This window comes from Solanum stenotomum, chromosome 9 (genome assembly GCF_019186545.1).
Source record: "Solanum stenotomum isolate F172 chromosome 9, ASM1918654v1, whole genome shotgun sequence".
Taxonomy (NCBI): domain Eukaryota; kingdom Viridiplantae; phylum Streptophyta; class Magnoliopsida; order Solanales; family Solanaceae; genus Solanum; species Solanum stenotomum.
In genome coordinates this window covers 19229373-19301461 of record NC_064290.1, presented here as the reverse complement: position 1 = coordinate 19301461, position 72089 = coordinate 19229373, and the positions used below count along the sequence as shown (strand labels likewise).

Sequence of the window (72089 nt, the reverse complement as noted above, 5' to 3'; positions counted from 1 at the left end):
TACTTTGCTCGGAACACCTCTGCTAGTTGGTCCCATGTGAATATTGAGTTATACGGAAGCTCAGTGAACCATACTGTAACATCACCTGTCAGTGACAGAGGGAACACCCGTAATCCAATGACATCCATATCTAAGTCTGGTCTACCTACACAACTTTTGCAAACCACCCTTGGCTTGGACAAGTAAGCATGTGGATCCTCTGATGGCAATCCTGAAAATAAGCCTCTTGCTGTAAGCATCTGCATCAAACTACTAGTCACCACAAATGTATTCCCTGGAGGTAGAGGTGGTAGGACAATGGGTCCATCAGAGTCTGCTATATCGATGTTGCCTCGATAGTTGTCATGTTGTTGTGGGCCGGGTAGACCATGCACCCTCAATGCATCTCCCAATTGATTTTCAGCTAGACCCTGATTTTCCCCACAAACTACTCTTGGCTGTAGTAACTCAACTGCTTCATCTAGATTTCCTCCGATAGGATTAACTGGAAGTCCTTGATTGTTCATTCTTCGTAAAGTTCTGTTCAACTCTGGATCGTATGGAGTAAGTGGTTCGCCTTGGCTTCGTGTACTTGGCATACACTAGAGTCGGAACCTGAGAGAGACAAAAACAAAGGGAAAAAGTAAAATTAGGAAATATTTGACTAATGCTCAATAATGTAGTTAAAATAAATCTAAAAGCCAGATTCCCCGGCAGCGGCGCCAAAATTTGATACGCTCAAATTACACCTCCCTAAAAAAGTATAAGCGATCGTTATCAAGTAAAGAACCCAACTTGTAGGTTGGGGTCGATCCGACGAGGAAAATGGTTTAGACTTTACTTTAACAAACAATTATATTCAATTAGCCAAAGTACTTCCCGAAACAAGAAATAAAAAGGGGGGAATTTGTGAAACAAATTGGAAGAATTCAGTAAGTAATCAATAAACAAAAGTCAATTTCGGTTGTTATCAGGATGAGAAAATTAACTAGGGTAGACGTGTTCCCCACAAGCTCATAACGCAGTAATCCTAGTAATCGCAATCCTTTCCTAGTGTGTTACATGCAAAGTGATAAGTTAGGTATGCCTAAATCCTTGATCCGGCATCTAGAGAATTTCACCCTGCACCTTGATCCAGCTACGTGTGTATAATTTACTAACCCTTACCTTTACCTCATATTAGACATCATAATCGATGTTTGGCTTAGTTATTACTTCGCACCAATCGATACTAGCCTATTAGATAGTATCCCACTAAATCTATGTTGATAATTCTTTTATTGTTGATTACCTCCTTGATCCGGCAAGTAGCAACAAGGCGAGTTCTTACGCGTGCACTCGTTAAAAAGACTTTTAAACGAAAGAATTATCAATGCATGCAAAACACTATTCAAGAATTACTTATTTAGTATTCATACTTTGTTAATCGCTCATAGTTCCCACAACCCTAGTTGTGGATTTAGTTACCCATATTAGCAAGAACACAATTCATATTATTAGATGAAGAAATCATGAACTTACGTAACGATAATAATAAACCCAGAATTTCAACTTGAATTGCAAAGCCAAAATCTTCAAAACGAATGTAGGAAATCAATAATTGCTAGGGTTGCAACTTAATCTCCAAAGTCACAAAGTAAAACTAGAATAATAATGTCTAACCTCCAAAAATGAGGTTTACATGCCCTATTTATAGAAAATAAATCCTAAATTAAAAGGAAAACAAATTAAGGAAAGTTTGTTCAGGTACGCGTCTTCAATCCACAAGACTGACTTACGGACCGTCGATGGATCTACGGTCCGTAAGTCCTTTCCGTCAGCCAGGACTTAGAAAATATTTCTGCTTCCAAAAATCAGCTTCTCTGAAGCAAACGACGGACTAGCAATACGGACCGTAGATCGATCTACGGTCTGTCAATCCCCTCCGTAGCTCCACACTTAGAATCTTCAAAAATTAGGTACTGGAACCCTCGCAGTATCACTCTACGGATCAACAGTACGGTCCGTAGATCAATCTACGGACCGTCAATGGACACCGTGGTTCCACACTTGGTCAGATTTCCCTGATTTGTCCTTAATACCATGCCTGCTGATCTACCGTTATCACCTACGGACCGTGAATGGACCTACGGTTCGTAGATCACCTCTGTGAATGCCCTATTTCTGCATTTCTTTCAGTTGTCTCTATACTTCCGCGCCTGAACATCTTTCCTGCAAAACATGATAAAAACATATAAAAACCAATATAAAAGGCCCTAGACACACACAACTTGTAAGTGAAATGTATTAGAAATACCGTAAACTCACGGTATATCAAATAGTAACATTAACACCATGTAATCTTGTCTTGTCGATATTTATGACAATATTTTTAAATTATAATTTTATTTAAAAAATCATAAAAAATATACTTTTAAAAAAAGAGGGCTGGCCCAGCAAAGCCTGTAGCCCACGTACTTGTGGGCAGGGTAGACTATTTTCTGGTCTACACAAAAAATGGGCTAGCCTAGCCTGGCCCAACAAATTTCAAAACCTATATGGGTTAGCTCGGATGGGATGGGCTAGCCCATATTGACAACTCTACTCGCAGTTAAAGTGTTTAACCACACATGAGCAAAGATCTATGTAGAACTATCAGATCCCATGTGCTCTTCTTCAAGACGAACACTCTTCAAACTGCCCCCTTACTTCAATGGTCAACACTACTCTCATTGGAAAGACAGATTTAGAATTTTTGTTACCTCAAACAATCTCCAGTCATGGATAGTCATCAATAAAGGACCAGAGCCAATTCCTGGACTCACTAGAAAGAATTCTACAAACAAGCCCTTTGATCCAGAATCTTTTGACGTTACAAAGAAACAACAAGAGGTAATTCAAACTAATGCTAGGGCAATAAGTTAGTTGTACTGTGCATTTAGCAGAGCTGAATATGACAATATTTCAACCTATGAAACTGCAAAAGAAATGTGGGACAAACTCGAAGTTACCTGTGAAGGAACCAACAAAGTCAAGGAAGCTCGAATTAGTTCATTGGTGAATGAATATGAGTTATTCAAAATGGTTGAAGATGAAAACGTTGAGAACATGTTCTCAAGCTTTAGTAAAATCATTTGTGAACCCAAGTCCTTGGGTATGATATACTTAAACGGACTACAAGTTAGGGAACTCATTAGTAGTCTCCCAAAAGCTTGGGAAACTAAAGCAATCATTTTAGAAGATGGTGATATGGAAAGTATGACTTATGACGAACTCAGTGGAAATCTTATGGCCTATGAACATACTTGATGTGAAGCCAAAAATATATATTTTTAATCATTATTTGCCTCAAATTTATTATTTGTATTTATCCTTTTTGAGCATGAATTTTATGGATTGTGCTAAATAGTGTATTTTATTTGTAGGAGTAAATTGGTGTAAACTTGAAGAAGTTTGAAGCTAAAATAAATCAAATATGGAAGATTATAGAAGGAAATCAAGCAGACAACTTAATTGATTAAATTGAATATTATATTCATATTTATACGCAAATTGTGCAGACAGAAAAACAAAAGCCAATTGATATTGGCCTTACTGCCACATGGCAGCATGTAAGGCATCTCCAACTATTGAAGGCTCAGAAATCAAAGCGCTAAGGCGGTTACTGTTCTTGCGTACAACTTAGAAATTCAATTTCTTTTTGGTTTTGGTTTCTCAATTTGTTTTGGATTCAATTATTTTATTTAGGGTTTTCTACCTCTATAATAGCCCATGTGAATAATTATTAAAAAAAAAAAATACTTTAGGGGATACTTTGTAAGGAAAAATTGCCAATACTTCTTAGAGATTAATGGCTAAACACCTTTGTTCTGGGGCTGTAGCTACGGATAATTATTGAGTATCAATGGTTTTGAATTAATTCATGGTTATCATTTTAAGTTACTTTTGTGTTCTTATTTTAGTAATTCTTGACCGACCATCATAGAGATCTCCTGTTTACTCTTAAAGTCGGGAGATACTAAGGTAGATATACCAAAGGATACATAAAGCTTGATCTTCCATTAAATTGAGTTGATTTGTGTTTAGGAGTGACGCTCGGACGAACACCTAGCTTGGTTATAAAACTGGAAAAAATATAAATGCTCGCCAATTAGGACTGCCTATGCCCGCTCAACGATGTAGTTAGATAACTAATTGGAGTAGGTGATTAGAGGTCGGGAGACCATGATCATAAAATCAATCCTGTAAATCAGTAACTTGATAACCTTAGTTAGTTCATTACTTGAGATGCGATACATGAAATCCGATATATGCTGCAGCCTTGGAATTATCCCAATCATTGTAAGTAATTTTATTATTTAATTCCTGCATTTTGTTCTTTAAATAAAAATCAAATTCTTTTGGCACTCTTAAATAAATAATTAGACTAGTATAATTTAGTAAAATAGTTAATTGACAAGTCCTTTGGGTTCAATCTTTCGGTTCTTTAAGAGTCACTATATTACTTGAGCGACACTGTACACTTGCGTGAGCAATTGGGAACAACAATAATCACATTAATAGATATGAGAAAGATGATAAAATAAAAATTGTCACATTCACTGTTGGAACTACTGAAGTTGAAGAGGAGATAGATGAAACTTAAAGTGAGGGAATGACCCTCATCAATCGAGGAGTCAAGATAAAGGCTGAGACAAATGAGACAAAGGCCTCAACAAAGTTTCAAGAACGATAAATACCAAAGGAATGATGATCGATGCTACTACTGTGGAAAATCAGGCCACATTAAACAAAATTGTCTAGAACGAAAACGAAGAAATAACCAAAGAAATGAAGATCCAAAGAGTTTTGGAGCCCAGAGTTAATGAGAAACATCTGAAGATTATCATGATGAAACCGCCAACATACGCTTCATGGCACTAGGGGAATCAAGTGAGGTAAGACCTTTTAACTATTCAAATTGCAATAACTTATAGAATTCTCTGGATATGGGTAATGACGAATTGCAGAAAGATATTGATGAATATAACAAACTTTCTCAAGAAAAGAAGGACTGGAATTTTTTTCTAGAAGCAAGTCAGACTAAAATATAAAGTCGACTTGCTGGAAGAAGAACCGGAGGAAGTAAAAATGTAGTTGAATAGTATTATAAAGTCTCCTAGTCACAGTTCTGTCAGCTCAAATAGATCTATCTTAAATGTCTCCCATAAATCCTTTTTTCATTCTGCAGAAAACTCTATTAAAATCACTTGTTTCACTTGTAGTGACGTTGGCCACAAATCTTTTCACCGTAGGAAATATGAAAAATGGATTTGGAGACCAAAACCCGTTAATTCTAACCCTCAAGGACCCAAAAATACTTGGGTACCTAAAAGAAATTAATGTGTTTGTCTTGCAGGAGTAAATCAAGAAAACCTACAAAAAGAAAATGTGCGTAATAGACAGTGAATGCTCCAGACATATGTGTGGAAAGAAAGAAAACTTCAAAACTCTTGAAAAATTTGATGGAGGGTTTGTACGGTTCGGAGACAATGCAAAAGGAGAAGTAGTATGAGACGGATCAATCACTCTCAGCTTATCATGCGATCTATGATAAGTATATCTTGTAGACGGATTCAAGCACAACTTTCTCAACATCAGTCAACTATGTAATGTCATCAGACATACGACTAAGGATATCACTATTGTTGGAGATCGGGTTGAAAATATCTACGTTCTAAATAACTTTGATTTTTCTACACTTACATGTCTCACTGCAGTGTCAAAGTAATCTTGGCTATGGCATAGAAAACTTGGTCACGCAAGCATGCATGCTCTTGAAAAACTGTCCAGACTTGAACTAGTCATCGGACTTCCAAAGATAAAATTTGAAAATGATCACATATGTGATGCTTTTCAGCTTGGTAAGAAAACTCATTCTTCGTTCAAAGTCAATGATACTATAAGTACCTCTAAACCTTTGCAACTTCTGCATATGGATCTCTTTAGTCCCACTCGAACAACTAGTATTGGTGGTAAGAAATATGCTTTCATCATTGTCGATGATTTCTCAAGATTCACCTGGGTCATATTCCTATCTCATGAAAATGAAGCTTTCACTAACTTTGAAGTGCTTTGTAGAAAAGTTCAAAGAGAACTAGGGTATTTTATATCTACAATTCACAACGATCATGGTAGAGAATTTGACAATAAAGCATTTGAGGATTTTTGTGATAAAAATGGTTTCACTCAAAACTTCTCATCTCCTAGATCACCACAACAAAACGGAGTGGAAGAAAGAGAAAATCGCTCGTTGTAGGACGCAACAAGAACCATGCTTTTTGATCGAAATCTTCCTGACCATTTCTGGGCAAAAGTAGTAAGTATTGTATGTCATATTCTAAACAGGTGCCTTATCAGACCAATGCTAAAGAAAACTCCATATGAACTATGGAGAGGTAAGAAGCCTAACATTAGCTAATTTCATTCTTTCAGATGCAAATACTTTGTGCACAACAACGGTAAGATAAATCTGAGAAAGTTTGATCCAATAAGTGACGAAGGTATATTTTTAGGTTATGCACCTTTCAGTCGTTTCTTTTGAGTATTTAATAAAAGACCTTTAAGTGTTGAAGAATATGTCCATGTTGTATTAAATGATACTAATCCAATAATGCAGGAAGTAGAAATTATTAATGATGAAACTACCCCTACTATAAATACTGGAAGTCTCACAAACATGTTTGACCAAGTTACACCAAAGGAGTCGACTACTCAAGAACTAGAGTTGACTTTCCCCGCTGAAAATATTGGCATTGCCAGAGAATGGAGACATAACACTAACTATCCGAACGAATTCATCATGGGTAAGACAACCGACATAATATAGACTAGAGCATCATTGAAAAAGCAAGCATTTGTAGCACTTGTCTCACAAATTTAGCCTAAACGTATAAATGAGACAATGGATGATGAATCATGGAGACAAGAAATGAAAGAAGAACTTGATCAGTTTGAAAGAAACCAAGTATGGACTCTTATTGGAAGACCAAAGAACTATTCTATAATTTGAACCAAGTGGGTCTTTCGAAATAAGCTAAATGAAGATGGAAAAGTTATTCGCAACAAAGCAAGATTGGTAGTTCAAGGATATTCTCAACAAGAAGGTATTGATTACGATGAAACTTTTGCTCCGGTAGCAAGGTTAGAATCCATTCTTATTCTTCTCGCATATGCATCTTTTATACGTTTTAAACTTTTTCAAATGGATGTTAAAAGCGGTTTCTTGAACGGTTTTATGAAAGAAGTTTTTTTTAAACAAACCCCTGGTTTTGAAAATCCTTCTTATCCTGATTATGTTTACAAACTTTCCAAAGCTTTGTACGGTCTCAAACAAGCTCCAAAAGCTTGGTATAAGAGATTAAGTACCTTTTTACATTAAAATGATTTCCAACGGGGGAAAATTGATACAACACTTATTATACAAAGATCTGGTGCATACAATCTTATTGTTCAAATCTATGTTTATGATATTATCTTTTGAAGTACTAACCCCTCTCTATGTGAGAATTTTGCTAATCTTATGAAGGATGAATTTGAAATGAGTCTAATGGGAGAACTTACATTCTTCCTTGGATTACAAACCAAGCAATCAATTGATGGAACGTTTATCTGTCAAACCAAATATACAAAGGAACTTATAAAAAAGTTCAGCCTAAAAAAGAAAAAAAATTGGAACTCCTATGAGTCCATCCACTTGCCTTGAAATAGATGCACCAGGAAAAGATGTGTTACGACCCGAGCTACACCCTGAACGTAGCCAGCACTCAAGAACCATTGTTGGTCCCCAAGAAAACCCTCATCCTAGCTGACTACAAGCGGAAGACTAACTCAAGCATACATAAGAATCAAATTGAAAGAAAAATTAAAAAAATAGTGTAATAAATCTCAAAACTCTCTAAATATACTGAGTATGAAACATTAGTTTTAAATAAAACATCTAAAACTGAAAGACTCTCCAAAACTGTCTATATATGAAACCTCTACTATGCAAAGATGAGTGTTGGGACAAGACCCACGACTACTCAAAAGAACTACTACTAGCAACTCATAAAACTGGAGTCCTCCGAAAGTAAGGAGACCTCACTTGTAAGCTAACGAGCAGATGAAGTGATCTCAACAGACTCTTGTTGAGGTACCTAAGAACCTCTATCAACATCATTAAAAGATACAGGTCGAATGACATCAATACCTTGAATATACAAGTATGTAATATAGCTGAATAACAAATAATTGAATGAAAAGACTACTATAGATATAGATATAGATATAGATATATACTCAACTGAATGTAAAAAAATAATGAAGTGAAATCATTAAACTTTACAAAAATACTTACTCATCTCGGAACTCAACATATTAAGTGATATAATAAAAATACATTTTTAACTCTATTTGGGAGATTTTCTAACCGACAACTATCATTATGAGCTACGTGATGATACAACGTCTCACCCACGTTGCCAGAACTGTCGTATACCTTGACGGGGTATAGAACACCTCAACTAAGTGGATCCACTAAGCTCTGCCCGAAGGCACTTAAAATTCATCTAAAGAGTATGATTTTGTACCCATGTTAGCATACATGATTTGTGATTATGATTTTGTACCCATGTTAGCATACACTTTTTAGGCCATCATTCATATTTTTGTTCATATTGAGTAACCATAGTTCATAACTCATAATCTTATTCATATTATTGTTCTGGGAAATAAGCCTTAACCGACATTAGACCATGTGAGCTAAACATGGAATCTGGTGACTCCCACATCGGAAAGGGTTGTTCTACTTGCCTAAGGTAGAACCATACACCTATCTTAGGTGGATCTACTAGATAAAGACCTATGAGGGCACGTAGTTTATGGGATAATGGGATTGCTTCTAGAAACCCGACCTCTACTATCGTGAGGGCTCCTATCCCAAGAGATTGCTCCTAGAAACCCTGCTTCTACTATCGTGAGGGCTTCCATCTCATATCAATATCCACTTAGTGCTAAGAATTTATTACCATGGAGTTCATATTAATTCTTGAATTAGTTCATCATCATGGAAGGAATGTCTTGACACCCAATCCAACATAATTCATAAGAAAGCTCTTAGATTCAAATAGGTGAGAAAGCCTTTCATCATTAGAATAATCATATTGTGAGAAAACCTCTCACATCATATCATATTGTTGCATAGGTGTGTATGTGAGAATAGCCTATCAACAACACAACAACAAGATCATAATCGTAATCATAATCACTTTACTCTCAAAGTGTCCATAAAAGATATACATAAATCTCAAAATCATGCATAATTCTCATACCTTGCCCTTCAAGGACCACATATCATATTCAATAAACACATCTATAATTCACTATCTTAGACATGGATATAATCATATCAAGTAGCTCAATTACTACATGCATAATTCTATAATATTCTCCTTGCATAAATCAATACCCATACTTTGAGATCATATTTTGAAAAAATAGGGAAATTCATGGATTCTGGGGGAATTCAACATAAAACCATGTAAAATCATCAATTTATCCACAGTAAACCATAATTCAATCATTATAAATGAATTTGAAAGGAATCCATGAACTTGGAGTCAAACCCTAACTTTTGGGGATTTCTAACTTGAAATTTGGTTTTGAAGGGACTCCATGGATGAAGGTTATCCATGGATGAAGGACTACATACCTTAGCTATGAATCCCTATGAAATTGAATAGAAAAACCTTGCTCCTTGAAACCCTAGGCTCCAACTTCCTTCTTCTACTTCTTCTTCCTTGAGTTCTAGAGAGAAATTTTTTTTTGGAAAGGATGAGTTCTTTTGGGAATTTAGAAATAATGATTTGGATGAGTTAGTTTAGGGGTGTAAAATCAATATATAGTTAGTCTAAATTGGAATAAAACAACGTCACTTAATATTAATTAAAATTGGAAAACCCCAAAGTGCCCCTAAACTAACTCCCTAAAATAGTTCCCAGGTCACCACCCACGACCCACCACTGAAGGACCATGGTTGGACCCACGGTCCGTGATGGTGAATCGTGGTTTGGTTTTGGGACGTGGTTCCTGGTACCTCAACCCACAACCCCTCACTCACGGGATTGGACTGACCAACAGGGCGTAGGTTCCTTCCGTTGGTCACTGTTCAGACAATTCTCTAGGGTCTTCCTCAAGGACCCATGGTTGGTCTTTGGGGGTCGTACCTTGACATTCTAACACGAAGCCCTTTATTTTTAGGTACGAGAAGTTTTTCACGACTCTAACCCTCAAGTCAAGCTCTAGTTTAGCCTACTAGTTTTCGAGGTGTTACAATATCTCCCCATTGGAACATTCGTCCTCGAATGATGATCTGGAGACCTTACGGAAGTAAAGACTCAAGACTAGCATCCCATCATACATGCAACGTTAAAATGATGCACAATTCATAGGAGGAAACTTCAACTCCATCCCAAACATAATCAATGCAACGCAAGGAAGTATGAACTACATCTAACAACCCATTATGCATGAAAACTTAACATTTCTCATATTCATAGAAGGAACTACCTTCTCCAACTAAAAGCATTCTCAACACAATTTCATGGAGCCTTTATGCAACATATTTTCAAAAAGCACAACTAAAGCATGTTCACAACTCAACTCATGAAGCATATAGGTAACGCTTACTCAAAGCACAATAATATGAGAAAAATCAATCATAAAACTCATTTTCTTACTAAACATGTATTCCTTTCTTAAGAACATGCATACCATAAGAAAATCATGGAAAACTCACCTACCACACATGACTTCCAAAACAAGGAAAACTCAAGAGGAACTACTTACCTAAAACTAGAGTAGGAGTAGAAGGAAAAAAAATGAGGATAGCGAGTCTTCATATCGGCCTCGGCCTCCGAAGTAGCACCCTCAACTGGATGATTTCTCCATAAAACTTTCATGGAAGCTATTTCCTTGTTTCTCAACCTTTTAACTTACCGGTCTAGAATCTCTACCAGAACTTCCTCATATGAAAGTCTCTCATCAAACCCCAACCCTTATAAAGGAATAACGGATGCCGAATCTCCAACACAATTCTTGAGCATGGAATCATGAAACACCGGATGCACCGGAGCCAACTCATTTGGCAAGTCTAACTCATAGGCAACTTTCCCAATACGTTTCAAAATTTAGTATGGACCCACATATCGGGGAATAAGTTTTCCCTTCTTGCCAAACCTCATCACACCTTTTATAGGTAAGATTTTTAGATAGACCCAATCATTAACCTCAAATTCTAAATCCCTTCTTCTAACATTGGCATACGACTTTTGCCGACTTTGGGCTGTCCTTAACCTCTCTCTAATGAGTCGGACTTTCTCAATGGGTTCATAAATTAGCTCGAGGGCCTAGTAAGACAACTTCCCCTACCTCAAACCAGCCAATGGGAGACTTACATCTCCTACCATTCAAGGCTTCAAAGGGGGCCATACCGATTCTTGAGTGAAAGCTATTAGTGTAGGCAAATTCTATTAATGGCAAGTGGTCATCCCAATTACGCTTGAAGTCAATTACACATTCCCTTGACATATGCTCCAATGTTTGGATGGTATGTTTCGCTTGCCCATCGATTTCGGGATGAAAAGTTGTGCTAAGCTTAACCTTAGTGCCAAGACCTTTTTGGAATGACTTCCAAAAATGTGAAGTAAATTGAGTACCCCGATCGGAGATAATAGACAAGGGAACCCCACGAAACTTCACTATCTCTCTTATGTATAACTTGGCATAGTCTTCCGCCGAAAAAGAAATCTTGACTGTAATAAAGTGAGTCGATTTTGTCATTCGATCTATAATGACCCAAATTGAATCATGTTGCCTTCGGATGCGAGGAAAACCCACAATAAAATCCATATTAATTTATCTCTCCCCACTTTCAAGTGGGGATGCCTATATCTTGGGATAAACCTCCCGGCCTTTGATGCTCAACCTTAACTTGTTGACAATTTGGACATTTGACTACAAATCCCGCATTATCTTTCTTCATCTCATTCCACCAATAGACTTCGCATAGATCACGGTACATCTTGGTGGTTCTCGGATGAATAGAATACCGAAAACTATGAGCTTCCACTAAATTTTTCTCCCTCAAACCATCAACATCTGAAACACATAACTGACCTTGGTACCTAAGCATCCCATCTCCCCATTGGGATAAAGCCTCAACAGAATTCTTAAGTACCGAATCTTTCAACTCAACTAAAATAGGTTCAAGGCCTTGTTTAGACTTCACATCCATCACAAAGGATGATTCAAAACCATTATCCCTTGGTGGAATCCACTAGTTGAACACCTAGCCGGGCCAACCTATGCACATCACAGACCAATTTTTTCTTTTCATCCTCTACATGAGCCACACTACCCATCAACAATCTACTAAGAGCATCCGCTACCACATTATCTTTACTGGGGTGGTAAAGGACACTCATATCATAATCTTTCAAGAGTTATAACCACCTTCTTTGTCGAAGATTCAAGTCTTTTTGACTAAACACATATTGTAAACTCTTATGATCGGTGAACACATCAACATGAACCCCATATAGATAATGTCTCCAAATTTTAAGGCAAAAACAACTGTCGCTAACTCAAGGTCATGGGTAGGATAATTCTTTTTATGGACTTTAAGTTGCCTTGAAGCATAGGCAGTCACCTTACCATTTTTCATAAGCACATATCCCAACCCAACTCTAGAGGCATCACAATGCACTACAAAACCATTTGTACCCTTCGGTAAGGTTAACACCGGAGCGGAAGTAAGTCTATCTTTCAACTCTTGAAAACTTTTCTCACAAGCTTCCGATCAAATGAACTTAGCCTTCTTTTGAGTCAAAGCCATCATCAGAGAGGCAATGGAAGAAAACCCCTAAAAAATTCTTCTATAATTACCGGCCAAGCCCAAGAAACTTCTAATGTCTGAAGGAGTTAGAGGTCTAGGCTAACTCTTGACCGCGTCCGTCCTCTTAGGATCTACCTCAATATGCTTACTTGACACAATATGACCAAGGAAAGCCATAGATCTTAACCAAAATTCAAACTTACTAAACTTTGCAAAAAGTTGATGGTCCTTAAGAACTTGCAATACAATTCTCAAATGGTAAATATGCTTATTCTCACTCCTTGAATAGATCAAAATATCATCGATAAACACTATCACGAACATGTCAATATATTGTCAGAATACTCTATTCATTAAGTCCATAAACGCCGCTGGAGTGTTAGTCAAACTAAAGGACATTACTAGCAACTCATAGTGACCATATTGAGTTCGGAAAGCCGTCTTGGGAATATCTCCACCCCTCACCCTTAATTGGTGATAACCTGAATGAAGATCAATCTTAGAGAAATAACTAGCCCCTTGAAGTTGGTCAAACAAGTCATCGATCCTTGGAAGAGGATATTTGTTCTTAATGGTAACCTTGTTCAATTGACGATAATCGATGCACATATGAAGAGACCCATCTTTCTTTTTCACAAACAACACCAGAGCACCCCATGGTGAGATACTCGGTCGAATAAAACCCTTGTCTAATAGATCCTTCAATTGTTCTTTCAACTCCTTTAACTCAGCCGGGGCCATTCTATAAGGAGGAATTGAGATAGGTTTTGTATCTGGGAAAAGGTCAATACCGAAGTCTATTTTCCGATCTGGAGGAATATCGGGTAGATCATTTGGGAACACTTCCAAAAATTCATTTACAATAGGGATCGACTTAAGAGTAGGGATTTCAAAATCTACATCCTTCACCCTAACAAGATGGTAAATAAAACCCTTGGAGATCATATTTCTAGCCTTCAAACATGAAACAAACTGACCCTTAGCCATAGAATTACCCCCCTTCCACTCAAAGATGGGCTCATTTGGGAATTGAAACTTGACTATCCGAGTTCTATAATCGATCGATGCATAACAAGAGTGCAATCAATCCATACCAAGTATAACATCAAAATATAACATGTCAAGCTCTACCAATTCAACAAGAGTAACTCTATGGGATAGGAAAATGAGGCATCTTCTATAAACCCTCTTAGCCACCACATAATCACCAACATGAGTAGAGACAAAAAAAGGTTCTAACACATCGGGGAGAACATGAAATCTCATTGCCACATATGGTGTCACAAAAGACAAAGTAGCACCGGGGTCTAACAAAGCATACACGTCTATATGGAAAACTTTTAACATACTGGTCACTACATCCGGGGAGCTCTCTTGGTCACCTTGGTTTTGGAGAGCATATAAGCGGTTTTGCTTTGGAGCATTGTAGTTTGAACCACTAGGAGAAGCTTGCTTTCCCTCTCTCCCCTTAGCCATAAGCATCGAACAATTTCTCATTTTGTGACCACTTTTTCCACAACCATAGCAACCATCCGTGCTACCTAGGAACTTACCATCATGTTTCATTCCACACTTCGTACAAGTAGATCTAGCCACATAAGAACCACTGCCATTAACTCTTTGAGGTTTAGAGTTGGAAACCCTATCTTTGTTGACCCTTGGAGCACTAGAGGAGACTTGGTTGGAAAACCTTTGTTTGAACCTTAGTCGACCTTTTCCATCATATCTAGTAGTGGAGAAATTCCCATCACCAGTTCTAGCTCTTTTCACCTCTCTATTCTTTTCCTTGAGTTTCTCTTCCTCCATTTATGCACCATGATACGTGAAATATCCATATCGGGGATAAGCATTGTTGTTCGACATTCCTTGACTACTATATCAGATACTCACATCACAAACTTATTCATCTTAGCCATTGAATCCGCCACTATAGTTGGAGCATACTTGGATAGTTGGGTGAGCTTTAGAGCATATTCCTTCACACTCATACCTCCTTGACGAAGGTTAATAAACTCTTGCATATTTGCCTCCCTCAACTCTAGGGGAAAGAATCTATCAAGAAATGCTGATTTAAACACTTCCCACTCTATGAGACCCACTCCTATTGGCCTCCCATCCTTCCATTAATTATACCACACTTGAGCAACACCTTTCAATTGGTAAGCGGCTAACTCCGCTTTCTCAACTAAAGTCACACCTATAATAGCAAGTACTTAATAAACCTCATCCACAAATTCTTGAGGATCTTCCTCCACTTTGGAGCCATGAAATTCGGGGTGAGGGGGTTTATTCTTGCAAAATCCATCACTCTCGAAGCTGCCGAATTCACATTAGGATGCACGGGAGCTACAACATCTCTATTGTCCTGAGCCATCATAGCTTAAGCTTGAACCGTCAAAGCTTGGGCCAAGATTTGAAAAATTGACCTAACCTCCACATTCGACATTGCCAAAGGATCAATCGAAGCTTGAGTAACTTGAGGAGGAACTCCTTCATTCACATTGTCTTACTCAACCCTTCTTGTGAAAGCCTTTCTAGTATTCAGATCATGTAGACCAACGAATAAGGATTAGGAGAAAGGCCTTATAGAGTTAAAATCTATCTCACGACTTAAGAGTAATGAAAGAAGTGGAATTTCCTAAACATCTTATAGCTTCTTATTCATAAATGTGGTGCGCTTCACACTCATGAATAAGACTCTACTAGATGTGGCTTATGAGACATGACATGATCCTAGAATCATTCTAAACTTTGTGCTCTCATTACCTAGTTTGTCACAACCCAGGGGTACCCCCTAGATGTAACATGGCGTATAGAACCCTGAAGGACTCCATACAATCCACTTAGCATATCATAACATAAGAAATAGAACAATAAGAGTAAAAACACATTTCAAGTCCAAGTCTAAAATTTTCATTTAAAACAAAAGAAGAAGTCTAGACTGTATGTCTCAACATAGCCATTTATTACAGTTTTTGAAATAAGAAAAGGACATAACACATACAAAATAGGCCAAAAAGTAAATACGAGAAATGTAACTACAAGTGAAACATCCGTCCCCGAATCATGAGGACTCACCACAAGCTAGGAGAAATGAGCAAATCCAAGCTTTAGCCACAATGAGGACCACCTTGAGAACCGGACCCTACACTTGGGTGAAATGTAAGAAAAGTAGGCGTTAGTACAAATATGCACTAAGTATGATATACATGCATAAAAACCTTGAAAACATGCTAAAAAGGACATTTTAGTTGAAAACATGCACTTTGCCAAGTTTAAGGATCATTATGAAGATTAGTGTAAAAAGATAAGTCATAAGCATATTCAACATAGTTATAATCATCATAAAAGGAACACTTCATAAACAACCTTAAAGCTTACTTGTGCAATGCATGAATAGGACTCAATAAATCTCACCCACGCTAAGTCAGTGGCGGACCCAGGATTTTTGCTCAGGGGGTTCGAAGTATAAAGAAGAAGTTCAGGTGGTAATGCAAGTGCGCGGTGAGCGTAGTAGCCCCTCGGCATGCTCTTTGTACAAGAACCATAGATATTTCATTGGTTCATAAAAGTAAAGACTAAGCTAATCAAAGATATCGAGAACAAAGTTGCATTGATAAGAATTTTAGTGGATCGACTGTATTACATAAGTTAATTCCTAAAACACATGAAAATTAAATGATGAAAAAGGGAGCGAGACGGGGAAGAAAAATATTTACCTTATCATGCTAAATTTAACTCACTTTATCATACCGTATTAAACATTTCTTTTTACTTTTATCATGCTCCATCGAGCATTCTTAAAATTTCTTGTGCTTTTTATACTTTTATTTTGTAATGTTTTACTTTATATTTCACTTTTTAAAAATTTTAAATTGATATCCATTCAATCAAATATTACTATGAAAATCGTCAAGATTCTCTAAAAGTGTGTAAGAATAGAGTTACTAATATTATAATGCATATTATTAATATAAATAAATATCATCGTCAATTTTTTTAGTTCATATAGTTCAATTTACTAGGTTAGTCATAATTTGTAAAAAAATAAATAAATAACGAATAAATCAAATAAGTTTAGTTTTCATCCCACTAAAATATAATTAAAAATATAAAAGAAAATTCAAGAATTCTATTAAATTAATATTTTTAAAAGGACGTTGACGATATTTAAGTTTCTTCATTCAATTACATCTAATTTACATTTTTTTTAAATAAACTATATTTCTATCTCAATTTCAAGTTAAATATAATTCAACATTTTTTAAAAAAAGTTATTCAAACATATATGAAAAAAAGAGTTATGTTGAAACTAAATGAATAATAGATATAAAAAGAATAAAATATAAAAATAAAAAGAATGTGTCTAATAAATTTAAACAAAAATAAATTAAAAAGAAGAAATGGAATAAAAGGAGAAAATAATGAAAAAGAAGAAGAAGGTCTAAGCCCAAAAGTTCCATTTTCCAAAGCTAATATTAAAAAAGGGAAAAAATGTTGCCATTGGGACTTGAACCCTTGACATAGGGGCACTACATGAACCACTTATCCATTGAGCCAAGTCTGTCCTTTGTTCTCAAGGGGTTCATTTTAATATATATACATATAAACTCAGAATTTGACGTTATATATACAGTGTAATTTTTTGACGAGGGGGTTCGGGTGAACCCCCTGGGCTCTACCTAGGTCCGCCCCTGCGCTAAGTAATCCTTTTTTAGGCCATCATCCATATTCTTGTTCATATTGAGTAACCATAGTTCATAACTCATAATCTTATTCATATTAATGTTGTGGGAAATAAGCCTTAACTGACATTAGACCATGTGAGCTAAACATGGAATCTGGTGACTTCCACACCAAAAAGGATTGTTCTACTTGCCTAAGGTAGAACCATACACATTGCTTAGGTGGATCCACTAGCTAAAGACCTATGATGGCACATAGTTTATGGGATAAGGGGATTGCTTCTAGAAACCCGGTCTCTACTATTGTGAGGGCTCCCATCCCAAGACATTTCTCCTAGAAACCCGGCCTCTACTACTGTGAGGGCTTTCATCTCATATCAATATCCACTCAGTGCTAAGAATTTATTCCCATAGAGTTTATATTAAGCCTTGACTTAGTTAATAATCATGGAAGGAATGTCTTGACACTCAATCCAACATAATTCATAAGATAGCTCCTAAATTCAAATAGGTGAGAAAGCCTTTCAACCTTAGAATCATCATATTGTGAGAAAACCTCTCACATCATATCATATTGTTGCATAGGTGTGTATGTGAGAATAGCCTTTCAACAACACAACAACAAGATCATAATCGTAATCATAATCACTTTACTCTCAAAGTGTTCATAAAACATATACATAAATCTCATAATCATGCATAATTCTCATACCTTTCCCTTCAAGAACCATAGATCATATTCAACCAACACATCTAGAATTCACTACCTTAGACATGGATATAATCATAATTCAAGTAGCTCAATTACTATATGCATAATTCTATAATATTCTCCTTGCATCAATCAATACCCACACTTTGAGATCATATTTGGAAAAATAGGGGAATTCATGGATTCTTGGGGAATTCAATATAAAACCATGTAAAATCATCAATTTATCCATAATAAAACATAATTCAATCAATATAAGCAAATTTTAAAGGAATCCATGAACTTGGAGTTAAACCCTAACTTTTGGGGATTTCTAACTTGAAATTTGGTTTTGAAGGGACTCTATGGATGAAGGACTACCATACCTTAGCTATGAATCCCCACAAAATTGAGTAGAAAAGCCTTGCTCCTTGAAACTCTAGGCCCCAACTTCATTATTCTTCTTCCTTGAGTTCTAGAGAGAGAATTTTTTTGGAGAGGATGAGTTGTTTTGGGAATTAAGAAATAATGATTTGGATGAGTTATTTTAGGGGTCTAAAACAAATATATAGTTAGTCTAAATTGGAATAAAATGATGTCACTTAATATTAATTAAAATAGGAAAACCCCAAAGTTCCCCTAAACTAACTCCCTAAAACAGTTCCCAGGTCACCACCCACGACTCACCACTGACGGACCATGGTTGGACCCACAGACCGTGCTGGTGAACCGTGGTTTGGTTCTGGGACTTTGTTCTTGGGACCTCGACCCACGACCCCTCACCCACGGGCGTGGACTAGCTAACGGGGCGTAGGTCCCTTCCGTTGGTCACTGTTCAGGCAATTCTCTAGGGTCTTCCTCAAGGACCCATGGTTGGTCTTTGGGGGTCGTACCTTGATGTTATAACACAAAACCCTTTAGTTTTAGGTACGTGAAGGTATTCACGACTCTAACACTCACGTCAAGCTCTAGTTTATCCTACTAGTTTCCGGGGTGTTACAGTTTGGCAACACTTTGATTTTTTCTTTTTTGAAAATGGTGTATTATTTAAAGAAAATTGTTTACATTGTAAACAAAACTATGTTGCTAATACAACTAGAAATGGAACAAGTGGACTAGACAACATTTGACTAACCGATGTAAAGTGTATAAGCCCCCGCCTGTTGCACCTGGTATTAAAAATAGAGAATTGGAAATTTGAGCAAGAGGTATCTTGGAGAGCTTTTGTTGAGATGATAATTTTGGATGAACTACATTTTAGTTTTGTTTAAAAAGAAGGCTTTAAGAAGTTTATGAGTAAAGTCCAACTTTTGTTTCAGATTCCTTTTCGTAGAACCATTACAAGGAATTCTTATGAATTTTATGGTGAATTGAGAATGAATTTGAAAGAGTGTTTTAGAGAAATACAACCAATAATTTGTCTCACAATATACACATGGACCTTGGTGCAAAAAATCAATTATATGTGTTTGACTGCTCACTTTATTGATAGGGATTGGGTGCTTCATAAAGAATATGGATTTTTTGTCCTATCACTAGTCATAAAGGTGAGAATTTGGCTGAGTGTATTAGTAATTGTTTACTTGATTGGAACTTGAACAATGTCTTCACTGTTACGATGGATAATGCTTCTTCAAATGATGTGGTAGTTTTAGAATTGTCCGAAAAATTAGATATGTGGAGAATTAATATGATGGATGGTAAGCATCTCCATGTGATATGTATGGCTCACATACTTGATCTAATTGTGCAAGATGATTTGAAAGAAATTGGTCATTCTATCAAACAGATGAGACAAATGGTGAAATATCTTAGATCATCTTTTACAAAGACAAGAAACTTCTTGAAATGTGTTGAAATGCAAAAGATAGAATGTGATAAAATGTTGTCTTTAGATGTGCCTACTAGATGGAATTCCACCTATTTGATGTTGGACACGGTAGAAAAGTTTGAGAAGGCTTTTGAGAGGTTTGATCTTTATGATGGTAATTTTAGTTCTTTTTTTGCTACTGATGTTTGTGAATATGGAAGTGTTGCAGGTTCAATTCAAAATAAGGATTGGGCTAATGTGAGGAATGTCACAAAGTTTCTTGAAAAAATTTATGAGCTCACATTGAAAGTTTTCGGTTCACTGTTACTTCTAATTTTCATTTTGAGGATATATGTGAGCTTGATGCATATTTGAAAGTATGTATAACAAGTGATGATGTTGATTTGAGTAAAATAGCTTCGAGGATGAAAGAAAAGTTCAAGAAATATTGGGGTACTCCTGAAAATATGAACAAAATGCTTTTTATTGCTTCTGTTTTGGATCCTTGCAATAAATTTGTGTATGTAAGTTTTTCTCTTGAAGAATTATTTGGGGAAGAAAAGAGAAATATAGTGAATAACGAAGTAGATGTTTACTTGAAGAAATTATTTGCGATCTATGTATGTAAGTATGCAAAAGGTTCTAAAATTAATCATCTTCATCTAACTCATCTGATGCATCTACTTATGGTCTTTCTCAAAATGTGAAAACAAATTGTTTGAGAACTAAGTTTTAAATGAAGAAACAAAAGGAAGATTTTGGAAGTTTAGGTGTTAAATCTGAGTTGGAGAAATATCTTCTTGAAGACCAAGAGCCTGAATTTGAGGATTTTGATATTTTGATTTGGTGGAAAGTTAATTCTCCTAGCTTCCTATACTTTCATAGTTGGCTCGAGATGTATTGACTATTCCTATGTCGAGTGTGGCATCGGAATGTTAATTTAGCACCGATGGTCGTATTCTTCCATTTAGAAGTTCATTGACTCCCAAATGTGTGCAATGCCTTATTTGTGTCCAAGATTGGATTAGACAAGAAACTAAGTCTATTTGTGTTGAAGAAAAATTGGAGTTTCTTGAAAAAATTGAACTTGGTAAGACTTTTTATTTTTTATTTATTTTTGGAAAAAATAAAATACTTATTGTGTTGTATGACATATTTGATTTTCTTATTTATAGAGATGGCAAATAGTGGAAGAAACTCTTGCATTGTTGATCTATGATTGCGAGTCTCAAGTATTTAATAGTGGTGAGTTCAATACGTTATTTATTTAATCATATCATTTTTTAATCTTAAAAGTAATATTCTAACATTTGAATTTATCTTAAAAGGTCCAAGAGTCAAGACAATGAAGAAGGTGTAGAGTACTAAGTTTTGTTAGTGTTTTTGTTGGCACTTAAGACTTGAAAGTGGTCTCATGGAAGAAGGTCAAGAAACTACATTGTTGCTCATTATTGTTATTTGTTATTGTTGACATTTGAAAGTGATCTCATGGAAGAAGCTACATTGTTTGTTGCTCATTATTGTTGTTTGTTATTATTGGCACTTCAAACTCGAAAGTGGTCTCATGGAAGAAACTACATTGGTGCATTATTGTTACTTGTTATATTGTTATTATGTTGTTGTGTAATGACATGATCAATTGATCATTGTATTTGTGAAGTGTAGTGAAGTTTTATTACTTGTTAAATTGTTGCTTGTTAGTGCCATTTTGGCTTTATTATTTTTACTTGTTAAATGCCTAGTATAGTTGGCTAGATTGCTAGTCATTACTAAAGTCTAAATATTTGATAAATAGTAATAGCTTAAGGAATTAAGACCACTAAAGCATAGTAGCATACCATAGAAATTAGAATAGAAATTAGATATTTTGGAAGAGCCACAAAAATATATACTACTAATTTAATTAATCTAAGAGACATTAGCATTGTTGCTTTTTGACGCAACTCTTATGTTGCAACTTGAATCACGTGCCCTCTTCTAGTCTTCTTCGCCGTTGGAGTTTCATCACCCATCATCTTTGTTAAATCTCCACCAAACATATCCACAAACGTCCTCTGTAAATCCTCTAGACCTTCCATATCCACAAACATACTCATAACAATTTAAGGACCACTTATTTTTAGCCCATTAAGCTAAAAAATTGTAAAATTTTAAATTTTAAAAAAACCACTAAGAACCCCATAACAAAAAACTAAACCAACGAAAACCGAATTGAAATAACATAAACCGAACTGAAATAATTTGGTTCGGTGTTTGGTACACGTGGTACAAGAACCGAAAATTGAAAAAACAAAAAAAATGAAACCAAACCGAATTACCAAATGCCCAGCCCTACTCATTTGAAAGTACATGTAGGGCGTGAGAACGAACTAGTCCAACACTATGATAGCCTTACATAACTAGAAGAACAAGGTTCTTGAAGAATCTTGAATAAGAACTTGATAGAAGCCTTGAAACCCTAATTTGAAGGTAAACAATCAAGAAAATTTTTCTTGAGATTCTTGAATTAGTTTCTTGAAATCTCTTGAAGAAGAATCTTGAAAAAGATTGAAAGAATCTTGAATGGAGTATTCTACTTTGATTTTTCCTTAGGGTTTTGCCTTAGGGTTTGAGAGAGAAGATAATGATGGATTAAGAGATGAAAATCTGATTGTTTTGGATCTTTAATTGGTCAAGTTTTCTTAGAGGTAAAAAGACTAAAACTACCCCTTTTAATATTTTCACATCAGCTAATTCGTCACTGCAATGTATCAGGTTACTAAAATGGTCATAATTTTTTACTCAAAACTCGGATTGTTGCGAAATTTGTGGCATTGGAAAGAAGATTCAAATACCTTTAATTTGTTTTATTATGGGCTACGTAACTCTATATATTCTAAGAGATATGGTCATTTGAAGTTGACCAAAGAGAATCTTACATCAAAACTTAATCGGTAAGAAAACTTTCAACTCAACTTTGTGCTAGGAGTTTCTAGTGACCTTAATTAATATCCAAAATCATTCCCACACTAAAGAATTTAACTTTACACATATGGTCAATTTAAGAATCACCTGATATGACCTTACATGTAAATGAAGAATAATTCGGATCTTAACTTAGAAATTTTTTGGGTGTTACAATATCTCCCCCTTGGGATCATTCATCCTCGAATGATGGTTAAACTGAGGATGGAAAGGAAAGGAGTTACTCTTACTATCACTTTGACTGTTGAACTTCCCTACTAACATCGGCGGAACTGAATCATACTAAGAGTTTGGAATTGTCTATAGCACATAAGTCAAGAACGATATTGTTTTAAACATAGTCACGCTATCTCTGAAGTTAACTTACATGAATTAAATGAATCTTAACATGAAGCAAGAATAAGACTATTATGCCTTAAGAAATACAACTTCTAGCTTTCAAGCCTAGCAACACCTCTAAACCACACCCTTATTTATGAATACCACACCTCATTAGCTGCAACTCATAACTCCTACAAGGATTTATGACTACTCTTACCAAGGTCTAAGTTAGATTGTCTGCTCTTATTGTGTTCAAGCTTAATCTCTAAATCACAAGATGTTAAACATGAGATGTTTATACTTATCTAAACCACAAGATTCAGGTTCTATACCTCTTTAGGGAATCTCATCCTAAGAATACTTCTCTTTATAGTTGCCTTGAACCAACCTTGAGCCCATAACAAGAAATATCTAGTGCATCATGCATTAATTCACACGCTACTAACACCACATTCAAGCCTAGTACTATAATCACTCCATGAACTCCTACTAACTAACCCTTATAAGAATTTCTCATTCTCTTGTCACTTCTACCAACTTAACCTTCATGCATTATTACCTGGAAACTGACTTATTACTCATCGTTAAACCTTTTCTCCTTCTTCCTCCACATTTATAACCTTAGATGGAATAAACACACCATCACTATCACAATAAGAAATAGCAATCCTCTTCTCTATACTTTACACAATTACGATCAACAACACCACTCTCAAAACTAAAAAAGATTACTTAAAGAGTTCTAGGGCAAAAGATCATAAACACGATTCATTCGAGATATTTTATATAAGAATATGCATGACATAACATTATGTTGCTAGCCATTAAGAGTAAATTATGAATTTGTGAGACTGAACATACTATGAGACATGAGTGCTTATATGAATAAGTTCATATCATGAGGCTGATAGTCATAACTTTATGGATAAGATTGAGACCAATGGGCTAAAGTCTTTGCCCCTCATTCTGTGAACTAAGGATAGAAATGTATCTCTTTGAAGTGTATGAGCATAGGTCATAGGCACAATTTTGATATTAGGAATATCAACAATATGTTGTAACGACTGATTTTTGAGGAATACGCTAGAGAATGAATGAATCGATATGTCACTCTAACTCTTTTTGAACACATCACTATCTGATTTTCAACACTTGACTTTGTTTCTCATCTTATCATATCCCCCTTAGGTCTCAAACTGATACTTTATAGTTATGGATCTATTCCATCTTTTCTAAACTAGTCTATATTCAATTTACTCTAATACTCGGAAAAATTCAAATCTCATCTCTATAGAGTTTTCCATGTGCAAATACTAAGATTCCTTCTAGAGCTTCTTTCTAAGATGCTTCTTTTAACCTATTCACATTGGCTTATAAACCCACTTAATCTAACCTTAATAGTATGACTTCTCCTTCTTAGCCCACTAATATTGTCCTTCTAAGTTCATATCAATCTAACCGGAGAAAACTTGAACTATGCTTGAAAGGCCATCATTGGCTATATATAGTTCCTTCGACGAAACTATAAAAGGTAATAAATAAAACTCAAATCAGTCAACTCTACATTGATAACTCAAATATTCTATCTAGGCACATATTGAAAGTCATAAGCTTTATTAGAATCTCGTCTGAATACATACGATCTCAGGTGCACCCCTTAATGCTCTTGATAATCTAATGACTTAATCACACTTTATTGCTCTCATCTTTAAGTTAGAATCCCACACTTGTACCACTCACATTAATTGCAACTAGCATCTTAATTCCCCGCCTACTCTATGTCAAATCTACCAGATCTCTCAAAATCAACTTTATCACCCTCATATTATCATCTTATTTTTTTTTATCATGACACCCATCTCAAATTCAAGCTTAGTGTCTAGTACTAAATATGGATATCAATATATTTTCTCACATACTATACTTACTTATGACTTCTAGATAAAATTAAGAAACACTCGCCCACCAAGACCTCATGACAAGTAGTCAATCTTTATCTTTCAGTTCTACATACTTACAATTTACCGTCACATTCCATTTCACAAATTAAGTACTATTTACTCATTCACTATACATAATTACTTAATTAGTTCTACAAATCATAGACTCTACCTAAGAAAAAGTTATAAGCCTATCGTAGATCTCTTACCTCATGAATACTCCTCCACTTCTATTCAACACTTATACTTGATTGTTACTAACACATTGACACATCATCATAAATTCCTTTCTAGTTAAAGTATACTCTAACTCATCCATACTAGTAACTCTTACTCTATCTTTTATCATGAAATCTACACAAAATTATTATTCCTTTGTCTACTCATAAAGGAAAAATCCTCATTAATAACTCACTAGGGGCATGAATAAAATAGTATAATTTGCCTCATCACTATCTCCCTTTCTTAGATTACTGAACCTCTGCATGCATTCTTCTAACCTTGGGTACTTTTACTACTACTACTTATAACCTCGTACTCATATTATCTTTTCGGGTGCAAATACTACCCAAGCTCTACAACAAACCTTCTCATAAGGGTCTCAATTGAAACAAGGTTTAGCGAAGAGAGTACATCTCGCTTTTAGCTTTAACGCATGGTTCACATGAATATAAGTGCATTCTTTCAAAACTCAACACTTAAACTCACTCATGGGCTTCTCTCAAGCCCCTCTTCAGTCTCATGACTTTCTCAAGATTTTTGCTCAGAGTAACTCATCGATAAGGATATGGCTTTGATTTTTCAACTACCTTAAGTATGAGAGGTAGTCGAATGGATATGAGAAAAGAACGAGTTAGAAAAACTTCCTTATGACATAACTCTACTGCACGATATAGAGTATGAAAGAAGGAAACCTTTTCTTAAATATATGTAGCCCCTCATTTAAAGAAGTGGGGCCCTCACAACCATAAATAAGATCCTACTGACACGGCTTCATAGACACCCTATGACACTTGAACTCTATGCTCTAGGATAAAGTTTGCCACGACCTAGACCTACACCCTGGATGTGGCTGGCACTCGAGAACCATTGTTGGTCCCAAGTGAACCCTCATCCTGGCTGACTACAATCGGAAGACTAACTCAAGCATACATAATCATCAAATTGAAATAAACATTTTTAAAAACAGTGTAATAAATCTCAAAACTCTTTAAATATATTGAGTGTGAAACATTAGTTTTAAATAAAACATCTTAAACTATAAGACTCTCCAAAACATTCTATCTATGAAGCCTCTACTATAAAAAAATATGAGTGTTGGGAAAAGACCCACGACTCCTTAAAAGAACTACTACTAGCAACTCATAAAACTGGAGTCCTCCGAAAGCAAGGAAACCTCACTCAAAAGTTGACGAGCGGATGAAGTGATCTTAACAAACTCTTGTTGAGGTACCTAAGAACCTCTATATGCATCCTTAAAAGATGTAGGTCGCATGACATCAGTACATTGAATGTACGAGTATGTAATATAGCTGAATAAAAAATAATTGAATGAAAGGACTATTATAAATATAAATATATACTCGACTAAATGTAAAGAAATAAAGAAGTGAAATCGTTAAAACTTTACAAAGATACTTACTCATCTCAGAACTCAACATATTAAGTGATATAATAAAAATACTCTTTTAACTCTATTTGGGAGATTCTCTAACCGACAATCATCACTATGAGCTACGTGATGATACAATGTCTCGTCCACACTACCAGAACTGTCATATACCTTGTCAGGGTATAGAACACCTCAACTAAGTGGATCCATTATTAAGCTCTGCCCGAAGGCACTTAGGATTCATCTAAAAAGTATGATCTTGCACCCATGTTGGCATACATTGTTTATGAGGAATGTGAGTTGTCTGAACACATCCCCATATTGGTGCTCAATACTACTCCCAATAATATATATACTCATTCTAAATGTTTAAAAACAAGCTCTTCCTCTGGTTTGAGATAATTGCTCAAACTATCCTCCTAAAAGAGATAATTGCTCTTGAAATATCTTTGAACTCATAACTCATTTAGAAATCAAAGTTTCTCTTTTATCGATGTAAAAACTGATACCTTTGGGAATACTTAGTTCCCTTATACTCTTACTCAATTCATACTTGAAAACTCTTTCTCAAAAATACATCAACATCATATTGTGATATGATCATTGATGACTCGGGAAGTCATACTGCATAAACATTGATGGCATAACTAGATACCATACTGCTTAAACATTGATGACATACTCGATTGTCATACTAATCATTTTTAGAAACTCTTTCTCAAAACTCATCTTTAATTCATCAAATACTCAATTTAAAACTCAAGTGTTGGCTTTAAAAAGCTTCTCAATATTTATAAGTCAATTCATAGGGTTCATATGGAATTATGGACATGATCGACTCAACTCATGGATCTTAATAGCAATATGGAAACTCGATACTCAATGATACTACTCATCTCAAATAAATACTCAATTCATAGGGTTTATGCTAAAATATAGACATGAACGAATCAACTCAAGAATCTACTGCATTTCATATAGCAATTCCATAATTAGGAATAGAATTTCAAAAAGAATCCGAAACTCAAGAACTCAAAATCAAATCATCTCAAGAATACTCAAATCTAGGGATAGAATCCTAGATTACTCTTTTACTCATTTGAAACTAGATGTAAGGCGTGAGGACGAACCAGTCCAACACTATGATAGCCTTATATATATGGAAGAACAAGGTTCTGGAAGAATATTGAATAAAAACTTTATTAGAAGCCTTGAAACCCTAGATTGAAGGTAAACAATAAAGAAAACCTTTCTTGAGATTCTTGAATTAGTTTCTTGAAATCTCTTGAAGAAGAATCTTGAAAAAGATTGAAAATATCTTGAATGGAGTCTTTTACTTTGATTTTTCCTTAGGGTTTTGCCTAAGGGTTTGAGAGAGAAGAGAATGATGGATTAAGAGATAAACATCTGATTGTTTTGGGTTTTTAATTAGTCAAGAAATTTGTTTAGGGTTTTCTTAGAGATAAAAAGACAAAGACGATCCTTTTTAAAGTTTCCCCGTTGGCTAATTCGTCACTGCACTGTATCATGTTACTAATATGGTCATAACTTTTTACTCAAAACTCAGATCAAATACCTTTAATTTGATAGGTTATGAGCCACGTAACTCTATATATTCTAAGTGACATAGTCGTTTGAAGTTGACCTAAAGAGAATCTTACATCAAAACTTAATCGGTAAGGAAACTTTCAACTCAAGTTTGTGCTAGAAGTTTCTAGTGACCTTAATTAATATCCAAAATCATTCCCTCACTAAAGAATTTACCTTTACACATATGGTCAATTTAAGAATCACCCGATATGACCCTACATGTAAATGAAGAATAGTTCAGATCTTAACTTAGAAATTTTTGGGGTGTTACAAGATGTGGATGAGAAAATGTATCGTGGAATGGTCGGATCACTACTCTATCTCACCGCAAGTCAACCAAATATCATGTATAGTGTATGAAAGTGTGCACGCTTTCAATCTGCTCCAAAGGAATCACATCTCACTACAGTAAAAAGAATTATTGACTATTTGATTGGAACTATTGAATTAGGGCTATGGTATCCTCACTCTTCTCACTTTGATCTAATTGGATACTCAGACACTGATTTTGCAAGTGATCAAATTGATTGCAAAAGTCCCAGTGGAACTTGTCAAATTTTAGGACAATCTTTGATCTCATGGCACAACAAAAACTAAACCTCTATTACACTCTCTACTACTGAATCTTAATATCTAGCAGTGGAAAGTTGTGGTACTCAATTATTATGGATGATGCATCAATTACTTGATTATGATCTCTCTTATGAAGCAGTTCCTATCTTTTGCGATAATATCAGTGCCATTTGTCTTTCTAAATAATGTGAATCATTCTAGAGCTAAGCATATTGATATCAAGCATCATTTTATTAGAGATAATGTTGAAAATGGGGATTTCTCTCTAGAACTCATTGATTCAAAAAATCAGTTAGCTGACATTTTTACAAAACCTCTGCTTGAGGAAAGATTTCGTTTTCTTCAAAATTGCCTTGGTATTACTTGATTTAATTAATGTGACTTTTTCCTTTTATGTGTTAACATTATTTTCTTTTTCAAACTTCCTGCCCTTAATTGTTACATGTATCGCCCTTTCCTCTTCTCCATAACCCCCGTCTTTTCATTTTCTTTCAGACGTCTCCCCTTCATTTCTGACTCTTCCCTATCTTTTTTAAAATCCTTCAATTTTCTCCCCTCTCCTTATTTGTCTCCTCTCTTTGTTTAGTTCTCTCATCCAAAATGCCTAGAACTCACTCCATGGCCTCTCTCAAGAACTCAACTTCTTCAAGCTTCGATGAAGTGAACATCTTATTCCTCTCTTCCGATTCCTCTAATGAATCGCTCGTTTCTCCTACCTTTCCCGTCAAAAGGAAAGCCTCCTCTTCCAAGAAGAAGAATCTAAAGAAACCTCGTCCTAATGCATCAGGATCTCTATCTCCTGAAGACATGCAATGATTTTGGGGAATCGAACATAAAATCAAGTATGACAGCTTCAAAACTCGACCTATCATTCCTGGTTGTGTTATCAATCTCAGTCTATTGAAGGACTCTCAATGTGCGGTAAGTTCGTTTCTCAAGGCTCAAAAACTCTCTTTGTTGTTTAGTCTGTGTGGTCTTGAATTTTTTTGAAGAAGTTGTTCGACTCTTCTACGCAAATCTCTGCATCTCCTCTGACAATGGTGAGGCGGAAACCCTCATTATGGGAAATCATATAATTATCAACGAACTGTTGTTTGAAGATGTGTTTGGTACTAAGTTTGCTAGCGTAATTTCGTATATGGACAGAACTTGGCCTGATGATTTTGAGGTCTCTCTGGAAGGTGCCAAGAGAGTCGTGGCTGAGCCAGACTCTAACTTATCTGATTTTGGGTCTTTGTCTCTTTGTTAACATCGTATTCTGGCACATATTGTTGCCACTACTCTTATTCCCAGGAAAGGATCTCTGAGTAGTATTTCTACTCGAGACACGTTTGTTCTCTACTGTTTACTCAAGAAATACCGCATCAACTGGGCAGTTTGGTTCAAAGAATACATGTTGGAAAGTGTTGAAGACCCTAATGCCTCTGCAAATTTGCCAAATAGGTTACTTGGCTCGCGCATCTTGGTAAATCGTCTTGTGGATCTCTCAATGTTTACACATGTTGTCATTAATGCTACTTATGATTCTCCTACTTTCTCTAGTATGGGGTATGCACAGGTGGAAAATAAATGGGTGAAAAAGGACTCTATTAAAGCAAGAGTTGAAGGTGTCAAACCCATAAAGATCTCTGCGAATTCGGCTGCCCTCCTGATGCAGGACAATGACGAACTCAAAACTCGTATTCTAGCAGTGGAAAGTGGTTTAGAGACTCTTCATGATGTGGCTGAAATTGTATTTCGCCTTCAAAAGGATACGAGCTGTGATGTTGGTAAGTTGCGTATTGCTATGACTGGCATAAAACAGGAAGGGATCTCCACAGTTAACAAGTTTATTCAAGAAGTTGACTCTCTCAAAAGTGGAGTCAGCTCTTCAAACAATGACCTTGTTGTCAGTGTCCAGACCTCTTACTCCAGTCTCTCTTAAAGTGTGGAGCGCTCCTAAAATTCCTACTGTGTAAAGATCATCAACACCCACAAGTAATTTTTGGGTGATCGTTGAATATCTAACCTTGGATCTTTTGTTTTTGTCTACTGCTACTTTTGAACTATCTTTCAACAAAAGGCATGTCCCTACTTCTATCTGCCTTTTGGATTGCTTATTGAGGACTCTTGCTCTGTTTTTATCTGTTGCAACCTTGGTTTGGCCTTATCCTGTGTCTTCCTAATTTTTCTTCTTTTTGATTATGCCAAAGAGGGAGATTTGTTCCCATAATTTTCATAAAGACGGTGGAGCTACAACAAACCATAAAGGCATGGGAGGCTAAAAATTAAACTAGAATCTATAACCACACACTCCAGGGAAAATAGGGAAGCTCCATTATATAAAATTGTGAATTAATTGCCATTATCAAAAAGGGGGAGATTGTTACCCTCATAAAACCAGCTGATTTTTGATAAACGACTCTTAACAAATATTTGTACCCTTCATAGGAAAAAAAATCAAAAAGAAAATAAGTCAAGCCTGTACAAACTGATATCCAACGGAAGATAGGAAAGCCACGATTAGAGGAATTACAAATCAATTCAAGATACCTTCAATCCCAGAAACAGTTTGATTAAGCAAGGACAATCATCAACAATCCTGCCAAGAATCAAGGAAGCTATCACGAGAAGGAAGAGATTCAAATCAAGCCGGGATTGGAGAAGATCATCTCAAGAAGGAAGGAGTGATCATGAACATATCTAATATGGACATGAATCAGTAAATCACCTCAATCAAGGAAGGTTTGATCATGTACATATCTAATATGGACGTGAATCAGCAAATCACTTCAATCAAGGAATCCCTCAATATCCCTGATTGAGAGAAACACCTTTGGGTTTTTCCTTACAAGAGCAAGTAGCCCACCTATCTATATAAACCTCCTTTGGCCATAGTTGTGAAGTACGCACTTCACTTGAACTTGTATTATTGTCTTTTATTGTCTTTCATAATAGCTTTGTATTCTCTTAAGTATACAACTGAAAAAGAAAAGAGAAAGAAAGATCAAAGTGTAGGTTATACAAGTAGAGGTTGTGTCAAAGTAGAAAGATCTTATTTGTATATGAGATAGGGCTCCAAGTCGAACTACTTTGTAAACACCCAAGTTCTGAACAAGATCTTAAGGACGCGCCTTAAACCTAAGGGGACTGGAAGTAGGCACCACTTTGGTGTTCCGGACCAACATAATATTCTCTGAGTCCTTTATTTACTGCATTTACTATTATTGTATACTGTTAAATTAATCTGCAGGTGAGTCGACTAAAGGAATTATTAATTCACCCCCTCCCCCCCCCCTTCAGTTTCACTAAAGACTTTTGTTATGTGGTCGTAGCTATGAATGATTGTTGAACATTGCTTTTATGGATGAATTTGATTATTAAATAAATTATTATTCTTGTATTCTTGATTTAGTATTTTGATACTAGACCACCAATAAAATAAATACATTGTCTACTCTTTGACTCGAATGACGAATAGGTAGATAGAGCAGAAAATATAAGGAGTATGATCTTTATTGCATACCACTTGTTTAGATTTGTGTTCAGTGTTGACACTCACACAAATACCGTGCGTGGTTACGATACAAGATGAAAAATAAATGTTCAACACTTGAGTCTGTCTATTTCCGCTCAATGATGTAGTTAGACGGTCAACTTGGGTAGGTTTGTTAGAGATCGAGAGATCATGATCATAATAACAACCCGGTAAATCAATAATTTGATAACCTTATGAAATCCATGAAAAAGATGTGATGCATGAATTCTTAGTATGTTGTAGCCCTGGAATTGCATCAATCATTGTAAGTTAATCTTATTATTTAATTCTTGCATTCTTTTGTTTACAAATAAAAATTGAATTCTTTTGGCACTCTTGAATAAATATTTAGACTAGTATAATTTAGTAAAATAGTTAATCGATAAATCTTTTAGGTTCGATAATCCGGCTCTTTTAGAGCCATATATTACTTGAGCGACCACATACCCTCATGTGTGCATTCGGAAGCAACAATGAACTATCCAACGACAAAAGAAAAAATAATTCTTTCCTATAAAGATTGTGGCCATGATCAAAACTAAAGCTTATACATATTAATAACTCAAATAAAGCCTAAATCAAATCTTCATTTTCATTCTCTTATTAGTAGTACTTGTTCAATAAATTTCTATGATATTTGCTAACACCATATTTTAACATAATGTCAGAACACGTCTCGTATTTTGTATTAAACGTCTTATAATTGTTGATTTCACTGGGACAATTTTTCTTTGGGGAGAACTAATTACATATTTGGAAGACCTAATCGAAAAAAAATATTTAAAAGTCAAACCAACTTTTTAAAAAAAAAACTAAGAAAAATCGAGACCGCTTTATTTGATTTGATTTGATTTACATATTTTTTTAAAAATAGTTGGTTTAACTTGATAAATGAAAATTTTGAACCAAAACAAATATACGTACCACCCCTAGTTATAAATTCATAATAGACTATTACACCATTCAACAACCCAAGCGACAAATTATTTATAAACACAAAATTATTATTTCACTTAATTTTTAAGTGTGTTAAGTTTATTTTAAAATTTTAAATAACTTATTTGAAAAAATAAAATAAAATGGGGGATTGTCTTGACATTTTATGTATACAAGTGTGATCATGCCTAAACAATGTTTTTGTCTAAGCACATCCTTAATCTGGTGTTTCTACTCCGCAAAGGGGTGCAAGCTCTTTCTTTTTTATTTAATCATCTGAGTTTATCTGGTGTTTCTACACCGCAAAGGGGTGCAAGCTCTTTCTTTTTTATTTAATCATCTGAGTTTATAACTCACTGACTCGACTAATCAAAATTTGCACTATGTAAAACCTGTTAAAAACCTGTGAAAAGAGGAAACGCTCCCTACCAAAAATTTCTCTATTCTCAAAACTCGAAGTGCTCATTTCTTGTCTCCCTACAATATCCAAATTCCAGAAATTTATCTACCAATATGATAATCTTGATGAGCTCATAAGTATAGATTCACCAATTCGATGAATAGTCTCTTCTAATGTTAGTTCTATGTTCTTACAGTAATATATGAAGAAAATAAATGGTCATCTAATTTTCACCAATTTGGTCCAAAGTGTTGCTTTAGGAAACTGAGATATAAATGACAGTTTATGAGATATATGATTTTTCTTGTCTTAATGGGTGTCCTAAAAACCTTAAAACAACACTTATTTTAGACTGTTTCATTTTTGCTGGCAATAGTTACTACACAGTGATACTTTCATCAGCTATTCATATGTACACCTCACTTCACTAAAAAAAAACTCTAATATTTGTTAGTAGTAATTCCTCCCCAAGCTGAGGATACAGGGCTAAATTTCATTTTTTTGAAGTGAAACTCATATAGCTTGCTGCAAGTAAGTGGTGACCAAGTTTTTTTCAGAGAAAAAGTTGGGTTTCCTAACCATAACATCTCACTGACAACTTTCTTTGCAGGCAATTTTTTCCTGTCTTGACTGATTCATCTAACAATGTCCCAAAGTTAAATAAGCTGCATTGGCAGTCCCTTCTGAACTCCTCTGCACTGGAATGTGCACAAATGACTACCAAATTGTGATACAATATCCACTATTCCTCCGTAACCAGCTACTGCTGTGACCTGAAAGTTATGTACAGGTGGAACTATGTTTGAGTTATGATAACCGATAACGATAATTAAACATTGTAATATCCTTCCTGCCACAATGGCGATTCAACTTCAGTTTTGGTGTATATAGCATTTCTGGTTTTTTATATAAAAAAGAAAAGTAGAATTACAAATCTACCTAAAAAAAAGTAGATCACACTAAATATAAAGTGTTTGGTATCAGCAAACTAAATAAAAGTAGTCTCTTACCCCTGAAGGATGTGCAGAAATGGAAAACAACGACTGAGGAGCACATGGTATCTGTGAAATAATATCTCCATTCAGGTCAAAGCGACTAAGAAGTGGCTCTGCTCCAACTGCTAAAACCTGACAGGAAAATTAAAGCACCTTAGGAAAAAAGGAACTGGAAATATCCTAAAAGCATTTGCTGGAATTGGTTACTCCCACTAGAATGGTGGATTGAAGACTGCAATCAACTAGATTGACCTTGTTAAGTCCACAGGCACAAAAAGAGAGGGCAGCATATATGCAAAAGGGATAAATTAAGCACAGAAGATTATACCATAATTCTGGCATGACAAACAACACAAGTGTAAATAGTTCAAGGAGTTAACATATTTAGAAGACTAGAGCTTGTTGAGATAAAATATAATTTAGTAAATTGAGTGTACTCAGCTTCAGTTTTTAGATGAGATTGATCACACGTTTCAACATAGTATCAGAGCAGACAGAAGTTTAGAGTTTGAGTCTCACTGCCACCCACTATCAAAAAAATAATAATTCAGATGCTTGGGTCATAAAACAAAATCAAGCCCACATGTGAGGGACTGCACCGAGATATAATATAATTAAGTAATGAAATGTATGCTCTCTCTAACAATTTAAGTTTTTCGATGAGATAGTCATCCACTTCAAAATACTCAAAGCTCTTAGCTGTCACCAATAGCTTTACTTATCTAGAGTGTTCTCATATATATACGTATATTGCCACTTCAATGCAACTCTCTTTCACACAATTCTAGTGCACCGAAGAATTGTTGTTATTATCTTCTCCCCCACCCCCTTCCTAAAGGAATTTAATTTGTATTTTCTTGATAAGTTTATTTTCTTTTCCCTTTACCTTTTGGTTGGTAGCTGGCCATGCAAAGGTGAGGGATGAGTTGCACCTTTACCCTCCTTCAACTAGTAGTACACTTCAGTTCTAAACTAGTTGGGATCAATTATATGAATCGTATGTACACATTCTGCTCAATTTTTGGTCCTTTTCATTCCATAACTTCATTAATTGTCCTTTGAGACAAAAGTAGCCTCAATTCTCTGAATCTCACATATATTGATCTACAAATATCTGACCAAACTAAAACTTCTGGAGAACACCAGACTAACGTAAGTATAGCAACTTCCTCCCATAGTAACTCCTCAACTTTGTTGAATCTCCATTTTAGTATTATGCATTAACATCTTCACCTGTTAAGCCAATTTCTTAAAAGACTTAACCTAGATATCTGAATTGTTTGGATTTTGGCACCATAATTTCATCTGGATTCACCCCAATTTCATTATTATGCAAACTGCACTTGTACTACACATTTTTTCCTACTTCTACTTATCTTACCCAACTCTTCAGAGTATTTTTCCATAGTTCATGTTGTTGGTCGATCCCCGCACTAGTTTCATCATTTAACATCTGCTTGTTGCATACACCAAGAAAATCTATCTTGTATATCAGTTGTTAGATCATCCATAATTTGGGTAAATGTGTACGGGCTCTCAAGGATGATCCTTAGTATAAACCCATGGTTATGAGAAGTTTCTCATCTCACTTGTGATGGATTCTTTGTAAATATCCTTTATAAAGAGGATGTATTTAAAAAGGAATTCCTTTTTGTTTTATTACCCACCGGAAGACATCTTTGCATTCTATTGTACGCAGGGACGAAGCCAAGTAGCGCTTTATAAATGGCTAAAATTATTTTTTAAGTGTATATATATTAGAAGTTGAACCCCCATCAACTTCTTATTGAAAAGATACTTAATACTATGACATTGCTTTGCACAAAAGTAGATAGCCTGGATAAAGAGCTACAACAAATGAAAAGTCAGCAGCATGACAATAAATATGCGGAGCTAAGTCAATCGGAAGACTTGAAAATTCCAGAGCTAGAAGGTGACGATGGGAAACACCGAAAAACCCAAACTAATAATTTCTTACATGCAGCTACAGGAAGTACCTCTGCAACAAAGGAAGAAAACAAAACTAGATATGTCAATACAAACATGAACAAAATATTTGAAAAATCATTTATACCAAAAACTCAAAAAGAATCATTATTCCTACCACCTCAGCTTAATATATATAAAGAAAGTCTAGGACAAAACAAAAAGACATATAATCAGAGCCTATATAGAAAATATTCACAAAATACAAACTTTCTTAAACCTAAATCCCAGATCCAAAAATGCAAAAAACCCTAATGAAGACTATATTACCCAAAACCTACAAGGATATAACAAATTGATTGCACAACCAGGAACCAACACTAATCTAGTAGGAACTTGCTATCACTATGGATTACTAAGTACCGTATATACCGTAACAGGAGACGAGATATCAACAATCCCAGAGCTACACAAAGCATTATAAGAGGATCACTAAAGGAAACACTATTTTATATAAAATTTTATTCAGCACCAACCGAGATATTGTATGACGAAATCAAACCTATTATACAAGTGATAAAAATTGGATTGACAAGAGAGATGATAATACCAGAAAAGATAGAAAAGCAAGAGGAAATACAAAAGATAGAGATACCAGGATTCTATGCAAGAAAAAGAGTTATTGGGATAACTACAATATTAAATGAATTATCAACTAATTATTTAAGTGGAAATTCAGTATGGAGTTATTACGCCAGAGAACAAACCATGATATATTCAAATTCTAGAGAAACCAGAGAAGCAGATATGGAAGAAATACGTCAGTGGATATTAAGTCTACTAAAACCTAAACAACAACCAACTACAAGAGCTATACGACGAAGTTTTATTTCACCAGAGATAATGACAAATTATTGCAGAACTATTGGACACAAATACCCAGACCATCAATGCTCAAAATGTTATGGTGAAGATAATGTAATTCCAGCTGTCAACCTAGAATAAAGAAGATCGACAAGATAAAGAAACAAGATAAAAAGCAGCAAAAGAAAAGTTTTTTGTCCTATTATAAAAATAAACTTAGTGGAAGACTTTATGTAAAGTAATAAGTAACGTGTATATTATTAGAAATGTAAAGTAACTATAGTTTATGTAAAGTAACAATAGTATAGATTAAAGTAACTATAGTTTATGTAAAACAACTATAGTATAGATTAAATTAACTATAGTAGAGTTACTTATAGTTGTATATATAGTAGAGCCAGAAGGCAACAAAAGGCAAGACTTTCTCGACAGAAAGCAAAGCCTCTTGTATACAAAATAATCTCTCAATAAAAATCTAAATTGCAAGCTAAGCTATGGATCAAAATATTGCAGATACTACACAAGTACATATATTCATGATTATGCATAGCTAAACCTATTAATTCCTGAATATCATAGCATTGATAGAATAAGTTTATATTAGTTATTATATACTAGAATTATTATCAGATGTTTTCTAGTTTGTTAACATGAGGAAAGAAAGGAAAACTTCCAGACTATGTCATCCTAAAGTTGAAACTATAGGCATGAGAAGCCATGAGAGGAGTAAACGTAGTTGAGGCGCTGTTAGGAAGAAAGTACGATGTTAACAATGACAGAAAAACATGTTGAAAATAATCTAGTTTATAGTAATCTAATATGAATAATATTCGTCAAGACTATGATATAAGGGAATTCTATTAAAATTGTTATGTCTTATTTACATGATGAAATGATATTAGCATATAAAACATTAATCCTATACATACTTAAAAATATAAAAGTAATGGATCTAAGAAGGATAATATGGGAAAATATATTTGAACACAATTCACTGGGTTCAATAAGCAATCGATATTTCACATCCATTTAGCATCACCTTAGGATGGCATAGCTCTAAAAGTGTTTCTTTTCACCCTTCCATCACGGTACTACTTCACTATTGGTCACCGTCTATTTGTGTCGAGGGTCTTGATACGTAACTGCTTAAGATAAGCCGATAGGCGAAGAGCTGAAGGATGGAACATGCAAAGTAGATCGTGCACCTGTCATGTGCCCCATTAGTCTTACGATATTGATGATAGTGACGATCTTGATGTTAGTATAGAGTTGAACATGCACCATATCCTACCTAATCATCTCACTTGAATACTTCTTTGGCCTACCTCTACCCCTTCTGAAGCCCACTACAACCTACCTCTCATACCTACTTAATGGGCATCTGAACAACACATCTCCTTGAACCATCTCAGTCTCACTTTACGTATCTTGTCCCCCCATATCCTCAATATTTTCATTCCTAATCTTATTTGTCCTGTGTGTCACACAGCCACTTCAACCTCCTCGTCTCTGCCACTCTCATCTTCTAAACATGAGAGTTTCAGATTGGCCAACACTCTACACCATATAACATAGTCAGTCTAACCACCACCCTATAGAACGTACCTTTAATTATGGGTGGCACATTCTTATCACACAAAATATCAAATGTGAGCCTCCATTTCATCTACTCTGCTCTATAATATGATGTGTGGCATCCTCGTCAATCTCCTCAATTGATCAAAATAACCTCTCCATCTTTTTTTGATCTCACTATTTCATATCAAAATATATTGGAAACCGCTTCAACATATTTAACCTAATTTAAGTTTTACCCTCTTCTTTCTTGATTGCGCTAGTTGTACATTTGTTTCACCCTCTCTAGTACCAATTTTTTTTTTTTGGGGGGGGGGTGGGGCGGTCCCTATTTTATAAGTTAATTCGTTCATAATACATTTTTTCTAAAGGTATTAATCTTATGATTTCTTTTATATTTTCCAATATATATTCTATGTATTGTATGTCGTGAGTTTGTTGGAACGTTCCTATATTTTCTTTTATTAAATTACTTAATAATGTAATATCTATTATACTTTGTTGCCAATATTCTAAGTATTCCTGATTTATCATTAATCTGAATATTGAATTTCTAGATCACTTAAATTAAATTCTAAGACATCATTATTTATTCTATCTATCTCATCTATTTCATACCATATCTGGTTCATTAATCTTCCTCTTCTTCTTCAAATATCTTTTCCCATATTATCCTTCTTAGATCCATTACTTTTATATTTTTAAGTATGTATAGGATTAATGTTTTATATGCTAATATCATTTCATCATTTAATTAAGACATAACAATTTTAATATAATTCCCTTATATCATAGTCTTGACGAATATTATTCATATTAGATTACTATAAGCTAGATTATTTTCAACATGTTTTCCTGTCATTGTTAACATCGTACTTTCTTCCTAACAGCGCCTCAACTACGTTTACTCCTCTCATGGCTTCTCATGCCTATAGTTTCAACTTTAGGATGACATAGTCTGGAAGTTTTCCTTTCTTTCCTCATGTTAACAAACTAGAAAACATCTGATAATAATTCTAGTATATAATAACTAATATAAACTTATTCTATCAACGCTATGATATTCAGGAATTAATAGGTTTAGCTATGCATAATCATGAATATATGTACCTGTTTAGTATCTGTAATATTTTGATCCATAGCTTAGCTTGCAATTTAGATTTTTATTGAGAGAATATTTTGTATACAAGAGGCTTTGCTTTCCGTCGAGAAAGTCTTGCCTTATGTTGCCTTCTGGCTCTACTATATATACAACTATAAGTAACTCTACTATAGTTAATTTAATCTATACTATAGTTGCTTTACATAAACTATAGTTACTTTAATCTATACTATAGTTACTTTACATTTCTACTACTATACACGCTACTTATTACTTTACATAAAGTCTTCCACTATCTTTATTTTTATAATAGGACAAAGAACTTTTCTTTTGCTGCTTTTTATCTTGTTTCTTTATCTTGCCGATCTTCTTTATTCTAGGTTGACAGCTGGAATTACATTATCTTCACCATAACATTTTGAGCATTGATGGTCTGGGTATTTGTGTCCAATAGTTCTGCAATAATTTGTCATTATCTCTGGTGAAATAAAACTTCGTCGTATAGCTCTTGTAGTTGGTTGTTGTTTAGGTTTTAGTAGACTTAATATCCACTGACGTATTTCTTCCATATCTGCTTCTCTGGTTTCTCTAGAATTTGAATATATCATGGTTTGTTCTCTGGCGTAATAACTCCATACTGAATTTTCACTTAAATAATTAGTTGATAATTCATTTAATATTGTAGTTATCCCAATAACTCTTTTTCTTGCATAGAATCCTGGTATCTCTATCTTTTGTATTTCCTCTTGCTTTTCTATCTTTTCTGGTATTATCATCTCTCTTGTCAATCCAATTTTTATCACTTGTATAATAGGTTTGATTTCGTCATACAATATCTCGGTTGGTGTTGAATAAAATTTTATATAAAATAGTGTTTCCTTTAGTGATCCTCTTATAATGCATAAATGCTTTGTGTAGCTCTGGGATTGTTGATATCTCGTCTCCTGTTACGGTATATACGGTACTTAGTAATCCATAGTGATAGCAAGTTCCTACTAGATTAGTGCTGGTTCCTGGTTGTGCAATCAATTTGTTATATCCTTGTAGGTTTTGGGTAATATAGTCTTCATTAGGGTTTTTTGCATTTTTGGATCTGGGATTTAGGTTTAAGAAAGTTTGTATTTTGTGAATATTTTCTATATAGGCTCTGATTATGTCTTTTTGTTTTGTCCTAGACTTTCTTTATATATATTAAGCTGAGGTGGTAGGAATAATGGTTCTTTTTGAGTTTTTGGTATAAATGATTTTTCAAATATTTTGTTCATGTTTGTATTGACATATCTAGTTTTGTTTTCTTCCTTTGTTGCAGAGGTACTTCCTGTAGCTGCATGTAACAAATTATTAGTTTGGGTTTTTCGGTGTTTTCCATCGTCACCTTCTAGCTCTGGAATTTTCAAGTCTTCCGATTGACTTAGCTCCACATATTTATTGTCATGCTGCTGACTTTTCATTTGTTGTAGCTCTTTATCCAGGCTATCTACTTTTGTGCAAAGCAATGTCATAGTATTAAGTATCTTTTCAATAGTATTTTCTCTGTCTAGATTCGTCTGTGTAGCTTTGTCTTGAGATGTAATCTGCAATGACATTTTTGTTAGTACCTATTACTTCTATTGAAAATGTAAAATTATGTATATTTAATACTAGTCTCCGTATTTCTTTAGTTGTTACTGAATCTTGTATCTTCCTTGTGATCCACCATTTTACCTGCGTATTATATGTTCTTACAATAAACTTATTATATACGATATATGGTTCAAAAGCTAATAAACATTTATATAGTGCATATAATTCTTTTCTATTTATTTCCCATTTTATTTCAGGATTTGTAAATGTCCCTGAGTAATATCTACAGTGATGTTCTATTTTTTCTTTATCATATCTATATTTTATTACTCCTCCATAACTTATTTCACTTGCATCTGATTCTACTATGTATATAAATTTTTTGTTTTCATCTGGAAAGTATAATTTAGGTAATTTCTTACGTAATAATTTTATTTTTTGTATTTGGTCTTGGTCTTTCCTGTCAAAATAATATTCTACATCTTTCTTTAGTTTTTTATGCAAAGGTTTAAGATTTTCTGCTAAATTAGGTATATATTCTCTTACCTGATTTACTAATCCCAAAAATGATTGTAACTTCTTTTTCGTATCTATTTGTTCTTCAGAATTTATTATTTTTTGTACTATGTGATTTTGCATTTTTATATCATTCTTATCTATTTGTATTCCTAAAAATTCTATTTGAGTTTTCATTATTTTTGCTTTTTTCCTACTTAAACTTATTCCTGAGTGTGTTATAATATGTATAAATTTTTCTAATAATCGTATATGATCTTCTTTTGTTCGTGAATATAACAATATATCATCTATGTATAGTATACAATTTTCTAATTGGTTGAAATAATTGTCCATGAAATGTTGGTATCTTCCTGGTGCATTTTTATATCCAAAAGGTAGTACGTTCCATTCATAGAATCCTTGTGGTACTGTAAAAGCTATTAATTTTTTAGATTCTTCTTCTAACTTTAGATGATAAAATCCTGATTTACAATCAAATTTGCTAAAATAATTGTATCCTTGTATTTGTCTTACTTTTAATACTTTGTTTGGTATAGGGTAATTATATGTTTTCGTTTTTGCATTTTGATTCCTATAGTCAATAACCATCCGACTTTTACCTCTTTTTTGTTCACTGTGTTTATTTACTATGAATGCTGGACTTGTATATTTGCTATTACTTTCTTGAATATATTTGTTTTCTAATAATTCCTTTATATGCATTTTAAATTCTTTTAAATCCTCAAAATTATATTTTAATGGTTTTTGGGTTATTATACTATTTTCATCAATTAGTTCAATTTTTATCTTTGTTTTGTGTTTTTCCCATCCTTTTAAGGGATCTTCACTATATAACATATCTAATTTTTCTTGAAATTATTTTTAATTTATCTATTGAAAATATTATTAATTCTATATTGTGGTTCTTGAAATTATTTTTAATTTATCTATTGAAAATATTATTAATTCTATATTGTGATGGTGTAGGCTTTCTATTTTTATTATTTACTCTTTTTGCTCCTATCTTTTGCTTACATGGTGTGGTAAACCACTAATGTGTTTTTGTTATTATGTGAGGGTATAATTTTTCTAAAAACGGCATTCTTAAAAGCATATCTTTATTTATAAATTCATAACTATATATAACTTCTATAATTAATATTTTATCCCATATTTGTAACTTTATATTTCTTGCTTTATATGTTATCATACTTCCTTCATTATTAAATCCTGTTACAACTATAGGTGTTTTTAGTTTCTCCCATTTTTCGTCTGGTAGACAATTATGTTTACACATGTTTGCTTCTGCTCCTGTATCTAACATTGGAGTGTAGTATCTATTACAGTAATTTTCTACTATTATTTTCGCAAGTATATAGATTTTCATATTACCCTTTTTATTGTAACCTTTTTATTTTTATAAGTTATAATTAATTGTGTATTTTCTAGGTTATATGGTTTCATTTCTTCCAACCATTTTATTCCTAGAGCAACTTTCACATATAGCAAACGCAAAATTTATATTTGTATGCTATAGCAAACTTTGTATAATTGCGCTCCATAGCAAACATAAATATGTATATTTCGCTATGCATATACAAAAGAAAGCAGTTGTATAATCTACTTTGGTATACATATACAAAAAGATCAATTGTATAAAGTGAGAGAGGCGAGTGAGCGAGCGAGATCTGGGAGAGTGGCGAGTGAAATCTGGGAGAGTGGCGAGTGAGATCTGGGAGAGGGGAGAGAGGAGAACGAAAATATATGTATATATACAATTTTCACACATTTTATACATTTGCGTTTTTGCATAAAGTGAGAGAGGGAAGTGAGAGAGCGAGATCTGGGAGAGTGGCGAGTGAGATCTAGGAGAGGGGAGAGAGGGGAACGAAAATATATGTATATATACAATTTTCTCTCGCTTTATACAAACACAAACACATTTTATACAATTTGCGGTTTTTGTATAAAGTGAGAGGCGAGTGAGAGAGCGAGATCTGAGAGAGTGGCGAGCGAGATCTAGGAGAGGGGAGAGAGGGGAATGAAAATATATGTTTGTATACAATTTTCTCTCGCTTTATACAAACACAAACGCACTTTATACACTTGCTTTTGTATAAAAACCGAGAGAGGCGAGGGAGAGAACGAGAGTAGCGAGCGAGATTCACCAGGAGAGAGGTTAAATAGCAATAGTTTGCTATGGGGTACAATTAAATCAAACTATATTTATAGCATTTAATTTGAATTAATAGTTTGCTATTATATACAATTTTCCCTTATTCCTAATGTTATATTATCTCCTTGGTATATTTTAAATTTTATTAATATAATTATTCCCCCTATTATAACTTCTTTTTGGGCTGTTTCTTCTATATATGACAGTTCTTTTGGTAATTCTGGGCATACCTGTTCTTTAATAGTTATTTCTTCTTCTGATACTAGTTCTCTTGATATATAATTTTCTTCCTGTCCAGTATTTATTATGATAATATGCTTTCTTTGTTCTATTATTCCAGTTATATAGTAGTGATATGGTTCAATTTCTTTTATCATTTGATATTCTACTGATTTTCTTGAGAGTTGAGATGTATTAACATCTTTATCTATGTTTTTTATTCTTTTTGATGTACTTATTCTGTCACTTACTATTTCTAAATCTTCTTCTATATTTATTTCTTTGTAACTGTAATCATTATTATCTATTACAGTAACAATTTGCTCAAAAGGATTTTCTATTTTTATTTTATTAATCTTATTTTTTGCTGTTATCTTATGTTTTGTTGTTAATACATATAGATTTTTACAGCGAGCTGTAAATATTTTACTTCCTGGGCTAACTCTATTCCTGACATTTTTCAATATAATACTAATGATTTATCTATGTTCCTATCTTCTATTGCTATTGAATAATTAGCACTTATTATAAATTTAAATTTTTGGTATATTAAATTTCCTTTTACTGCGCTTATTATACTTTTTTCTATTAGTTCTATTATTCTGTCATCTGCCAAATATATTTTTATTGGTGTATCTATTCATTCTCTGAAACAAGCTTTTATTAATATCTCTGTTCCGCCTAAGTGTACATAATTTATGGGGTCTTTAGCTTTAGTTGCTTGTATTTCTTTATTTATTATTTGTTTGTTTATTATAGGTATTCTTGCTTTTCCTTTGGTATATTTACAATCTATTATATGTTCGTTTTTATTTACTACATAATATTCCTCTTTTTGTTTTTTAAATATATCCTTATTAATGGTATCTTGAATATTTTTTCTACACTGAGATCTAGTTCTTTTCCTTTTATTTGTTCAAATATATTGATGTCAAATATTACTTTTTGTTCTGTAGATTCTTCATTTATATATTCTTCTTTATTTATTATTTGTACGTCTTTTTCAGTCATCTTTATTTTCTTCTTTTTCATTTTCAGATAGTTCGGTTGCAAGTTCATCAAGTTCAAATTCATATATACTATCATCACTTTCTGGTTCATAATCTATATAATCTATTTGTGTATATGTTTCTTCATTAATTATTATTTCAGATATTTGTTTTTTCTTTGGATTCCTAGGTAATTTACAATCTTTAGCGATATGTCCTAGTTTTCCGCAATTATAACATGTACATTATGTTATCTTTTTCTTTGGTCTAAAAGGTCTTTTTGCTTTAGTATTTTTTATATAATATCTTCTTCTTGGTCTTTTATACTTATATTGAGATTTATATTTTTTATATTTCCCTGGTTTTCTGTATTTCTTTTTATAATAATTATCATTACATCCAAATTGAGGTGCTATCTTATCTTTGCAACATGCTAGGTTTTTAATTATTGTTTTTTCCATTTTTATCTCTTCTCTATATTTCTCACATTTCTGAATACCATTTTTGTAAATATCTTATTCTTGCTCCAAGTGTATCTTGTAAACCTGCTTCGTTCCAGTCTTTTATTATTTTAGAACTAAATAGTTCTGGTAATTTTGTAAAATATAATTTTCTTATTTCTTTTGCCTCTTCTATATTATATGTTCCTTTATAATAATAATCTCTAAATGCACATGTATATTCGTCTATGTAACACATTACATATAGCTAACTTTAACATTAAATTCCTATTTAACTGTTTCTCTTTATTTTGTTCCTCTACTTCTGTAGTTGTACTATTGAATTCATTTCTTATAGCTATTTCATATTTATTTAATATCTCAATTGGTGTAGTCGCAATTTCTCCATCTATTTTCTTATTATTTCTTAATGTTTTTATACTTTCTTCTGCTAAATTTTGTAACCATAATTTTACTGTCCTATAAGTGTTCTTTCTATATATCCTGGTACTTCTGTCATTTCAATCTTGTTATCTATTAGTTGTTTCGATATGTATCCTATCCATAGTTGTATTGTTTTGTTTATATCTGTTACACAATCTAAATCTAAAAAACTATTATTTTGGGATGTTGTAGATGGTGTCCATTTTTTGTTTAATCTTTTATTCCATAAATTATCATATCTGTCAGATTCTTCATAACTAACTGTGTAATAATTAGGACTTAGTGTTTTTGGATTTTTTACTTCTGATGTGCTTGTACTTGCTTTATTTTTTATTTCTTCCATATTTATTTCTATTGTGTTATTAATTATTTCGGTTTCTCCTATTTTTTCTAATATTTCCGTATATGTTTCACTTATATTTGAGCCTTGTTCTGAGCAATTTTCATCTATATCAATATTATCAACTCTTATATCTGGATTTAATTTTTCCTTAAATTTTTCTATCTCTATTTTTAATTCTGTTTCTATTTCTTTTTCTTTTTGTTTGGCCGCATATAATTCTTTAAGCATAGTTAATTCTTTTTCTAAGGCTATTATTTTATCATTTTTCACTTCTTCAATCTGCTGTATTTCTAATTTTGCTTGTTGTTTTATCGTATCTATTTCTTTTTTCCTATCTATTTCTTCATTTTCTCTAGTTATTCGTACCATTGCAGTTAAACTATCTTCTAATCTTACTGTCTCTTTTTCTATCATTAAATATAAATTTTCGCCTATTTTTTTATACCTTCTTCCTAAGTTTGAAAATATTATTTTTATTTTTAATCCTTCTGGATTTTCGTAGGTTTTTTCTTCTATAGCAAATTCTTCCTTATTCATTTTAAATTGTGTTTCAATTTATATTCTATTTTTTGTATTTCTAGTTGTAGTTTAAATATTAGCTTTCTTTGAGCTAGTAAAGATTTTTGATGTACTCCTGCATATATATTGTATTGAAGCCTTTCTTGTTTATGTTTTAATTCTTGTCGTTTTATTATTACTATTCTAATTAATTCGTACTTATGATTTTCTTTATTATCCATATGTAATTTTAATCACACTTAGCTCTGATACCAATTTTTTTTTTTTTTTGGGGGGGGGGCGGGGAGGGTCCCTATTTTATAAGTTAATTCGTTCATAATACATTTTTTCTAAAGGTATTAATCTTATGATTTCTTTTATATTTTCCAATATATATTCTATGTATTGTATGTCGTGAGTTTGTTGGAATGTTTCTATATTTTCTTTTATTAAATTACTTAATAATGTAATATCTATTATAGTTTGTTGCCAATATTCTAAGTATTCCTGATTTATCGTTAATATGAATATTGAATTTCTAGATTTTGAACAAATAAAAGGAAAAGAATTAGATCTTAGTGTAGAAAAAATATTCAAGATACCATTAATAAGGAATATGGTCAATTGATTTTTGGTACTTTGACCAAATCGATAGAGAAATCCAAGAAAGATACAATGATTTCCAAAATCAAAACAAAAGTTTAAGGTAATATCATAATTAAGGCATATGTTCTTTATCATTAAAAGATATTTGTATTAAAAGCTCAGTAAGCACAAAGTGCTTTAAATATAGTCACAGGTAAACATCACGAATGAACTCAAGAAGTCTATCATGACCTCTATATCATTTGCAATAGGAAAAAACAATAAGAAATGCATTTGTACTTAATAATATAATAAACCCAAACTTGCTCTCAAAATTTCGTGCATTCCTTTCCTTCCAAATAGTCCACTATAATTAAGGCATATTTTTATAAATCTATTTTTTAAAAAATTGAATTATTTTTAGTCGAACCCTACATCTGTATCAGGATTTATACCCCTAAATCTTAAAATCTAAATCATGAAAGATTTGACCTCTAGGTCTGCACCAATATCAAACGCCCACACCCGAACAACTAAGCTCTTCTTACCATTCTTGAAAAAAATGTTAAGTTCCCTATTTCAATGTCTTTCCACAATCCTTGTAGTTAAGGTCTTAGGTTGTGAGACATACCTAACTTCACATGTTAATTTTCTAATGCAATTGTCATTACTTTCCACTATTGTTGTGTTTGATATGGAAAAGTGTTATTCCAATCGTCTGTTTGGGGTCAAAATGTTCGAAAATTCTTTTTTTAGGAATAAAAGGTTTTTTGAAACAAGGAAAATGACTTCCCCAATGGGAGTAAGGGAAACAAGTTCCATACGTGGCATTCCAAGTTCATACTCTGCTCTCCACAGTCCATACCCTAATACCCCTAACTTGCACCACTTGACCACCCTACCCCTGCCACCCTGACCCCAACTACCCCACCCCACCCCATAATATTTTCCTAGATTACATATAAATGCTCTTGGGACAATATTTTTTGCTTACTTACCATACACTAAAAAATAAGTCAGAAAACCACTTATTTTCCACAAAAATATTTTTCATTGGAAACATTTTTCTTCATAGCAAACACGCCCATAAGTATTTGTTTATGCTTTTAAGTTCATGCTCCCGATCTCGCTCCCTCCTTCTGTACTATGTTCTTAAATGTAATTTGGTTTGTATAATTTTGTGTGCACCATTGATTTATCAATTCCACAAAACTTTTCTCTGTTCCTCACTCTTTCGCTTTACAGTCAAAACTAGTTGTGGTCATGGTTTCCCATTATAAGCATTGCAGTCTTTACATATGGAGGTGCCACTTCTTGTAAGAATGAAATCTATTTTTTTAGAATGGCAACAATTAATCTATATGTCCACAGATATACTACATCAAAGTATGTAGTGCCCCTTCAAAAGTACAACTTACAGCTTGAACATCTATATGTCGTTCCTATGAATAGTCTAAAACGTCAAAAATATAATCTGTTTGAGCTATTTATTTTTGTTTACACCAAAAATAAATTAGAGCTAAGCATATCATTCTGAACTCTTGCAAGTTGCTCTACTTGTCTTCAAAACATCTCCTATTCCCTTCTTTCCACATTGTCCACGAAATGCATGCATGGACAATCTTCCATATTCCTTCCTTTTTGGCTGCATTGACATCCGTGTTCCAGCAGTTTAGCAATCCCTTTATGTTCCCTGACCTCACCCATTTAGTCCTCCTCAGATAAATGAGTATCTTCCGCAACTGGTTTGTCCACATACAATGTATAAAAAGATGGTTGATTGTCTCCTCCTGTTCCCCGCATCTCTCTGATTCAAATTCTCATGTGTCAATAACACTTCTTTAACTAGAACCCTAGTAAAGTAGTTCACATTATAATTAATCTCCCATTCCTTTTGTCCCATATTATAACAATGTCGCTCCTAGTCCCACTAGCTTCCAATTGGGCATGGCTAACCCAATTGTCCCCCCTAACTTCCTTCAATATCTTTGTGGTATCCCCCATGAGCTTTGTTTCCTGGAGACACTGCATCAGCTTTCTATGTATGTAGACGGTTTCTAATTAGCCTTCTCTTTCTGCCAATATATAGCCCCCTAACATTCCAAGGCACTCTTTCCAATTGCATTTAACTTTTATTGCCAGGTATTCCCCCTACTTCTTGAGCCATAACTATAGAATTTGGCATCAAGTTCTGACCCTTTCATTTCATTCACCCCCTTCTTTTTTACAATGGCTTGCTCCCCCTTGTTCATCCGATTGTTATTGTCTATCTTCATAAATAATTCTTTGGCCTTCTCATCACACCCTTTAAGATCTACACCCAATTTTGTGCTTAGTTTGATGAGTGTTGTTGAATCCATTCTGAAGTTTTGGTGTCTTGAACAGCCTTCGGTTCAAAGGAATTACATCTTCTTCGATCCAGTTGCTGCTTCATCCGGTTCCTTCAGTTGCAAGGCCTTAGATTCCTCTTTGTCTACTTTAAGCTTTCCTTTAAATGCACGATTTCAGTTGATTTATTTCCTGGCACTGTTGTATTAGTCATACAAATGTTGAATTGATCTTCTTGAATCTTTGTGTGTTCTTCCTCACCCTCGTACATCACTCACTTCTTCCCGGCTTGAGTTATTGTAGATGACTGAATGTGCAATATTGTTCTTCTTTCTCTAAGTGTGGTTGCTTGGATTTCAATTGTGACTGGGTCTATAGTTTGGGCTTCACTCTCGGAGAAATTGGGAAATGTCTGAATTATTTGGGTCTGCTTTTGTTGGGCTTAAAATTGAGCCCAAGTTTTGCGGCTGAGTAAAAGGTCCAAGTTTATCTCTAAAAGGTCCCTCTCTGTTACTTGGCACCCATGTGCCTTTGACCTAAACTTTCCCCCATCGACTAATGTGCCCACATGCCCTGTCAACTTCACCCAGGTGTCAGCCTTCATATCTCTATCAAAAAAAGTTGGCATTGTACTATTATCCTGTGGATAATTCAAAGGCTCCCCCCACTTCTTCTTCCTTCTGATTTCACACTGACCGGAGCTTCCACCCACACCGGAATTGTATAGATGAGACCTTCAGTTTCCACTTCAACCTTTTTAGGAAGCTCATTTCCATCCCCCTTCCCCCTTCACTTTTATTCGAGCCTAGTGAAGATGATTTCTCAAAGTTGTCTCCTCCTCTATTTCAATGAATCCACCACAACAGTTACCTATCTCTTCAAATATCTTTTGTAACCAGAAATTCGATGGTAAACCCAGCAATCTGACCCAGACCAAATCCCTGTTGATCTCCTCTGGCCAACATCCAACGGTAGGATTCCACCATTGGAGATTCAGCTTTTTCTTTGGCCAAGTATGTTCTGCGGCTTTCCTTGTGGGGAATTCAAAGAGATACTGAGAGTCATTCATGTTGAAGACATTAACTCCAAAAGTTGACTTCCATGAGTTACATGCCCATTTCCTCACATCACTCAGAGTTGGCGTCTCTTTTGGCGGCAACTGGAATTTTCCAACTAGGCATCGACTCAACAGATCTGATTATGTCCTTGTTGTTATGTGTGCTGTTTTCGTCTCCTCCGTCATGCATCTATTGTTTCTGAAAGCCTCCTTGTAGGACGTTTCTATTTGTCTATTTCTGCTAGGAATAGGGTTCTTCACTCGGTTTGTATCATTGATAAAATTAGTAAATATTTGGGCAATATTTGCCCAACCCTCTTTAAGAGGACCCTCTGATGTAATAATGATAGATTTCCTTCCCCCTTGAATGGTTGTGAAGCTTATGTATCTACCAGCTTCATTATATTTCAGAGTACAAAAGAACTCTGAAAAGTGGTCCTTCATGTTCTATCTCTTTATTGTCTTCCTCTTTTCTTTTGTAGCTACATTGAAGACGAACACCAACCACGACATTAATGCTAATAGTGACTTGTCTCATTAATTATCTGTTGCGCTCAATCCAGTCGAACCATACTTCTGAATCTAAATATCTCCTAAATCCTAATAATGTCATAGGATTTAAACCCTGCATTATAAAAATCCTATCTTCCCCCATATCTATTGAAAACTCCGACCAGAGCAGACGGAGAAGAATTTCTCCCCTGGAGAGTGAAAATTGCAAAAAGGACTAAAATTGACAACCTCGAAAAAAGTGTCTGAGAGAATTTTGCCCCACACTTTTAATTAGTCTCGGTGATTACTAGATTTGTTCAAATACTAAGAATGAAATCTATTTAGCTACAGCTATCTACTCTTAGATGTTATACAAGAAGATAGGGGAGATCAAATAATGAATAGCTTTGTTGGAGATATAAATAAAGTAAATAATAATACGATCTTTCTAACAACTCAAACTTTTAGATGAGATGGTCACACAACTTTAACATGGTATTAGAGCTATTATTCATGTTATTGGAAATAAACTTTTAGCTCATGAGGCTCATCCCAATTTGTGATTTACTCGATGTTTGGCTCTAATATTATATTGTTCACGCTCCAACGGGAAGACTTGGGTGTGCAGGGGTATTGAGTTTGTCCTACATCAGTTGTGGGATGGGAATTTGATCTCCTTCTATGATCATGGGCAATCCCCACCTTATGAGCTAGCTTCCAAGTGTGAGTTAGAGTTAGATTCAAGGTTCATATTCTTATCATGATATCATAATAGAGCTCCAGGGTTCGTGTTTCATAGTCGGCAATTATTAAAAAAATATCCACGTTTTGGCTCATGAAAAAGTATTAAGTGCACACTTAAGTAGACGTCTTGGAGATTAGTGACAAGATTTTCACTAAGGGGGTTTGAAAAATAAAAGTGTAGTACCTAGGATTTGAACTTGGAACCTCAAGGTGAATTTTGAACCCCTAAACCACTAAGTCAACCTCTACTTTTGTATTCAGGGGATTCAAAATCTATATAAATACACAATTTTTAAAATTACATTATATATACACTATAATTTTTTGCTGAGGGGGTTCGGGTGAACACCCTCACCTCCTCCTAGATCTGCTTCTGTTGGAGATACAAATTAAGTAAATAAAAGTATGTTCTCTCTAACCACTTAAGCTTTTAGATGAAATGATCAGACAACTTTGTATTTGATCTAACAAGACCTATAGTACTGCTTGCAGCCAACCAACACAGTTTATTAGTGGAACCATCGGAAAAGGGGGATTTAAAGAAAGGATAATTGTAATTCTCTTTGAACAGACACAGGAAACATCAAAACTACTTGGAATTTGATGTAAGTCAAAGAACTCACTTGATTATCATCAAATGAGACATCCTGGGTAGCAGCACTTGTCGTGATACCTGAAACACATTCACTAGCTGGAAGATTCCAAACAGATAAAGACCGGCCACTTCCACAAGCCTGTGAAGTCAAACAGAGTGGCCATAATTAATATACTTGATGTGGGAAAGTTACTTTTACGCATGAAAAGTCGATGAGCATATTCATTTCTCTGATTTAAACCTCAAAGGTGTGAAGCAACAATAAACCAGGCAAAAGAAAATGAAAAAAAGAAACAACTTGAAACAAACCAGGAGATGACTTGAAACACAGATTGCATGGTCAGATGCAAAACATGCATCAACATGAAGTTTGGGTAGGCTGTTGCATATTCAGCGAAGCAGTTGGTAAGGTCCATTTCTTATCTGGAGCCAAGAGATATCGAATACCATTAAGTCATACTTATAGTCACAGTTTAGGTATGTGGGGGCCCTGTCCCGGTGATCTGTCATTATATGGTTATAGATTCCATTAAGAGGCTTCGTAGACCATTTAAAGTTGTCATGAGTAATTATAGTTTCAGTTGCCGACTATATTAGTGTGGCCAATTGGCCAGCACACCTTATGTATAACATCTATCTATTGTCTTATGTCTAACGGGTCATCTGATTAGCACAAGCCATTTGTATAGCAGGTACTCATATGGACCCTTGTTCGTCCTTTGCGATTAGGGGCATCACAACAGTGGCAAATACCTCAGATGTCCATTAGCAATCAAGTAACACAGTACCTGGCTCGAGGCTCTACGTCTGATGCATGAAGCTGTTCTCATGACCATGTTATCTCAACATAAACTTAGTTTCACAAGGCCAAATACAGGTTATGCTCTATGTAAAGACAGCAAGTAGTTCACACATCCCCACCCCACCTCACTATTTTTTCCTTTGCCTAGTAAAGATGTATACCAACTTATTTTGTTTTATAAGGAAAGAGAAATAACTTTAGTATGTAAAGCGTTGGAGATTCATATCTTACTGTCATCTTCAGCAAAACCAGTCATCATTGACATGATTATTATAACTAAACAGACTACAGTATGTCAGTAATAACCCGGTTTATTTATATGATGTGGAGAATTAATTTTATTTATAGCTATTGGGTCAATTACTAAACTAGTGGAAAGAATTTTATTATATATAAGATAGTGACTAAATAAGTGGCTAAGTTTTCAACTCTACTTGTTTAGTTGACTCTAACTAGGGCTATTAAATTAAAAGGAGTGGGCAAGCCCATTCTCTTATTCTTGTTGCTGCCACATTTCGATTGAGGGAGTAAAAAGTAGGGTAACTGATCTCTTAGTTTTTTTAAACGGGAAGAAGCAACCTCATAGAAGAGTTTTAAGGAGTTCACGGGCAGGACAGGAAGCTGGTGCAGTAGAGATTGCATAGCCAGGTATTGAAATTTCTTGTTGTCGTGATGCTCTCGTTAGCATTAATTATATATATGTTGCTTGATGCTCTTGTCTAAGAAGTGCAATTAATTATGGTTCAACGATGAACCAATCATGTAGAAACAATGAGAAGACAATGGAAGGTATTTTTATAACTATTCACTGAGTGTAAAAATTTAATACCTAGTCCCAACCTTTTTCAGTGGAGTTGCAGTGAAGTAAAATGCTTGATAATGTGGCTAATTGAGATTGATTCTGCAATTATATATTGTTAAGTTTAAAAAGTGCAATGGAATTTGGATTCTCAAATGAGAGCCCGGGTACAAAAATTGCACCAGAAATCTAGTTAGGGTTTCAACTTTCAACAGTCTCTTTTAGCCACTGTTAGAATGCTATTCTTTTAGCTATAAAGATACTGTATTTACTTGGGGGTTGTTTGGTAGGGTGTATAAGAATAGTGATATATATGGTGTATTAATTATGCTTGCATTAGCTATGCTGAGATTATTTCATGCATTGCATATTTCTAGAAAAAAAAATTGTTTACAAGTATACCCACAAATATAGTGGAAAAAATGTGGAAAAGATTTTGAGGAGCAATTGTGTCGTTACTCATGCTAATGCATGCATTAAACCCCCTTGCATTGCCAATACCATGGTTTCCCATGTATTAGTTATATGAAGCATAATACCAAATAAGGTATTAGTAATACACAAAGTCCAAAGCTAATGAATGAATTATTTTTTCTACTACATCCAAACGACCCCTTAATGTTCTTGGAGTATGGGTATTAATTTATATAAATTATAATTGAATAATTAGGTTGGACTTTGATAATTTTCCCCCTTTAATTTCATGGTTTAAGATGTGAGAGTTTAAGTTAGCTTTAAGCTTGCAAGCTAGGGATATTGAGACTTGACCTCGACTAGCATAATTTTTTTTTTGATGACAAGGGAAACCCGCAGCCGCTATCCTTTGGGTGCGCACAGGGTAAAACCCCCGCTAGCATAATTGATATAGTTAATCAATGTTTTTGCATAGTTGAGACCTTTGAAGGTTGTTTGGTTGGTGCTTTATGTGTTGCAACGTAGGGAACGTGTCATTACCAAGGTAAGTGAGACTTCACACTTTTGGTGCTTGCTTTTCAAATCCGATTCAAAAATGTTGTCTGCCCGGTATATATGTTGGGACGAGAGTGTGCTAGGCAGAGTCAGCGGTCTTTGAGGCCAGCCACGTATACTTTATTTTCAAGTACACGAAAACTCTCTTTATAAATTGTTTTGTGATGTGATATGGCTGTGCCATGAGGTTGGGGCATAGTGTATGCTTCTTGATTTTACTGGGGCATTGTGTATGCTTCCCTGAGCATTGTGTATGCTATTGGGGACTCATGGTGTTAATTAATTGTTTTAACTATAATTCATGACAAGTCTTTAGTCTGAATTGTTTTGAGAAACATAGTTTATTGATAAACAATTGTTTGGAACTTGTTGGATATTCTATTATGATATGATTCGTGTGCATAATATTTTGTGCTCGTGGTGTGTTTGTATTTTCTAACACTTATTCCAGGGGTATTAGTGGTGAGTCAAAGACTTTTTTTTTTAATGACAAGGGAAACCCGCAGCTGCTGCCCTTTGGGTGCACACAGGGTAAAACCCCCGCTCGAATGCAATAGCTCGCAAACCACATAGAAGAGGTAACCCACACTAGCCCGGTGCGACGAGCTCGACCCAGAAGGCAAACCCCTTGCTTTCGCAAGCAAGGGGTTTCGAACTTGAGACCTCCAACATGGAAGTCCCAAGCACAAACCACTGGGCCACCCCGAAGGGTGTGGCGAGTCAAAAACTTCCTAGGTTATATTATGTATAACTCACTCCTTATCTGCATGTCCATGCAGATATTATTGTTATGGATGAGGCTAGTGGCTAAAGAGTTTGTTGAGTGGATTCTATTGTTGAGGTGAGCCGCTTCATTGTTCGTGGAGGCCGTTGTTTCAACTTACCTTATTTAACGTCATTTATTTATTTACTTGGGTTTGCATGTCCGACAGTTAAACGCATGTCATTCTATTAAGTATTAAATGTTCCATAGTCATATTGTTTGATTAGGGCTAGAGAACTAGTATGAGTGATCTTTGAATTACTAGATTGACTATGGATTTCGTTGGATTATTATTCTCCATTTATTGATTTTTATTAATGTGTCCAGACTTGCATGTAATTGCTCTCAGTGCTTATATGATTGGGTAAGTGAATGGATGATTGGTTTGCTCGACAGGTGGTGTAAGCGGGTGCCAGTCTAAGGGGTATTTTGAGATGTGACTTTTCCAAGTAAAGTGAAAAATATTCTGTTTACATGGTCAAACCCCCACTGACCACTGCAACAAAAGTAATTGCAGTATGACAGCTCTAACCAAACAACAATTATTATAGTTCGTACAGTAGCAAATGGACAATAAAGTTAGTTTGGTAATGGCATCTGAACTCTTACCAGCCAACTCTCGCTTGCATCAAGAGCTATGCAACTGACATATGGATACAACTCCTTCAACTTCTTATCCTTCTGGGGATCAATTATTTGAATACATTTACCAGTTCTGCAATCTAAGACAATTTCATAAAATGGCAGTCAATAATCAACACATAAAGATAGATCAAAATTGAGAAAATCATGTGTTACTCCCAAGTAAGGAAGAGCCCAAAGCAATCAATAGAAGGCAAAATAGGCAAATTCCTTGTGTTCCAAATTTTTTTTATAACTACAGCTCCTACTTTTTTTTTGAGCAAGAATAACCACTGCTCCTATTATTAGAAGGAATATGAAAGATATACCCCATATTCGTGCTGTCCCATCCTCTGAACCAGTTATAACCTGAAAATTGCCGAGGGAGTGAGAGAGAAAAAAAAAGAAGCAAAATTGGGCAAAATTCAAGGTACAATTGAAGTTTCAAGAAATATTATATTTAAAAAACAAAAGGGTGCTGTTGTACTTAACAAGTGCATAAAATGGAAATGGGTAAGACTAGCCACAGAGAAAGAGTGTGTATGCATGAGAGACAAACAGAAATTTTTACCTGATTGTGAGAATTTCGCGCAACAATGCAATGCAAGTAGTCTGAATGTCCTTTAAGAACCATCTTTATTTCATTCTTCTCCTGAGCACCATAATTTAAATCACATTATCACCAAAAAAGTCTTAGTTGGAAGATTTCTTTTTTCTTTTATTCGGAAAAAGAAAAAAAATCCTTTTAAGAAGAAGTAATGAATTAGGTAGGGACTAGTCATTAGTGGAAACAAAAAGAAAGAAGTAATTAAGAAATACTATAATATCATAATCAACCATGCACAATGCACAAATACATACCACATCCCAGCAATATGCACAAGAATCACCAGAAGCAGCAAATATGGATCCGGTCTACAATAGAACACAAAAAATGAAATAAACATATGTAGACAGGACAACGTGGAGGTAGGAAACTGGACTTGAGAGAAGCAAGAGAAGAATCCATGAGATATAAATGCTAAACGCATAAGTATAAACAAAGTTAGCTAAGTCACATGCTTTGAACTAACAGCTCCAACTATGGCATCCAGACCCCAAAGTCCACTCAGCATGAATGCCTAAATGACTACTTAATTCTTCTCTCCCTACCACCTCATAGGGTTGTTGCAAAAGCCTTCTCCAAATTTGGTATTATAATATCAAATGCACAATTCTCAACTCCAAATGGAGTAGGTTGATGATGTACTAAAGAAGATTGTAAACCCCCCCTTCCCCACCCCCACCCCCCAAACACACACAGAGCATCAAAGAAACAGATGAATAAGAGTATAGTACAAATTGTCCACTACTATAAAGTTCTTTTGTAGTTCATCCAATATTTAGCACTTCAGTAAATTGTATGATTTGAAATGATAGCTTCCCCCACTACCATGCTCTGCTCTCTTCTTCGTAAAAAATGAAATGAAACAAACTATTGCCTCACTGCTGCACAGCAGATAGGTTTCAGAAGAACATCATAATCTAGTGAAGAACCCAAGACATTCCTTCACAACGAAGAGCATCTGTAGTGATACAGCTGGTTTTACCTCTCAGATTTAAGAAGCATCTAACATTAGAAGATAACTAAGTCACGATTCACATCTACCTCCTAGCAGCTAACGCATAACCAGAAATCAGACTTACCTATAGTTCTATCCTCTCACCCTATAGCATCAATCAAGAAGCCGCTAGGCTGGTTTAGAAAAAGATAGAGAGGATAACATACCTGAGTATTAACAGCCACGCAATTATTTTCAGGAATTGGCGAAAGCGCCCCCCACGGACCTCTGAGATATGAGAACATGGTTGGAACACAAATAAGCTATAATAGTGTAAAGTAGAGGAGGATGAAATAATAGAACCATCATAAGCAGTAACCACTAATTTTCAGATATAGAAGGCAAAGGTCAAAGACAACATTTCATCTACACACCAATCCAAGAAGTTTTTAAATTAAAAGCAATCAAAAACTTTAATTGCATAATATATTTGTTCAGAGTCCCCCTCCCCCAACACCCAAGCCCCCTGATTCCAGGTAAACAATAAAAGCTACTAACATTATGTTTGAGAGGAAAATTTCAATAACCATCAGTAAGCAGGAAACTGAAAAGACAAAATGTTTAAATCCTGAACAGGACATCTTTTGTTGCACGTCAATTGCTAAGGATGCAATATCAACGCATAACAGTAATGCAAACTGTGTGAGAAGTTAGTAAAATTCCACCCTAAACTACAAGCTTTCTTTGAAGCCCCTACAACATGGGATATTTGAAGAAATCTGAAATTATTTTATGTTTCTTGGTAACTTACTTCTTTTGAGGATTTACCAAGTCAAGTACCGGCTTTGATACGCCTCCTGAATAGTAACAAAAGAAAAGTAAGCAGAGAATTCAACTCATAGCCAAAAGCAGTAACAAAATAATTTCAAGTTGCATCAACATCACAGTGAAAACCAGACAGCCTATCGGCATTCAGCTGATGCTTTGACTTGCAGAATTTTTCTGCCCAAACAGAAAAAGTATGTTGATGTTCAAAAGGTAATTTGGTTTGTGGTTGCTAAACTAGTATCTAAGAGGGCACACAACAAAATATAATGTGGGAAACAAGAAAGGGGCATCTTACAGAATTAGGCAAGAACATTTCAAGACTAATATTTTGCCAGTTCATTAGGTGCGGCAGAAAGTGCATTCCCTCACTTCTCTTTCATCCAAGATTAACAATATTTCTTGCACTGGTAGATCTATAATGCAATAGAGCCACGATATTAGAATCCAATTTTTCTGTGCTTTTGTTGAGTCGTACATTGGTGGGCTTAGGAAATTTGGTCTTGGGCAATCCTCCCCTCATGAGCTAGCTTTTGGTGTTGAGTTAGGCCTAAGGTTCATTTCTTTATCGTAATATCAGATCCATGGCCAACCTAATTCATTATTTCATCTGGTGTTGGCCCCCCTATCTTGTATTGACCATGCTCCAGAACTCCAGTCCTAGGCATGCGAGCGTATGTTGAGTCCACACCACTGAGATTAGGGAAATTTAGTCTTCCTCTAAGTTGCTCGGACTCGAGTGTGGGTGTTCGATACAGGTGCGGATCTAAAGGTCGGATCCTTCATGGTCTAATTTTTAAGATCAAGGGATATGAATCCATGTGTGGATACAGGTGCGGGGATTCGCCTAAAAATAATTAGAATATCTAAAAATAGAGCTATAAAACCTAAACTATGAGATATTATGTGGAGAACTTGAGAAGAATCATGGAAGGAGATCCAAGGAAAGGCAGTGACATAGAAATTTCTATATAAAAGGTATTCCATTTCCTTCAATTTCACCTTAGCTTTTGTATTGATTACAAAAATCATCAAAATTGTCCACACTTTCCCCATCGAGTTTGATAAAAGTACCCAAAATTGGTTGACCAAATCAGACACGGATCCCACACCCACGTCGTGTCGACACGAGTGTGGCACCAAAAGTGAAGAGTATGAGCAACTTAGGTCTTCCTTATATGGTCTTGGGGAATCCTCTCCTCTAGAGCTAGAATTTGAGGTTGACTTAGGCCTAAGGTAAAAGAGTGAAGGATTGCCCAAGACCATACAAGGAGACCAAATTTCCCTTATTCCACCCATGTGGGCCTCAACATCCACAGCATGCTAGGACTGTAGATTTGGAGCGTGGACAATATAAGACAAGAGATGCAACACCGAATGGAACAATGAATTGGTTTGAGCCCAACTCCCATATCACGATAAAGACATGGACTTTGGGCCAACTCAACCCCAAAAGCTAAGCTCAAGTGGGGAGGATTGTCCAAGACCATATGATTAGTCCATGTTCCCATCCCACAAACAATGTGGCACTCCAACAGTTTTTTCACTTATGTCTGACACAACTTTTGCAGGCCATTTCACTGCTACCCTCATGTTACTCTCCTTGTCTTTATTATTCAATTTCTCTTTTACCTAACAAGAACATACCACATGAAGAATTGACAAAGGGAGAGAAGTATCTTACTTCTAAGTTCTGCAATCAGAAGAGGTAGTTCCAATAAATTGAAGCAACATGGGTTTAGTAGGGGTTTTCAAATACACTGCTGGGAGGTCATCAATTCACATTATGTCCATCCAGAACTTCACAGTCAAGAATTATTTTTAAAAAGCCTTACCCTTCGGGGTGGCCCAGTGGTTTGGGTTTGGGACTTCTATGTTGGAGGTCTAAAGTTCGAAACCCCTTGCCAGCGAAAGCAAGAGGTTTGCCTTCTAGGTTGAGCTCGTCGCACCGGGCTTGCCTAGTGTGGGCTACCTCTCCTATGTGGTTTGCGAGCTATTGCATAGGAGCAGGGGTTTTACCCTGTGCGCACCCAAAGGGTAGCGGCTGCGGGTTTTCTTTGTCATAAAAAAAAAAATATATTTTTAAAAAGCCTTAATGCCACCAGCATTGCTTTGATTCCTAAAAGAAAGGCCTAACCCATTGGTGGCCACCTAAAGTTGGCACTAACTTTCACTTAGACACCTCAACTAGGCTTTGTTCATTTTAGACACCTCATGTCATGTTTCGGTGTGTCATTTTGACACTTTTTTTATAATCAGTCAAATGTGTAAGGTGTGTGTAACACACCGACGATGACGTGTCAACATGACGAATTAAATAAAGACATGTGGCATATATATTGAAAATAATTTTTAAATAATGAATTTTGAGTATAAAAAGAATGCAATGACTTAATGACATGTGGCAATTTTTATCCAAATAATCTTTAAAAAATGAACCACTTGCACAACCCATCCTTTGTTGTCTTCTCCACCACCCCCCACACCCGATCCTCAAGCCCTCCCCCACCAGATTGTCTTCTTCACAGTCCACAACCCCCTAATCCTCCCACACTCAAATCATCGTCTCCACCACCTCCCACCTCCCACCCCCTGAACCCCAACCTCTCCCCAATCCAGATTGTCTTTCTCCCAAATACTTCCATAGTAATATAACTATTTGAAAAAAAAAACATTTTACAAAAGCACAATCTCTTTGCAAACACTAATTCGTCTTACTTATAACTTCAAATAAAATTAAATTCTTCAAATCTAAACAAACAGTTCCCTTTTAAAAGAATTTCCTAGAACTTTTAAGAAAATATATATATATTTCAATTTTTTTCAAAAAATTTCGAGGAGGAAGAATGGCAACAAAATAAGAAAAGTTGTTTAAGCTTGAAATCTATTGGTGTTGTAGCACCATTAGATCTATTTCTCCATGGAAGGAGTTTAAGTTTTAGAAAATGGAGGCTAAAATGGGGAAGAAAAAGAAAAAATAAAATAAAAATAGGTTAAATAAGCTCTCCACGCTCTAGTAAGGAGTGTATCACTCACTATGTCATGTCAGCAAAAAGTGTCGAAATGACATAGCGGGACATGACATGAGGTGTCTAAAATGAACAAAGTCTAGTTGGAGTGTCTAAGTGAAAATTAGTGTCCACTTTAGGGGGCCACCGATGGGTTAAGGAGCACAGAGACTATAGACCTATCATTTTGATTGGCAGTATCTCCGAGATTGTTTTCAAGCTTCTAACAGAATGGCTCAAAACAGCGATGATGCATAAATTGGTGGGCACACATCAAAGAGTTCTCATCAAACGAAGACAAATTAGGGATATTGCCCTAATTGCAAATGAATGCCTAGACTCCAGATTCTAGGAAGGGGAAGCATAATTCTTTGCAAACTAGACATAGAAAAAGGCTTTTGACCATGTGAATTGGAGATTCTTGTTGAGAACTTCAAGAAAAATGGGTTTTGGAAGTAAGTGGGTGAACTGGATCAATGCATTCAAGTTTTTAGTCTTGATTAATGGCTCACTTGAAGGTTTCTTTCAATCTCACAGAGGACTGAGGCAAGGAGAACCTCTGTCTCCTTTCCTTTTTCTGATAGCAATGGAGCGGTTAAAAAGAAACAAATGGCTCAGAGAAAAAACTTGATGTATCCCATCAATTATCCTCAGAACTTCCACCAATGTTTTGAGATCCTGGGAGGTGAAATAGGAACATTACCTACTGTCTACCTTGGAATGGCATTGGGAGCAAAGAGCAAGTCTAAAGACATATGGAATGGGGTTCTAGATAAGTGTGAGAAGAAACTTTCCAGATGGAAAAGCCAATATTTGTCTCTGGGTGGCAGATTCACTCTAATGAATAGTGTTTTAGATGCCCTTCCACATACATGATGTCATTATTTCTAATCCCCCCAAAGGTTGAAATTTGAGAAGAGAATTGATGCACTTAGAAGAAGTTTCTTGTGGCAGGGAAACAAGGAGAAGAGGGGCTACAACCTTATCAAATGGAAGACTGCTAAAACACAAGGAGCCTAGGCAAAAAAGAAACTCAGAAAGCAGAACCAAAGCCTACTCATGAAGTGGTTATGGTCTATGGAGATACTCTAATAAAGATTATTCTTTATGGAAGTATGCTATTGAAGGCAAGTACGGAGAATATGAATCATGGAAGACAAAGGTGCTGAGCACAATTTATGGGGTCAGTATCTGAAGGACTATTAGGAACCTATTCCAATCTTTCAATTATAGAACAAAGTTAGAAATGGGGAAAAACTATCCTTTTGGAAGAATAACTGGCTTGAATCGGCTCCTTAAAATTTCTCTTCATGGAGGTTCCTGAATCAGTAGCAAAGAGCCAATATCAGTGAAGTCTGGAGTAATCATGGCTGGAATTTTGGCTATAGGAGATTGGTGGATTTGCAGAATTCTATGACACACTTGCTCAATTTACTGGAACCACCCTCCTCAGAGACATATTATGGTGGAAAAAATCACAACTCAGGTGAATTCTCAGTCAAAACAGCAAACCACTAGCTGAATTATGGCAACACTATCAGCGACTTTTGGCCTTGGAAGCACAGATGGAAGACTATGATTTCATATAAGGTGCCCTGTTTTGTATGGTTTTGACACAGGATAAGCAACAAAGAAGGCAACTACAGCTATGTTCTATCTGTCTTTTATATGGAAGGACTGCAGAGACAAATAATCATTTGTTCCTGTACTGCAGAGTAACCACCCAACTCTGGGATTTTTTTTGGGTTATGACAGGCTTGAGCTGAACTATGCCAGGGAGTTCACTAGAAATGCTATCTAGCTGGAGCAGAAAAGGGGGGGACCAAAGTTCAGAAAAGAAGATGGAGCATAATCCTAGGATGCATACGGAGGACTATTTAGAAGGAAAGAAATTTGAGATGTTTTGAATGCAAAAGCAACCCAATCCAAAAGATAAAGTTTAGTTGTATTTTGCTATTTCATTTTTGGTGTAAACAAGAATACATAGAAGACACTGAGACTCTACTTCAAGTCCTAGAGTCTCTATAGTTTTCCTTTTTGCTAGAAGATATCTTCCTAGAATAGTAGTTTTTGCCTTCTAATACTCCTGCAAATACTGGCTTCACAGCCCTTTTTGTGATTTAATATAAGTTGTTACCTTCGTCAAAAAAAAACGTCAGCTGAACTGCTACAAGAGGGGCAGATTGAAAATCTTAAGTTGCTGAATTGACATTTTTAACTTCTAATTTGTTAAGCTGATGAAAGACACGAATACATATGCATTGCATCCCCTGTTCTTTCCCCTCCTGAACTTCCTTTCATAATGTGAGGACATTATAACAAGTTTGTCCGGCGAAGAAATCACTCAGCTGCATGAGTTTCAATACAGCAAAAGAGTTGGATGCTAGAACTGGAAGCAAAACCAAGCAAAGGAGCTCAACATTTTAAAATGTTCAAAAATAGGATGTTAGAATCTGTCATTCAACAACAATATAACTACGCCTCAATCTCAAACTACTCAAGGATTCATTACTGCACACACAAAAAAGATGGTACCTTGTGCCGATTCCTTAGACCCCAACATTTCTTTCCACTTCCATCCTCGAATCCGACCATCATCACCACAACTGCATGAAATTACATATATTAACAAAGAATTGGCACATATGATAGAATAAATAACACTAACCGGAGAAATTTATAGGAGTTATTTACTTTTATGTAATAAGTACCACAAGATAATTGCCTCTCTTGCTTACTTGATTAAAAAGAAAATTAGTTCACGAAGTTTCACAGCTCAGTCATTAACTACAATTCTCTAAAACCTCAGTATCAAACAGTTTTACAACTTTTCTCTACTTGCCCTAACATATGAGCTAAGTTGCGCGGACTCTTCACTTTCGATGCCTCACCCGTGTCAGATTCTTCAAAAAGACACTACTTTTGGAGAATCCGACACACACCCGATGACATTTTGAAGAGTCCAAGCAATATATCATATGAGCTCTAGTCAAGCTAAAAGTTTTGTACCTGCATTTTGGATACTTGAAGTAACATTTTCCCATAATTTTGATTCTAAACAAAAAAAAAAAAAAAAAAGCTGTACTATCTCCAATCTGTGCAAATTTACCTACAGCTTTTATCAGTACAGATAGACGCAAATTCTGAAAATATACCTCAATAACAGTGAATCTTCATGGTTACCATAAAATTTAACATCATAAGCAGGTCCATCATGTCCTTGCACCAGCCAACTAGGTTCAGCTACTGGCACCAATGAACTAAACCAACGTCACCAAATAAAATATCAATTCAAACCAAACCTGACCAGAACACTTCGAAAACATTGAGAAAACAGAAACTCACTTGCCCGCGGAGTTCAATCCCTATCAATAAGAAAAAGGAATCAAATAATAGCAATTAGTTTGTAGAGCAATCCCTATATTAACGCTCTTTCTTACTTTATAGACTGTAATATTGAGCTTACAAGGCAAGAAGAGATAGAGTAAGCGGCAATGGAGCCATCGCTAATGGCGCCGACGATGAGGTCCGGATAGGAATTATGGTCCGGGTTCGGGGCGAATGCAGTCCGGAAGACCGTTCGACATTGAGATTCTCTCTCGAGTATAATGGAATCTCTGTATATGTCTTCGTCCCAGTTTCTGCAGTCCATGGCTGTCGCCATTGTTACCGGAATATTTTGGGTGTAGTGAATCAGGGTTATGAAGAAAACTTGAAAAGAATATTAGGTGGACTAGCCACTTTTGGATCAAAATTCAAATTTTAGCCACGTTTGACATGTAATTAAAAATAATTGTTTCTTAATACAAAAATAAAATTGGAAAATCTCAACAGTTTAGTTGGTTGACTATATAAATTTTCATTTTGTTGGTAAGAGTTTCATTTCTTCCATTGTAATTCTCTTTCTTCTTTCCATACCCCTAAGTTATAAAAAAATATGTAAAAATAGCCTATGATTTGCTAATTGGACTAAACCTTGGTCCTCTTTATCAAGCATTGCCACAAAACATTCAAATTGATGAAAGAATGGACAACCTTGACTTCCCTATGGAGAATTGGAATTGGAACATCTCTTTAGTTTAACATCTTCCTGCTAATATTGTTGAGTATATTTACTCTAATTTAGAGGTTGTAAGTTTTGAAGATATATGGAATCATCCTTGATGGATTGCCACAAAATCAGGATTATTCACAGTGAAGAGTGCTTGGGATTTGATCAGACAGAGAGATCATGAACAATGGTACTATAATATGATGTGGACTAAAGGGATTCCTGTAACACCCCGTATCCAAAAATAGAGATTTCAGATTTCTGGTGTTACAGGTGCCACTCACGGACACCATTCACGGACCGTAGATGAAATCACGGTCCGTCCTGCAGGTCCATGGTTCGTGACAGAAAACTTCCCCAGAACTCAGTCAGAAAATTTGGCTAAGTCCCGACTTACGGACAGACCCATGGTCCGTAGATCAAACCACGGTCCGTGGTCTGTGTCCGTGGATCGAGACTTTCCTTATCCAGCCTCTGACACAAACTATGGTCAACCAACACGGACCGTCAATCGATCCACGGTCCGTAGGTCTGACCGTAGATGAGGATTAGCAGCCAGTTAGCTGAAAATTGTTGATGGGTCAACTTCAGATGGTCATAACTCTTAGCACAAAATGAATTATGTGTCCCATGACCTTTGGTTAGATAGATAATTGAATTATCTTTCCAACGCCACCGAGTTTGCTAAATTCCAAACTCCGAGTAAAAAGTTATGCTTATTTTAGTGAAGCCCTGTCGGGCAGACTCGATCGACAGACCCAATCTACGGACCGTCGATTGAATGACGGCCCGTCAGTCTAATCCGTCGATCACTCCGACAGCAGTTAAGTCAGGGGTCTTTTGGTCTTTTCCTTTTTCGTTTAACCCCTAAGATACATCGTTTAGACTCTAAATCATGAGATTTTAATCAGTTTAAGCCTAGAAACATAACTAGAACTTACCTTAGTCAAAATCATTAATCAAAACTTAGAAATTTAGAATCAAGAGAGGAGAAAAAGGTCAAGAACCCTAGTTCAAGAAGCAACAAGGTTCCATCAATTCCAGCCCCGAAATCAAAAGATTTCTCCGTGGAATTCGTCACCAGGTATGTGGGATTTCACTAGTGGGTTCCTTTCGCCCATTGGGTCCCTAGAATTCAGTCAGATTCTTGATTCCATGATTATGAACAGACCTAGGGTTTCTAGAATTTCAATAGATCATCATGAATTAGTTATTTAAATGTTCCAAATCAGATTATCATGTTATTGCTCAATTTATCGCATAAATTTCAGAACCCTAGCTATGTATTTCTTTAGTTCTTGAATTACACATGTTAGGTCAGATATTTCAGTATTCAGTTTTACATGCCTCAGTTTATGAATGCATCATTATCAGATTAATTGTTCCATTCTCAGTTTGTATGTTCAGTTTCGAGCTATCCAGTATTTACAAAAATTCAGTAATAACTAGTTAACCACTTAATTCATTGGGAGTAGCATAATATCGAGTTGGACTAGGGTTCAGCGTACCCATATAGTCCCAGAACTACGAGCCACGTAGGTGTAAGTCCCCTCTGTGGGCAACATCAGTTTAGTGATCACGCCAGCATGCCTCTATACCTCTGGCAGGGTATATTGGGTCCTCTCGATGGGGCGTATACATCGGACTCCACATTTAGCTCATGTGGTTTTATGTCGGTTATTAGTAGCTCCCACAATTCAGTCAGACTCTTTTACATTGACCATATTTCAGTACAGTCAGTATTCAGTCTCAGCATGTTATAAATTTGGTCATTGCATCAGTTAGCTCAGTATTTAGGAGCCATGGAACTCCGGAGGATTCATCCTAGAAAAATCTCAAACCCTAGAAGCTGCCGAATTCAGATTTGGATTAGTCGGAGCAACAACTGTCCTAGTAGATTGGGCTGTCATGGCTTGAGCTTGAGTTTTCATTGCTTGAGTGGTTACGACTTGAGTCAATATGTGGAGAGCCACCCTTATTTCCACATTTGTCATAGCCCCTTCATCCATCGGAACTTGAGTACCTTGGGGAGGAACTCCCTCATTCGCGTTCTCCTCTTCCATCCATCTTGCATTCGCCCTTCTTGTATTCATAGCCTATAAACATAAGAGAAGGGTTAGGAAAAGGAATTCATAGAGTTAAAACTCTAAAGCACGACTAAGGAGTAATGAATGAAATGAACTTTCCTAAACATCTTATAGCCTCTCATTCATAAGTGTGACACGCTTCACATTCATGAACAAGACTCTACTAGACGTGGTTTATGAGACATCAACGTAAAAATCAATCTCAAAACCTTATGCTCTGATACCAAGTTAGTCACGACCCAGGGGTACCCCCTAGATGCAACACGACGTACTTGACTCTCATACAAGCCCTTAGCATATCATACACATAGGAAATGAAAATGACGCGAAATTTAAATTTTTACAATCGAAGTCTTTTTATTAAAAATCAAAAGCGAAGTCTAGACATTGTCTCATAGCCATCAACTACAATAGAATTTCAATAGGGTCACAACCCTTTTTCAATCAAAAGTCTCAACCTAGAACAATAGGAAAGTAACTAGAAGAGAATGACATCTTGTCCTCGAGCCATGAGGACTCACCACAAGTCTTGGAGATAATTAATCCAAGCCTTAGTCAAGAAAGAAAAAACTTCAATGCCCGGAACCTGTACTTTGGAGAAAATGTAGAAGAAACAGGGATTAGCACAAATATGTACGAAGTATGGAAGCCATGCAATAAAATCCGTAAACATGCTAAAAAGGACAATTTAATTGAAAAGTATGCATTTACTAAGTTGGAGAATCACCATGCACCTTTAATTTAAAACACAAGTCATAGCATGTTCATCATATAAATCCTCATAACATAGTAAATCCATTACGTTAGTAACCCTAAGGTATACCTGTGCAATGTATGGTTGGTATCCCATAATACCAACCATTCTATGTACCCCTTTGAGCCCACCTTAGTCATATATATAATCATTAGATCTCATCATAGTCAATAGTCATAGATAAGGAAATAGTCGTGTACATTAACCTGAACATAAGGAAGTCATCCATAGTAACAATCCATTCAACATATATGCATACATTCATACATTTTCATAACATTAGAAACCACCCCATAACCCCTTGCACAGTCTACTTGTGCAATGTAAAAGTAAAGTCTCATACACCCACTTCTACTAAGAAAAGCTCATTAAGAAGTCATAGGTCTACTTTGTGTCATATTCATAATCTTGTCATGTAGGGAAGGTAGACTTAACCGATATAGACCATGTGAGCTACATGGAATCCGGTGTCATGTAACCCCACATCGAAAGAAAGTGTCCTACTTGCTTAAGGTAGAACTACATGTATTAGCTTTTAGGTGGATCCACTAGCTAAAGACCTATGTGGGCACCTAGTTAAGAGATAAGGAGATATCTTCTAGAAACCCGGCCTATTATATTGACGGGAGAGCTTCCATCTAATGAGGTTACCTTTTAGAAACCCGGCCTATTATATTGACGGGAGGGCCTCTACCTCATTGTCCATATACACTCAGTGCTAAGAATTATTTCTCTAATTATACATAATTAGTCTTGAATTGCATTTACATGTGTGAAGCGATATCTTACTCTTCATTCAAGACAACTCATAAAATAGCTCATGGATTCAATTAGGTAAGAATGGACTTTCAACCTTAGAATCATCAATATGTGAGTAAACCTTTCACATTATGTTCATAATGTTTCATGAGAATAGACTTTCAATCAACACAACCACATGATCGTATCCTAGACAATTCATACATAGTCATGTGTAAGGGTAAGGGGAGAATGATCTTTCGACAATACCACAATTTACACAATAGTCATAGGATCTTTACTTTCTAAGTGAATCATAAGTTCATACACAATTTTCATCAACATGTACAGACCCTCATAATTTACCCTTCAAGTGTCATGAATCAAGTCTCAGAATCACACCTATAAATACTACAATAGGTATGAATAACAACATGATCTTAATAACTAACATACCATAGACACAATTCATAGTATTCATCTTGCATCAATACACCCATCACAATTCATGAAATTGGGTCATGAGGGCATTCATGGGTCCAAGGGGAATTTTATCAGAAAAACACCAATAAACAACAATTCAATCATAATAATATACAATTAACTCATTGAAATCGTTTTTAGGAAGAACTCATGACATAGATTGAAAACCCTAGGTTTTGAATAATCTACAATTTGTAATTGAGAGTTTAAGGGTTTCATGGAAGAAAGCTTTCCATGAATCACGACCCCCATACCTTGATTGAAGATTTCCCCACGAATTGGAGTTGAGAATATGAGTTCTTGAGCCCTAGCCTTCAAGTTCTTGTTCTTCTTCAATGGAGGATTTCTAATGAGAGAAATATTGGAGAGGAGATGGGTCTTCTTTTAATCCTTTTAAAAGTGACTTAATTGGAGGAATTTCAAGTATAAAAAGGTTATATACTTATTGGGAAAAGAGTAGAATAAAGTGGTTTTAATTTTGGAAGAAAACTAGAGATCTTTTAAGTTACAACTTAAATTTTCCCTCCCTTCACGACTTGGCTTACCCAATGCACCCCCTTAGCTCGCCAAAGGCACTAGGCGACATGCCTAATGAACCCTTGGCTCACCTAATTTTCTAGAGTGCTCCATCATTGAGCATTTCCAATAGGCGAGAGGAAGGTCTTTTGGGCGATGCACCAAGTGGGTTGGCTAGCCCCGACCTAGCTCGTCTGTAATCCTAGTAGCTAGGTCTAGGGGAGTCTGCCCACTAGGAGAGGAGAGTCCATTTGGCTAATCGCCAAGGCACTTGGGCGATGCTATTACCCATCTCCGAATGGACCAAAGTAAAATCATTTTCTTCCATATTTCTTAGGTGATTTAGGCCCTTGCCTTCTCTCTAAACTCTTACCCCATTCATTTTAGCTCTAGTTAAGTCTACCCAATGCCGGAGTGTTTCATAAATTAAAGGATAATGATTGTCAGATTATGACACACGTTCACTAAATTTCAGGAGAGAGCATTTGTAAAAGTGTTGGTTCATCAGTGGCAACAATTTTTAATTGAATCTGTAACTTCAACATATTGAAAAGGTCATCAGTCTAGACCTATACATATGCTAGTGTTTTCTGACAGATGCACAACTACAAGGTCGGGATGTATATGATTTTAAGATTTTATTGACTTGGTTGTACTTTGACAAGTGTGTTGATGATTTATATTGATTGGTGATTGTGTTGCTCAGTTTTTTATGATTTGACATTCTTGTTAAGAATGTTAAAGGATATATGTTAAAAGAGGGTACAAACTCATTATGTGTGTGTGTAT

The 72089-nt window shown here is 35.2% G+C and overlaps 1 protein-coding gene across 1 annotated transcript; it reads right to left on the bottom strand.

The window, feature by feature from the left end:
- Nucleotides 1-34249: 34249 nt before the first annotated feature.
- Nucleotides 34250-66389, bottom strand: LOC125875969 (THO complex subunit 6). The gene is made up of 13 exons (XM_049557051.1): nt 66138-66389; nt 66017-66036; nt 65827-65931; nt 65207-65277; nt 59650-59695; nt 59066-59126; nt 58159-58212; nt 57869-57949; nt 57627-57666; nt 57286-57398; nt 53372-53482; nt 34921-35037; nt 34250-34683 (listed from the first exon to the last, which is right to left on the bottom strand). Exons 1-13 carry the CDS (start codon nt 66333-66335, stop codon nt 34567-34569), a joined length of 1134 nt encoding a protein of 377 aa, XP_049413008.1. The 5' UTR covers nt 66336-66389; the 3' UTR covers nt 34250-34566.
- Between the last annotated feature and the right edge of the window lie 5700 nt (nt 66390-72089).

Coding starts and splice junctions, on each gene's coding strand:
- LOC125875969 (XM_049557051.1), bottom strand. CDS start 66,335: ATGGCGACAGCCATGGACTGCAGAAACTGGGACGAAGACATATACAGA. Junction 59,696..65,206: donor GTCTAAGGAATCGGCACAAG/GTACCATCTTTT, acceptor GTTACTATTCAG/GAGGCGTATCAAAGCCGGTA. Junction 59,127..59,649: donor TTGGTAAATCCTCAAAAGAA/GTAAGTTACCAA, acceptor CTCATATCTCAG/AGGTCCGTGGGGGGCGCTTT.